Here is a 72,089-nt window from a genome sequence, read left to right on the forward strand (position 1 = left end):
TGATGGAGGCTAGTAAAAACAAGTATCCTCAATAGAGGCACCATGATATCTCATGGGATTGAGATAGTGTGTCCCATTAGGTGATCCAAAGGACATGTGATCATGAAATCTATGGCCACTGTAATTCCTTTAGTGGAATTTGACATATGTTCCTTAGAGTTAAAGTATGCAATTTAATCACATAACAAGTGAGATCTACAACTCAAGGATTTGAGAGGTAATTTTGATAGGTGATAGTACTACCTTGTTAGATTACAAACACTAGTTCATGGGGGTTTACATGCAATGGATAGTAGGTTATAGATCTAAGCACTTGATGTCTCGTTGTAATATACATAGAATATTGAAGTGCAGTTGACTCTTTGTAGTGAGATGTTGAGTCAATTTCAAAATTTGATTATGAGGGAGCCAGTACTCCTAAGGGTCTCATTGGTCCTCGCTTTGAGCTCATATTCCTTGTTGGCACGACTTATGAGGGTTGGATTGGTTTTTAGTTCACTTTTGTGCATAAAGGCATTTTGACAATTACGCAAGGTTGCACAAGGATAAGTGATTGGTATCTCTAGATTGGGTTAATTGATTAATTAGAACTTGTATAGTTAATTAACCAATTAGCAACCTTTTTGGGTTAGATTAAGTGACTCAAGCTCACGGTGGACTTAAGTCACTTAAGCCCAGTAGAAAGCCTATAAATACCCTTTTAAGGGTTAGGTTAGGGTTTCCAAGTCTTGTCATTTTCCCCTTTAGTCAAGAGAGAGAACCTTAGCCTTTACCCTTGAGATCTCCACCATCTCAGTGCCTAGATACAAGGAAAAGTCATTAGATGGAAGATCATGGTGTTTACAAGATCCATTACGACTTTGGAGTTATCTACATCAATTGGAATTGATTCGGGAACAACTAAATCAAAGGTATGTGACTTTATTCTCTAGATTTATGTTTTCTATTATATCCATATTGTTTTTTAATACCTCTTTATCCATTACAATAGATTTAAAGAACCTAGGATAGATTTGCATGCACCCTACGCGATCCAGGGCATGAGAACATATTAATCCAAGGTTCCCAACAAGAAGTTTTGCATACATTGTTGTAAAACTAACTTGGTTAGCTTCTTTACTGAAGGAGTTAAGGGTATCTACAACTCAAATGCTTGTGATTTGGTGTGATAATCTAAGTACATTCCAACATGTAGCTAATCTTGTATTGCATACTAGGACAAAACATGTTGAATTAGATCTATACTTCGTTAAGAAGAAAGTTTTACAGAAGAAGATGTTGGTTCAACATGTTCCTTCACTAGATTAAAGGACAAATGTCTTAACAAAGGTCATTTCCAACTCTAGGTTTTCCTTATTAAGAAACAAACTTAGAGTATAAGACTTAACTACTTTAAGTTAGAGGGGCTACTAAGGTTAATAGTTAAACCAATGATATCATAAATATATAATTTATATTTTATTAACATTAAAAATAATTTTTAAAAATTTATATATATATAATTAAAAATTTTAACAACATTTCATTTTTTTTATATTTGATATGCCAATTAAATGACAAATATAAATATATTAATATATCAATTTTATTAAATATTACATGTATAATATTTAAATATGAAAATAAATTTATAATATTTAATTTTATCTAAGTATCTATGTATTTGATTATTTTAAAATTTTAAAAATTATTATATTAATTAATTCATATTATTTTCATATTTATTGTTGATAATTATTATAAAAATAAACCTTGATATAGGTATTTATATTTGTTTATTTAAATTTTTTATATTATGAAAAATTGCAAACAGCATTTAATGTTTTATATTAAATGTTATATATATAAAACATTAAATGGGTCCTCTCTTTGTTTTGGCAACCTCAGCTCCATGATTCAAATCCTCATCATGTAGAAATTCTTTTATATTAACTAATTCCACATCCCACTTCCCACATCGAAAAAGCACAAAGGAAATGAGCTATATAAATAGCTTCCAATTCTAGTATTAAGGTGAGAAACTTGGTGGGCTGAGATGCAAGAAATTTGGGCAAAAAAGAGAAAGCCCGTTAGGATTTTGTAATTTCTTGAGAAAATGAACAAATGGTGCCCACATGATCCCTTGCGTCCCAAAAGTCTCGAGTATCCGAAAAAATTGATGCAGTGGACAAAATAGATTTGTATTAAGTAAGCTCGTATACAAACACTTATTTTGTATCCAAATGAAATGATCAAACTTATTTTAAAAACCATTTACACTAAATATCAAAACTATTCAAGTAATGCATCAAAATTAAGGGGGAGGATGAAGGAAAATGTGGTAATATTTACTTTTTACCACCCTAATATTTTTCAAAATTTTGAATAATATAAGTTTAATTAATTGATTAATTCAGGGTCGAAATTTTTTTTTCTTCTAATTTTTTAATTTCTTAAAAAATGAACAAATGATGGCCACGGGATCCCTTGCGTCCCAAAAGTCTTTAGTATCTGAAAAAATTGATGTGGTGGATAAAATACATTTGTGCTATGTAGGCTTATAAGTAGGCTTGTATCCAAACATTAATTTTGTATCCAAATGAAATGATCAAACTTATTTTGAAAACCATTTACATTAAATATCAAAACTATTCAAATAATGCATCCTTACGGTCTGTTTGGGAATTGTTTCTAAGAATAATTTTATATTTTTTAATATATATATATATAACAGGTGTAATAATAAAAATTTATTTTATGTTTTTTGTTTTGAAAAATAAAAAATAAAGGCTTATTGGGTTAGTGTTTTAAAAACAATTTTCAAAATAGTTTTTGAGAATAAAAAACACACAAAACGTGTTTGATAAGAGAGTGTTTTTTTGTTCCCACGTGTTCTCTGTGTTTTCTAAAGCCTCGTTTTCAGAGAACAAAAAATGATGTTTTTCGTGTTTTTGTCACTATTGTAAGAAGGATAAAAAAATGTTCTTCGTGTTTTCAATCAGTGTTCTTGAGTGTTCTCATCTCTTTATTGTGAAAGAAAATTCTTTACGCTGCGAGGGAAAAGTAGAAAATGGGAAAATGGGAAAAAAAAAATGAGTCTAACAAAAGTTCAACCAAAAACTCAACATTATCCAACAATTTTTTTTTTTTTGGTCATTTCTGTTTCAATATTTTTTGGATATTTCAAGATTTATCCCCATATGATTTTTCTGATGCATTTCAAAGCCAAAACCTCCATAAATTTTAGGATTTCCTAGAAACCAAACAAAACATAAACAATAACACAAAAGACCAAGAATGTAAAAAATAAAAAAGAACAAAAAATTTAAAACAAAATGGTTAGGAATCTTTACAACAACCACAATCTAGATTTTGGCCTCAGTGAGTAATGTTTTGATCTCAAAAGAGAGAAACAATTCAATTGTTGTGAATAAAAGTTTGGATGTTGGAAGAGAAACAGAGACAAGGGGAAAAGAGGAACCTAATAGGAGCGGAAGAGAAACAAAAGAAAGAAGAAGGAAATAAAGGAAAATAGAGTTTCTGTCCCAATATATATATATATGTAAAATAAGTTAAATACTGAAAATTAATAATTTTTTATAAATAAATTAATTTTATTTACTTTTAATTTTTTTTTATCTTTTATATAATTATTAAATATAAAATAAAATTACAAATATTTTAAAACAAAAAATTATAATAAATATATCATTATTAATTAATTTTTTATATTATTAATTACATTTAAAATCGAAAAAATACATCATCTATTTCTAAGTATAATGCATTACTATTTGATATCATAAATTTTATCTTCATAAAATCCAATAATTGATATTTACCAATTTATGATATTTTGATCATATAATTTATCAATTATTGAAATCAAACATATTTAGAAATGTGTACAAAGTAATCCTTTATTTGAAAATTTTAAAACTAATGCATAAAATTTTCAAAATGAAACATTTTTTTTTTTATAAAGTGTGAATGTAAAAATTATTTATATATTTACAATATCAATTAGTTAAAGAAAATACTCAACTTTAAAAAACAAAACCAATTATTATTATCTTTTGTTGATTTTTTTTATTTATATATTTTTTCATTAATCCTGAGGAGTTACGAAAAACATTCAATTAAAAAAAAAAAAAACCAACTTTCAAACATGTTTTTTACTTTATTTGTTTTAAAACACTTTTCTTCTTAACTCAACCACTCATATTTTTTGGGTTTTTGAGAACAAAAACTGTTTTTCAAAATTCAATTCTCAAACGCAATTTATTTCTAAAAACATAAAAAACTGTTCTTAAAAACTATTTTCCAGAACAGTTTTCAAAAACACCAACCAAACAGACACAAAGTGTTTTTGGATAACATCTTTTAATTATTATTTGTTATTTTCACTTGTTTTCTGAGGATTTTTTTTTTAAGAAACAATTATATAAACATGTAGAATGATTAAAAATTAAATACTAGATATAAAAATTATTTTTAAAACGTATTTAAAAATATTAAAAATAGATTAAAAATATTTTAGGTTTCTGAATAGACTTTTATTCTACAAAAATGAAAACAATTTTCAAAAATTGTTTTCAATAACTATTTTTCAAAATTATTTTTAAAAATAGTTACTAAATAAACCCTTATAATTTATAAGTTTTCTTTTTTCTCATCTATTTTTTTTTCTTTCTTTCTTTCTTTTTCTTTTCCACATAAAATAGGAAAAAAATTATTTTATTTAAAATTAATACTTAATACTATTAATTACTGTTTAATACTAAGTTAAATTAAGTTTATTTAAAATTAAATAAAAAAATAAACACCATCTTAATTTTTACTATCCCTTTTTTTTTCTTTTTCTTTCCCATTTTCTTTTCTTTTTAGTTTTGGTCCTGAAAAGTGATTGGAGAAGGAAAACAAACAATTAAAGCAAACTAATTATAATTTTTAAATTACTTGACTGAAAAATATAAAATAATAATTTTTTCAAAGAAAAATTACATTTCTTTATCTTTTCCTCAGTATTTTCTTCAGCAATTACAAAGGCAAAGTAAATTGGATGTTGTTTGAAGAAATGAATTTACTAAGTTAGAGTGGTGGGATGTGTTTGGGTGGGTGGAAAAAGGGGCTGACTTTAAATATGAGACGCTGACACAAGGAGATAACCGAACCAATAACCCCAAAATAGAATGGGGGAACCTCAAAAACAAACAGCTGTAACAATCAAACAAACAGTGTCAGTCATAAACAAATACACACCCACAAAGTCAATATGCCCAACCGAAGCCTGCCTTTTGGCACCCTCTGCCCTCTTCTCTCTCTCTCTCTCTCTCTCTTCGTCGCCCCCAAAGCCATAGACTCCATAGACTCCAAAGACTCTCCTCCAAACCCCCCGTAAAACGGTTACACACCTCTCTCTGTTGCCCATACTCCCTCTTTTCTTTTGCTCTCTTTTTCACTGTTTTTTTTTTTAATTTTTTTTATGTGTTTCCCCCCTCTATCTCACTCACTCCTCACCCTTCAATTCAAGCCCCATATTACTGGTTTCTCTCCCCCTTGTCCAAATTTGGGAATCTGGTGGATCGGTAATAGGGGATTTCTGAGATACACATCTGGTAATTTTGCTCTTTGCTCTTTGCTTCTTTCTTGTGCAACTATGTTGCCGTAGGATTGTTTTGGCTGGGTGTTTTAATGGTCTGAATTTTTTTTGTCTGGTGCTGTAGTTTGTGAATTTGGTGGATATTTTTTTGTTCTTTTTTTGTTTTCTGGAATACCCATCTGGCGATTTTCTTTACTTTTGTTGTTTCGTAACGAAATATTGAGTTTTTGGATTGTTACGGTTTGCGGGGTTGTTTGGATTATCAGAATTTTTGCCCGCCGTTTGTGAAATTTGTGGAAGGTCTGCTGTTTACTGTGAAATAGCCACATGATAATTTGGTCCTACTTTGGTTTTGAACTAATATAGACTCTTGGAGCTATTTCCAATGGTGGGGTTGATTGGATGATCAGAATTTTTTTGTTTTTGGTGTTGTCGCAGTTTGTGAATTTTGTGGAAATTTTTCTATTTTCCCGAGCTGGGGTTTTGTGGAATTTGAAATTCAGAGGTTGGAGAAGTGGTAAATGTTGAATAATAGAGGAAGACATTGAGGCGGGGCTGCATTACATGGATAATTTATGTTGCTTCAAAGTCTTTTCTCAGGTGAGGATATCTATGTTTATGTTACAAGTATTTTCATGTCCGTTTCTCTTTCTTCTTATATGTGTTATATTACACTTGTTTGTACCCTCTGTTTGGTAGCAGGGAAAGTGGGAAAAAAGACAACCCTTTTGGTTCTTGTTAATTATATTGTTTACTTCAATTAAGGCAAATAGTTGTATTAAGCTCATCATCACAAAACGTTCAGCAATTTCTCGACTTATTTCAACCATTTAATCAAATTCTTACTAGTTAAATAAACCCAACAAATTGGCCTGAATATATTCCATGTATTCTAATAATTCCTGTAATTAGTATATAACCCTCAGACAACTGCTTCCTCAATTCTTGAATCAGCCTGAACAATTATAAAGTGGCAACAAGTCTTTCTTTTTCTTAAGATCCATTGTTGTTTTTACAAGTTTATGTTAGATTTTTTTTTTCCTTGAATTAATCCCAAATTTTCCTCCTATAAATCTGAAATTCTGATTTCTTTATATAGATAGAATGATGTTAATAAAAAAAAGAGTGGTGGGGAGGGGCGTGGTGAACCCTAGCACATAGGAGTATAAAAAGAATCACCAAAAGATGAAAAGCAAGAGGATGGGCTGAGGCCAACAAAGTTGCACTGGCACTAAACCACTTACCAAATTAAACATAGATAAGCTTCCCTTCTTAGCCCATGAGAAAGAAAGGGTTTATTCTAACCATCAGAATCGCTGCATTAAAAAAATCGTCTTATAACATTCCTACTCCTGCATTCTGATCAGTCTGATGCCTAGGAATTCTGAATCCTGGATTTGTGATTATGTGTTAGGCTCAGTTTAGCAGAGGCTTTGTTTCGCATGTCACAATCAAAGAAAATATGATAATTTGACTATCGGGTTCAATTTTTCCTTTGTGTTCTAGTCAGATAAACTGGAACATTAGAGAAAATATAAAATGATTTTTTACTTTTGCTGCTTTAGTTGGTTGGAATTTGGAAAGTGTGAAAGTTATTTGTTAATATAACTTCCTATGTGTTTAAGTTGAATGATAAGGACAGTTTATTTTATTGCTGATTGAACATTGAGCCTGAAATCTGAATTGTCCTTCTCATTGAGAAATTGTTTTTTCTCCAGCCATGGATGATTGATTTTGTGATTGGATTGCTGAACCATTTTGTTTTAGAGGAATTTATACTATTTTACTTGCTTTGATGTTCAACCTTTGGCTGTTGATGCTATCTCTTTCTTACTTTTGTTTTTTATTCTCTTGGATTATTCATATTGAGGGATATTGGGTCATGGGTAAACCATAACCCAGTGGGTTGGAAAAATTTCCATTCTTTGGATTTTCAAGCATTGTTTCAGTTATCACCGATCAATGTTAAAAATGCTAGCAAATATTATGATGTAGGACAACCTTAGGATGGTTGCCTACACTCAAGGGTAGGTGGGCTAGGGTTTTATTTTTAGGGTGTAAGGAGAGGAACAAGGAATAAAATTTATGATAGAGAAAATTATAAGATAAGAAATAGAGAGAAAGAAGAAACAATGAAGAAAAGATGGAAAACCTTAGAGTCTCATTAAGGCCTTCTAGGAGTCTCACCTAGAAGAAAAATCAATGGAGTCTCACCATTGAGGGTTGCAACCTTGCAATGAAAGAAAGTATAATATTATTCATCAAATCCATCCCTTTGATTTACATTGATTAGTCTATTTATAGGCTTCTCTAAGAAATTCAAAGTCTTCTAGGACTCTAATAACCTATTATGATTCTAATTCTAATTATAACATCCAAAGTCTACTAGGACTCTAATAACCTATTATGACTCAAATTCTAATTATATTATAACTCAACTAACTAATCCTAATTAGACTAACAGATATTAATCCTAATTTAATTCCAAGTAATATTAATCTTATTTTAATTACAACTAATACTAATTCCCTTTCTTGATATATATATTGAAGATTCATCCTCATCAATTCCCCCTGACTTGAAAAAAACTCGACCTCGAGTTTTAGTGATTTTCCACGATCAATTGAAATTCCGAGCAATGTCTTCCACCCTTTCTTTTTTCGTCATCTCTTTCCCATGGTAAGACAGGATCTCAAGATCTCTTGAACTTGTTCAATGTCATGCAAGACAAATACTGGACTTCGAAATTTTTTTTGATGTTGTACAACAAGTTGATAATTCTCGAAATAATTATGTGTTTTCAACAAGCTTGTGGAAAGTTGTTTCCCACACTTTTCTTGTAAATTGTTTTGTGGAAGAATAAGATTCTTGAATTCCCTATATTCAAAAGAAATTTCAGCAGATTCTTCATGTTTGCCACCACTCATGATAATGTTTGGCCTTGGGAAGTCAAACATCGATTCTTTTGAAACTTCTTCAACTTCTTTGAGCTCTTCTATTGGTTGATCTAGGATTAGTTTCATCACCTCTTGCTTTCCAGATTCATCATTGATGATTTCTTCCTCCTTTCTAGTAATTTCGACTTGCTTTTTAATAAGAATATTTGATGGCTCTTCTAGTTTCAAGGGTGCTATTTTTTCCTCTGGTTGCTTATGTGGTGGAATTTCCTTCATTGGGCGAAGAATCTTCTTAGCCTTGGTATGTTCACCAATGGCTGCATAAAAAAGTTGTAGCCTTCAACCAAGGTTCCATATCTTGCTCCACTCCTCAATTACATATGCCTTCATGCCAAGAATTTTCGCTTTGATACCAAAATTGATGTAGGATAACCCTAGGATGGTTGCCTACACTCAAGGGTAGGTGGGCTAGGGTTTTATTTTTAGAGTGTAAGGAGAGGAACAAGGAATAAAATTTATGATAGAGAAAATTATAAGATAAGAAATAGAGAGAAAGAAGAAACAATGAAGAAAAGATGGAAAACCTTAGAGTCTCATTAAGGCCTTCTAGGAGTCTCACCTAGAAGAAAAATCAATGGAGTCTCACCATTGAGGGTTGCAACCTTGCAATGAAAGAAAGTATAGTATTATTCATCAAATCCATCCCTTTGATTTACATTGATTAGTCTATTTATAGGCTTCTCTAAGAAATTCAAAGTCTTCTAGGACTCTAATAACCTATTATGATTCTAATTCTAATTATAACATCCAAAGTCTACTAGGACTCTAATAACCTATTATGACTCAAATTCTAATTATATTATAACTCAACTAACTAATCCTAATTAGACTAACATATATTAATCCTAATTTAATTCCAAGTAATATTAATTTTATTTTAATTACAACTAATACTAATTCCCTTTCTTGATATATATCTTGAAGATTCATCCTCATCATATTAGTTCTAACTTGATGAGTTTTCTTCATGTTTGTTTCTTTCAAAAACAATATATATTGCCATTTAGCTGATAGACGTCTTGTTCTAGAAATATTGGTTCCATTTTCACTTGTATTTGATCTTAATAAAATGTTTGTGGGATATCTCATTTATTTGGATGAATATTCATGTTTTCATCTTTTAGTCACGTGAGAAATGCAAGATTTTTTTGTTCTTTTCTTCAGATGTGTTGATTAAGATTTTTTTTTCCCTTTCTCTTTAGCTTCTGGGAGGACGCTCTTCTTCTGGTTCTGGCAAGGGAAGAAGCCATCAGCGCCCAGTCAAGTATGGATTCAGGCTAGTAAAAGGGAAAGCTAATCATCCCATGGAGGATTATCATGTTGCAAAGTTTGTTCAGCAACAAGGACATGAGCTTGGACTTTTTGCTATTTATGATGGACATCTGGGGGATAGTGTCCCTGCCTATCTACAAAAGCATTTGTTCCCAAACATCCTAAAGGAGGTAGGGTTGGTTGAAATGACTTGGTAGTGTGTATTGAAGTTTTTCTTCACAGGGATTAAACCCTATATGCCATGTCATTGTTTATTTATTTCATTGTTTGATAATAATATTTCAAAGATTTGCATATACTGTAAGTAGGTTGTCCCTTTTTTTCTAGTAACATTATTGGTGATAACCAATAGTACCCACCCACCCTCTCTTTTCCTATTAAAATTGGGACATTTATGTGATTCTGAGTGGCAAAAGGAAAAGGGTAATGATTTCTGTTGTGGCATGCAAACCTCCTCTTACAAGGAAAGGGGTGTAATCTTATAGTACGTTGATTAATCATTCCAGGAAGAATTTTGGACTGATCCTGCGAGGTCCATTTCTAAAGCCTATGAGAGAACCGACCAGGCAATTCTTTCACACAGTCCTGACTTGGGCAGAGGTGGGTCCACTGCAGTTACTGCAATTCTTATAGATGGCCGAAAGTTATGGGTAGCCAATGTTGGAGATTCACGAGCGGTTTTGTCCAAGAAAGGGCAGGCGAGACAAATGTCCACTGATCATGAGCCCAACACTGAGCGAGATAGCATTGAGGACAGAGGTGGCTTTGTCTCAAATATGCCAGGTTCTCTGACAAATCTTGAGTCCTATTACATATTTATTTATTGTTGAAAAAGTTCCCTTTATGCATTAGATCAGTAATACATTCATACAGACATGGATGTGTATGTACTCATGCCTGTATGAATGTATGTTGAGCAAGAACTTGTGTGTTTACTTTTCCAAAAAATATATATGGTTACATGTTTCTAAATATAATTTTTTTGTGAAAAATTTTGGAACCAAGTACTTGAGGGAAAGGAATTTAACAGATGGAAATGTAAGTAACAGAAATGAAAGCTTTAGCATTGGAGAGGATTTAAGTATAAAAGAATGACATTTTATTCCCTTTTAAGTGATAGGATTTATTACTGTCCAAGTTCCCTTTGGGGAGCTCATTTCCTTTCTCTTATGAATTCTACTGGTTCTAAATGATAAGTTAAATTTCTTAGATAATTCCCTTCCTCCCTTCCTCCCTTCCTCCCTTCCTCTCCTTGTTTTCCCCTACCACATACGCACAAAGAAAAATCCACCTTTCCAAGGAGTTATTTAAGTATTTTATTGTTTAAGAAGTTTACATCTCGAGTGAAATGGATGAACCGTTTACTGCCTATGCTGCTTCTAAGCAATAAGGTCTATAGATGAATAGAATTATTACAAATTTGCATGAAATTCTATTTGAGATTCTGAGCTTCCTTAGGTGTAGAAATAGTTGATAATGGAGAGAGTACCAAGTATATAGTCACAACATCTGACGAACATTTTCTTTGCAAGCATCAAAACATTAACATATTCCAATCAAAATGTGTGCTATGACTATTTCTTTTAATAAGGCTTTTTTATTTTATTTTTTTCTGGGAATTCCACCATCTGAGAGTAGCAGGATCCTCAAGAGTTCAAATTCTTGTTTCTTATCCAAGACAAGTGCATAAAGACATTTTCTTGTTTCTCATTCGATCCCCATAAACTAAAGTTAGAAGAAAGCTATGATTAGTAGCCCTAAAAACCATCTTCGTAATTTAGCCTATCCTGGAAATTGTGATAGACAAAGACGTTAATTTTAGCCAAATACTCGTGTTGGCACAATGCAACACAAGTTTGAGTGTGAGATCTGTGTTTGATACGCTTATATTGCATTGGATATGACTATTTAATTCATGACTACTTTATCTTTTTCTTTAATTTTTTAATTATTTTAATTATGCTTATAACGCATAAGATATAGCTATTTTCGCTTTTTATCTATTTCTTAATTTTTTCAAAAATTATATTATATGATAGTATAATAACATAAATTTTAAGGGTTTATTACACTTTACCCCTTTAACCTATAGTGTGTTTTGCACATTGCCCCATCGAGTTTAAAATCAAGCAATATACTCGTCATGCTTTATAATTGCATGTAATGTGCATTTTTGGAGTGATGATGTTACCTTAATTAGATAGAAGTGTATGTGCTCTTCACGTGACCTATTTAAATGAGGGTAAAAGGGTTATTTCATTTAAAACTCCAAACCCTAATCCAACCTTCTTCTTCCTTTGTTCATTTCTCCCCTCAATCTCCGTCGTCTGTTTTGCCTTTGTTGCTATTGGTGCCACCGTGGATCCCTTCACTGACCACCCATTGCACCACCACCTTGCCGCCGTGACTCCACCCTCAAATCCTACACCGTCACTCTCCCAAACAAACCCTAGCCCCAACGCCTCCCCCAAACGCATCATTTCAATGATCAGCCACGGGCAAAACCTCGACCTCGACCTCGTCCTTGACCTCGTCCTCCAAATATTCAACCACGCTGGCAAATTCTATCCCAATTTTGCCCACAATTATGAAACCTACCTTGCCACGATAAAACTACCAATTGCTTCAAACTCACCAAATCTTGTATTTTCTAGATTCTTTAAATCCCTTTTTTTTTTCATTGCGGAAATTTGAATGAGCAAAAGGATTAGAAATGCCTCAGAAAAGTTTTCATTTTCAGATTGTTGATTCTCAAGCATTTTCACTGGATTTGGTAAGGTTGTCATTTCAATTTTGAATTGATTTTCTTTTTGTATTTTTATATTGTTTTTCGATCATTTTTTATTTGATGATTTGAATTTGGTTGTTTTGGATCGTGATGTTTCGATTTGGTGCTTTAATTGCTAGGTAAAATAGTTTATTTTTTTATTTTTTATGAATCTGTCTATTTTTTAAGACACTGCAAATGTGTTTGGTTGCTGAGAAAATGTGGTTTTTGGAAAATGAAGAAAGAAAGAAGGAGGGTTGTTAGGGTTTTAGGTTTAATAACTTGTTTGATTATTATTATTTTTTGTATCTATCTATTTTTTAAGACACTGCAAATGTGTTTGATTGTCGAGAAAATGTGGTTTTCGGAAAACGAAGGAAGGAAGAAGAAGACGGGTTGTTAGGGTTTTGGGGTTTTAAGTAAAACTTGTTTGACTATGTTTTTTTTTTGTGAATCTATCTATTTTTTAAGACATTGCAAATGTGTTTAGTTGTCGAGAAAATGTGGTTTTTGGAAAACGAAGGAAAGAAGAAGAAGGGGGGTTGTTAGGGTTTTGGGGTTTTAAAATGAAATGACTCTTTTACCCTCACTTATTAAAAAAATGATCATTTTGCCTTTGGTCACGCAAAGAGCGCATACCATTCCATAAAAAAATGTAACGTCATGACTCAAAAAATGCATATTGCATGCAATTATAAAGCTTGGAGGGTACATTGCTCGATTTTGAACTTAAGGGGGCAATGTGAAAAACACAGTATAGATTGGGGGGTAAAGTGTAATAAACCCAAATTTTAATAAAAAAATAAAGAAATTTTTAATTAAGTCCTAACTCCTAAAGACTTTCTTTCTCTTGTTCTTAATTTGTTTTATTATAATAGATAAAATTTAAAGATAAATAAAAATAATTAATATCGCATAAAATTTAAAGATATATAATAATTAATAGCATAAAAAATATAAAGTTAAATATCAATATTAATATTGTTGATTCTAGAAGTTTTTTAGGAATTAGTTTTTTTTTTTTCTACTTTAGTGTAGAAATAGTTATGATAATTTAGTTTTATTTATTTGTATTTTAAAAAAGTTTGTTCCTAGTTTATAGGAAGTTCATTGTAGTGTTTGTTAGTTACTATTTTGTAGCTAGGAGACAACACATAGAATTCAGCTGTATTGCTATTTTTTCTTAATGAAAATAATAAGAATTTTTCATATTCTTATCTTAAACTTCATTCATGGTATTAGAGTTGGTTCTTTCCTAGGACCAATGACTTGTTTGCAATCTGGTTTCTTAACTAGATTAAAGAAGATTATTCCTCCATTTATTTTGTCTATTTGGGACGATTTAGTTGTTAGGAGGAGATGTCAGGCATAAGTGAAGATGAAGTTTCTGAAGACAACATGAAGTTTGGTAAACCTGTTCCAGCACAGAGTTCTAAAGGCATTCATTCCCTACCAATCGCCTTATATCAGTTGAATGGACAAAATTTCCTATGGTGGTCTCAGTCCGTGATGCACTTTATTAGAAGAAAAGGGAAGGTAGGTTATTTGACAGGCTTTTATACAGCTCCATCAAAAGATGATCTAACTTTTCCATTGTGGGATTTGGAAAACTCTATGATTATGACAAGTATATGGGATTAAGACAAAGATTCGAGAGACCAAGCAAGGAGATCAAAGTGCAACCAGGTGTTATGGTCTCTTAAAAAGTTTATGGCATGAACTAGAAATGTTTTATAATCTTGAATGGAGTTCCTCTGTTGATAGTGCTCGGTTTAAGAAGATGCTTGAGAAAGAAAGAGTATTTGAATTTCTTGTAGGTTTGAATAAGGAATTGGATGAGGTTCGTAGATGTGTACTTGTTAAAGAACCTCTTCCTTTTACAAGGGAAGTTTTCCTAGAAGTCCAAAGGGAAGAAAGTAGAAGAACCGTGATGATGGGTAAGACAACTAAAACTATTATGGTTTGTCAAACTTCTGCTCCTAGTGTTTCTACTATGGAAGGTCTGTCAGCTGAAAGCGAAAAAACCTGCAAAAAGAACCCAGGAATACAAGCACTAACAAAAACTCAAATTAGTATTGATCTATCATTGTTTAGCAAAGAGCAACTTGCAAACTTGTACAAGTTGATGAATCAGTCCTTTCAAAATCCCTCATGTACTTTAGCCTATAAAGGCATTCTTCCAAGAGCTCTAAGTTTTATTTCTTTTTATACACCTTGGATTATTGATTCGGGTGCTTCAGATAATATTACTAGTTAATTTTCTTTCCTCATCCTACACTCCATGTTCTGGAAATTTAAAGATTAGGATTGCAGGTGGTACCTTGTGTCCAAATGCAAGGAAAGGTTCTACATTTCTTTCTAAGAATCTTACTCTAAAATCAGTCCTCCATGTTCCTAATCTTGCATGCAACTTTTTGCCTGTTAATAAACTAACTACAGATTTCAATTGATTGAGAAATTCTTACTTTCTTGTTGCAAATTTCAGAACATGCATTCAAGGATGATGATTGGTAGTGCTAGAGAGATTGATGGTCTATACTATTTTGATGAGGATTTCCTTAAGAGTAGACAAGCTCAAACTGCACTACTACTTGCAGTTTGAGCTTAGAAGGAATCAAGTAGTAGTGCAGTTTCTTTTTCTGCAGAAAATCAAATAGTATTATGGCACTATAGACCAAGCCATCTAAGTTTTTAATATTTGAAACAATTGTTCCCTTCTTTGTTCAAGAAGAAAATCCTTCATTTTTTCAATGTGAAAGTTGTCAATTGTCTAAACATTGTCATGTTTCTTTTCAATTGCAACCTTACAAGGAATCCAATCCTTTTGCTTTTGTTCATAGTGATATATGGGGAACTTCAAGGGTGACAAATTTAACAAGTACTAGATGGTTTATCATGTTTGTCAATGATCATACTAGGATATGTTGGGTGTATTTAATGAGAGAAAAATTTGAGGTCGAGAGAATTTTCAAGTGTTAGGAAATCCTGGATTGCTTTATTTCCAAGCCTTAGATTATTAGAGTGCATGAAATCCTATCCTAGGCTTTCTAGATCTAAGCACAACGGAGAACTTTGGTATTCGAAAACCAATTTTTTTATTTATTTTTTATTTTTTGATAGGTTGGTATTCGAAAACCAAAGATTTAGAATAGATGTCATACTTGAGATTTGGATGTTTCTGGATCAATTCTAGTCAGTGTAGAATGCTCCAGAGGTGTAATAGATCTCGTAAACTCAGTTGTCTTCCATCCAATGACTCCTCCTTGAATTTAGGCACTAAGATGGTGTAGTAGATCTTGTAAACTCAGGGTTAAAAGCTAAGGTTCTCTCTCTAGACCCGAGTCACTTAATCTAGCCCAAATATATTGGTAATTGATTAATTTACTCAATAGAGCTCCAATTAATCAATTAGCTTAGTCCAAAGATATCGTTCACTTACCCTTGTGCAACCTTGCATAGTTACTAAAACACCCTTATGTGCATAGGTGAACTAAAAACTCATCCAATCCTCATAAATTGTGCCATCAAGGAATATGAGCTCGAATGGGGATCACTGGAACCTATAGGACAATATTAACTCCCTCAGAATTCAATTATGAAATTGACTCAACATTTCACTATAAAGAGTCAACTACACTCTAGTACTTTATATATACTACAATGAGATACCAAGTGTTCAAGTCCGTAACTTGCCATCCATTGTATATAGCCTCCCTATGAATTGGTTCTTTGTAGTTTAATAAGATGAAAACTATCAGTCTTTTAAGCAATGTTATTAAGGTGATCACATAGTTGTGAAAGGTGCGCTTAGGCTCGGGGCGGTGCGACGCCACCCTCCGGTGCCTCGCCTGAAGGCAGGCGACGCCTCTTCACAAAGGCGCGCAAGGTGCGACGCAGTCGCTTGACTTGCCTCCAGCTAGGTATGCCCTCCTTCTTCTTCTTCTTCTTCTTCATCTTCTCCTTCTCTTCTTTAGTTGCCGTCGAGTTGCAGAGGGCTAGGGCTGAGAAGCCCTAATTTTTTTTTTTTTTGATTTTTTAGGTCCAAAACGACATCATTTTGACCTTTTTATTTTAAAAGAAATAGGCCAAAACAACGTCGTTTTGGAGCCTGTTCCTTTAAAAAAAAAAAAACAGGCCAAAACGACACCGTTTTGGCCCTGTTTTCCCTTCCAACCCCCTTTTTCTGGTATTTTTGAACCCGACACCACTCCCAATCATGCCCTAGCCTCAGCCGTGAAGTGGAGAAGTGAAGAAGAAGGAGAGGAAAAATAGGAGAAAAATAGTCACGTACCTTCCAAGACCTCATCATGTTGATTAAATTGAAGTTTTGGATGATATTTGATAATTTATGTGTTTAGGATAAATAAATGATTGTTAAATTTGATTATATTATATAAAAATATATATGTAAATTAGGGTGCGTCTCACTTCACTAAAGCTCGCGCCTTAGGCTCTAGGACTACTTTGCGCCTTGGTGCACCTTGAGCCTTTTAAAACTATGGGTGATCCCCTAGGTCGCCTAGGCCATCAAGCTAGGTAGGATTGATAAAACACACTTCTTGAAGACTTAGGCAAGGCAACTTCAAAGAGGCGACGCCTAGGCAATCGCCTTGGGAAAGATGTAAGGTATAGAGGCAGTTTGCCTTTGACCCTGGGTTGACATTAAACATATTTAAATTGTAATTTCATTCAATTTAACATAAAATGAAATATTATATTATCAGTCATAGTGATAATGAGATGGAGGGCTATCAATCTAGTTTTGATGGAAGTGATGACCATTTTAATTTCAATAAGGACTATGATGATGATGCCTAAAGCTTCTCTAAGATGTTCATCATCTTATTTTGTTTTTTATTATGATTTTTAGATGTCTGAAAAAGTAGAATATGCATTTATACATGATGGATATCTCTAAACAATATGATGCTTCTTATGATGTGGGGCATAATATTTAACACTTTGAATAATTATTACTATTTTATTAATTTTATAAAACATCATGAGGGATGAAAAATTAATAGTGTTAATTGTTAAAGGCGACACTTATATTGGTTAAGTATTGGATAGGTAAATATATATATATATATATATATATATATTTTATTGTCTTACTATAGTCAAGTTATTCCCTTGTTTTTCACCTTTCGCTTTAGGCTAAAAGTAGTCGTATCGCCTTAACATCCCCTTTTGCTTTTGACAACACCGCTTTCAAGACTACCTCTACCATGCTTGAGTTTCAAATCCTCCTATTATGTGATCAAATGACATACCTTAGCTTACTAAGAACATATGTCAAATTCCACTAAAGAAATTACTATAAGCCTACAGATTTCATGATCACATGTCCTTAGGATCACCCAAGGGGACATACTATCTCAAAGTCCATGAGATATCAGGGTGCCTTTATTGAAAATACCTGTTGCTATTGGTTTCTATCAACAATAACTCAATCCATAGGGAATATGTGATCACTTTAGGATCTTATTTGTAGGTTAAAGCCACTGCTAACTTCTACACAAACTCAATATTCTCTTAAGGTTGAGAGACAATATAGTGTAGTAGCTTGTTGAAGTCATGACTACTTGATAGCCTTATGTCATGATTCACTGTCCTATTCAATGTGTAACCATACACACTAGGACACTTACCACGTGAACTCCATCCTGATGGCCAATACTAGTCATCCCTCCAATTAGGAGGTGGTGCATTTCAACCTCAACTGGATTGCCTAAGTCCATGAATTGATTGTAAACAAATTATCCACTTGCAAGGAACTTATGACTTAGATCTTCTGTGCAACTTTTAATGCACTCAAGTTATTTACAATACAAGAGATGTTAGGTCATAATGCTCATATGGTATAATGCATGGAATAAGAATAAATAAAATTAAAACTAAAATATTATTAAATGAATAATGAATTCCAAATTTGTTAGATCATATCACACTTTTAAGGGCTCTATCTTAACATCAAGAATTTCATAGTATGGTTAAAACTCTATTCTTTTTGGAACCAACAATGGGAAGGAATGCTTCAATTCCATTCTTGGTCCTTTCTTGAAAGAGCAAGACATCATTCATCAATCCTCATGTATTGACATACCATAACAAAATGGAATTGTTGAGCGTAACAATAGATACCTATTAGAAGTGGCTAGGGCTATTATGTTTACTGTGGGAGTTCTTAAGTACCTTTGGAGTGAGGCAGTCCTTATGGCTTCTTACTTAATAAATAGAATGCCTAATAAGATTTTAAAATTTCAAACCTTATTGCAATTCTTAAAAGTTTTTCCCTAAACTGGACTTATGAACTCTCTGCCATGAAAAGTCTTTGGGCGTATTGCATTTGTTCATGTCCAAAAACAACACCATTACAAAATTGACCCTAGGTTTGTTAAATGTGTGTTTTTTAGATATTCCCCAACTCAAAAAGGGTATAAATGCTATGATTCCTTTTCTGAAAGGCCTTTTGAGTGTGTGGATGTTACTTTCTTTGAAATTGAGCCTTACTTTATAAAAAAATTCTCTTTAGGTGGGAGACAATTACTAGGGAAGATTCATTTTGGAAAATTTTAGGTTCATTACTCGTGCCTATACAAAATTCAAATTTAGGGGTAGAAACACAACTTGAACCACTTGTGCCTATACTAAATTCAAATTTAAGGGAAGAAGCACTACCTGAACAACCTTGCATCAAACTTCTTGTCTACTCAAGGAGGAAGAAAGATCAAGGTATGGAAAATCAACCTTCTACAACTTAACCAAACATCAGATCTGAGTGTATGTACCTTGGAAGAGATAGGTATTCCAACTCCTAAGTCTCTTCCGTTTGTTATTATGGTTGCTAAATCTCTTTCCTTTGATAATTCTAGTGCAGAAAGTACCTCTAGTGATGATCTAAACGTTCCAATTGCTTTTAGGAAAGGTGCTAGGATTTGTACTAAACATCTTATTGCTAAACATGTTTCATATCATAGACTATCTCCCACTATGAGGGCCTTTCCTACTAATCTATTTAGTGTTGAAATTCCAAAGGACATACATGAGGGTTTGGCTATTTTGGAATGGAAGCAAGTTGTTTTGGAAGAAATGAGGGCACTTGAGAATAATGGGACATGGTAGCTTGTGGATGCATTGAGATGGAAGAAACTTATAGGATGTGAGTAGGTATTTACTGTGAAATTCCATTGAAAGGTACAAAGCAAGGATGGTTGTGAAAGGCTTCACACATGCCTATGGGACTGACTACCAAGAGACATTTGCACTAGTTGCAAAATTGAATACAATAAGAGTTCTCTTGTCCCTTATAACCAACTTGAACTGGTCTTTATAGTAGTTAGATACCAAGAATGCTTTTCTAAATGGTGAATTAGAGAAAAATGTTTATATGACCTTGCCACCAAGTTTTGAAAGAAGATTTGGAAGTGAAAAGGTTTGTAGGCTGAAAAAATCACTCTATGGACTGAAATAATCACCAAGAGTTTGGTTTGATAGATTTGCTAAGTCCATTAGAAGTCACATGTACTCATAAGGCCAAGTGGATCATGCTTTCTTCCACAATCATTCTAGTGATGACAAACTTGCTATCCTAATAGTGTACGTGGATGATATCATCCTTACTGGAGATAATCTAGCTGAATTGGAGAGATGGAAGAATTTTCTAGCTAAAGAGTTTGAAATCAAGGATCTGGGAACCTTGAGGTACTTCTTGGGAATGGAGTTTGCTAGTTCAAAGGAAGGTATTTTTGTGTCATAGAGGAAGCATACATTAGATTTGCTCAAAGAAACTGGATTGCTATGGTGTAAACCATTTGAGATTCCAACTGATCCTACTTGCAAATTAGGGTTACTAAAAGAGAGTAAGTGTGTTGACCAAGGACGTTATGAAAAGCTTGTGAGGAAACTAATACATCTCTCTCTTACTCGGCCAAGTATAGCTTATTCAGTGAGTGTTGTGAGTCAATTCATGCACTCTCCAAATGAAGAACACCTTGAGGTGGTCTATCAGGTTCTTAAGTACCTAAAAGGGAGTCCTAAAAAAGGTTAAAGTTTAGAAGCAACAACGGCCTTTAGATTGAAGCCTACACCAATGTTGATTGGGTTGGGAGCATAACAAATAGGATGTCTACTTCAGGTTATTGTTCTTTTGTAGGAGGAAACCTAGTGACTTACTATAAGAAGCAATTTGTTATTGTTTGAAGCAATGTTGAAATTGAATTTAGAGCGGTTGCTCATGGCATTTGTGAACTTCTTTGGTTGAAGAAATTGCTTGAAAACCTAAGAATTCCTAGTAAGAAGCCAATAAAGCTCTACTATGATAACAAGACAACTATTAACATTGCTCATAATCTAGTTCAACATGATAGAACTAAGCTTGTTGAAGTGGACCATCACTTCATCAAGGAGAAGCTGGAAGTTAGATTAATCTGCATGCCTTATGTACCTACTGAAGAATAGTTAACAAATGTCTAACCAAGGGACTTCATAAAGGGATGTTTAATTACTTAATTAACAAGTTGGGACTGATAGATATCTTCGAACCGGCTTGAGGGGGAGTGTTAAAGATTCCAGAAGAATAGGAATTAGTTTTATTCTACTATAGTGCAAAAATAGTTAGGATAATTTAGTTTTATTTATTTATATTTTAAAAAAGTTTGTTCCTTGTTTATAGGAAGCTAGTTATAGAGTTTGTTAGTTCCTATTTTGGTGCTAGAATTCAATACATAGTTGTATATAAATAGGCATATGTATTCCTATTTTTTCTTAATGAAAATACAAGAATTTTTCATTCTTCTCTTAAATTGCATTCAAATATCTTTAAAAATCTAGAAATAAATTAAACAATCAATATAAAAAATTCAAAATTCTTGCATGATAAGAAATTAAATATGAATATTTAGTCTATTATAGTATTTTTATTACAAAATCAATATAAATTTTAAAGTTTTAAAATAATCAACATTTACTAATAATGTGTTATAATATTTTCATAAGGATTTTTTTAGCATCATATTAAAATAAATAAAAACCTATAATAAATAGGTTCTTCATATAATTAGTGACAACATCAAAGTAAAATAATGCTTAGCATTTTATTAAAATAGAAAAATTATAATAAGTATATTTTTGAACTGCAATAACCATATGGTATTATAGATAATTTATACTTATCTTATTTGCTTATGTTTAGTGTTAATTTAATTTTTTTTTTTTGATAAGCAAACACAATTCATTAAAGAGGCTAAAGAGCCCCAACGTATACAGGGCGTATACTAGGCAACAAAGGCCAAACAAGCAAAAAGCCAAAAAACAAACCACCCCTCAACTGGAGGCAATCCACTCTAGGAAATCTAAAAGGGAATGTGGCTCCTCTTCCATATACAATTTAGCCCAACCCTAGATATTATAAACAAAAGAATATTTAAGCCTCTGAATTACTAGGACCCCCCCCCCTAAAGGCTAGTCTATTCCTTTCCTTCCAAACCATCCAAAAAATGAATAACGGAATGGAATTCCAGAATTTTTTCCTTTTTTTCCCCACAAAAGTACCCTCCCAACTATATAAAACCTCCTTTACAGTATTAGGGAACACCCACTTGACCCCAACTAAACCCAACACTAAGTCCCATAGCACTCTAGCCACTGTACAATGAATAAGTAAGTGATCCACATTTTCCACTTTGCAAGCACACAAAAAACACCAATTAGGGAGCTGCCACCCTCTCTTTTGGAGCCTATCAAGAGTCAAGATCTTTCCCCAAGTCGCTTCCCACACAAAAAACATGATCTTAGTTGGGACTCTTCCCACCCAAATTTTGTTTTTCGGAAAGTTGACAACCATAGACCTATCCAGCTAGCTATACGCATCCTTCATCCCCCTCCCTTCCAAGAAACCGAGTCATCCTCCCAAGTTATCCTGAATCCTCTCAACGCTTGGAGCAACTCACCTACCAACTCCACCTCCCAGTCATTCAAATCCCTTATAAAACACAAATTCCAGCCTCCTTCCCCAACATTCTGGTCCCACAGGTCTTCAACTTTCGCATTTCTGTTGGCTGCCAAGATGTAGAGATACGGGAACCTTTGGGACAACGCTGCATCCCCGCACCACACGTCAGTCCAGAATCTGATTTTATTACCCTTCCCCACATTGAACACCATTTTGTCCCAGCACCATCCAGCTTCCTTTAAAATCTCCTTCCACACCCCCACCCCACACACACCCATAGCCTTTTTGGTTCTCCAGCCGAAATCCTCTTGACCATACTTAGCCACCAGCACTTGCTTCCAAAGGGCCTCCTTATCTGAAGCGAATCTCCAAGTCCATTTGCCAAGAAGCGCTTTATTCATGATAGCAAACTTCCTAATTCCCAACCCCCCATTCTCCTTATCCCCACACACCACATCCCACTTAACCAGATGAGCTTTCCTCTCCATGTGACCCCCCCCACAAAAAGTCTCTTTGCAATTTTTCTAATCTTCTTGCCACAGAAATGGGCATGCGGAAAAGCGACATCTAATACACTGGCATCCTAACCATAGAGCTTTTGATTAGAGTGATCCTCCCACCCTTTGAGATATATTGGCTCTTCCAAAGAGCAAGCCTCCTTCTCATTTTCTCTTCTACCCCATCCCACCCATATGCAGCCTTATTAGGCACCCCCAAAGGCAGCCCCAAATACACAGTCGGGAGCTGCCCCACCCTACACCCTAACTCCACAACCAACTCCTCTATCCTTTGCACCTCCCCTACTGGTATAATCTCGCATTTAGCCAAATTAATTCTTAACCCGGACGCGACTTCAAACCAGAATAAGATCCAACTTAAATTCGTTAAGTACTCCTTCTTTGCCTCACAAAAGACAATAGTGTCATCGGCGAAAAGCAAATGAGCAATGTGGACAACCTGCCCTCTATCACGCTAAATTTTGCACCCTGAGATGAATTTTGCACCCTCAATAGTGTTAATTTATTATTCATTAATGTTGAATCCAAGTATCCACACCCATAGTTGAGATCCTTTTTAGTCAAATCCTCATGTCCTAAGATTTTGTGATGTAGGATCCGATACCTAGACACATACTTGCACTTGACATTTGTACTCAAACCCATGTAACATAACCTTGAATCACAAGAAAGAACCAAGATGATGTAGTTGAATGAAAATTAAGGTAGATTTCCTTGATTTTTAAGGATAACGGTACCAAATATTTTTACTGGGCTGGGTTAGTTGAGGTGGAATATTTTTAGTGTATTAACCTATTGGTTGCTATACCCAAGGCTTGTTGTTTCACTTCAACAATAGAGGTTCAATAGTTTATGGTTCCAGCTTCAAGGATGACCATAAATAAGGCTTTCTGATTCCTGTGCTGAGAATTTACTCTTAGTGAGTTGGCAGATGTTAAAAATTTGGGACAATTATGACATCAGTTGTTGTGAGGACTTTAAATTGAAAATCAGGATAAAGTAGTTGCTATATAGTTTGGTCAGTTGAAAAATGTCTAGTTTTGCTGACATCTTAATGACTCAAATATATTCTGGTATGGTGTATACTTGGTTTACAAGTTTGAGAGTAAAAAAGTAGGTATTACTAGTTAGTGGGGGTGATCTAGGTTATCTTCTTTGATAGCTTATTTCGTCCATCTAACTTGGCAGTCCAACAATAGATTCATAGTAAGTAAAATATATTTTAGGATTGGTGGTACAAGCCTAAGAAACTCCTATTCAACCTAAGCACCCATGTCTCCCTCCAACTTAAATTTCCATTTCTCCAACCCATTGACCCTTTTCTTGTCCCTCACTTTAAGTTGATAGGGGAGTTGAAGCAATTGAAGGTCAACTGGATGACAAGTTTCTTTAGGTTCTATATATTAAAAGGATTGGATCTTGAGTCTCTTTCTTGAATAAACTAAGTAGTGTTCAGGACACCAAAACCAATGATCCCATAGAGCCCTTCCATTGGGGCTCTCTGGGTTAACTTTCATATAGGGCAGAAGAGACCAACTTCTCTATGAGGCCATCAAGATGATGGAGGCATTGGGGCTTGGGTTCATTCTTATCTGGGAAAGGCTAATAAAAGATTCTGCATTAGGTTTCTATAGTGGGACATATGTGCTATAGTTACCAAGTTGTGATTGAGACTCTTTGTTCACTATCAAACAAGGTTGCATGCCAAAGTTCGAATTAGTTGTCCTAGAAGCAAATGAATTTTGGTTCCTACCAGGCCTTTTTGGCATGGAGATTTTCAAATTCAAAGAGGAATTGAAGACCAGTCTCCCTTTGGTCCAAGGGCCTCAATCAATGATACTCTTCCTTTAGTATCTTTGTGATTGCTGAGTGAAGGTAATGAAACCCCTGCTTCCATAATGGGTTCATCAAAGGAATTTTTGAGTGATAGAAAAAGCAGGCCACTCCTCATCAATTCTCACAAAGTTGCTTCTCTTTCCGATTGAATCTTCTCCGAATTGGATACTTCCTCCCTTGCCTCAACTTGCTATTCTTTTCTAGTTGAGATCATTACCGTTCCCTTGTTCAAAAGGTGCTCTTGTGCCATAACTCATAGTTTTTCTTTTTCTTTCTTTCTTCTTCTTCTTCTTCCTTTTTTCTTTTTTCGTTTTTCTTTTTTTTATGGATAACTCATAGTTTTTCTTTGAGCTTATCATGTCGGTTAGTTGTAGTCATTTGACCCCTTGAGACACAAAACCCACTTCGCTACACAATCATGTTAGCTTCCATCTTACTTGAGCTTCTAGATTGTGCCTCAGAGGAAGAGGATGAAAATTTTAAGGTTTGGTCTCAAGTGGATAGCAAGGCACCATGGTATGCTCATTTATGGTCTGAACTTGGCATGTTCTTTGGTTATATTAAAAGAAGAGGTGGGTTATAAGTGGGGGGAGGGATAATAAGCTTGAAAGCTGGTCTTTGTCCCTTTACAAGTTGCTAGATTTGGAAATGATTCCTGACATCTTTAAGGCCTTAAATCTCTCATTGATGTCCAAGATCTCCATTATGCCCTAAGGCTTGCCCTTTTTAGCCTCAACACACATGGGTCACCTTCTTCTCCTTCTACTGATTTTGTTATATTAGCCCCACCTGCTTCTTTCCAATACATCCATTCGTTTTTAGTCTCTAAGATCACACCATTGTCTTTTTCTTAACACGATGTGATCACTTCAATTCCCTTATTTGGTCTTTCTTCTTTCCCAAGCTTTGTTATGGCTGCCAATACATTGGATATCTACACCTAGTTATATGCATCCATTAAGAGTGGCTGCCTGTTGGCCCTGTTCCTAGATTAAGTTAATTGTCTCTAGAGTTAGTTGTCACTAGATGAACCTAACAAAAATTCCAAATTGTTTAGCCGCAACTTCAGAAAGTATTGCAAGCCCATAGATAAAAAGGAAGGCCCCTTAACGCTATCTAACCTTTCTTAAAGCTTTGATTCTTGTTCATGCTTTTTGGAGTCCAATTCATAAAAATACTCTGATTTGTTGATGGTTCTAGATCCCACTAGTGCTACATAACACTTAACTGTCACCTCTGATTCAAAAAGATTAATCTTCTATAGGGAAGGTGAATAAATCCCGTTTATCCCTTTGATCCCATTACATCATATAACTTATTGAGCAATCAGAGACTACTTGAGAAGATGGTTGGGTTCCTACTAATGGCTCACACTGAAAGGTCAAAGAGTGTTTCACTGCTATTGCATTTAACCTCAATTTGGCTATAGATAATGTCTACCTCAGTTGTTTGCCCTTCTATTAGTGAGCTTTCTTTGGCTTTTCTTTCATCTTTGCATTGTTGAAGAGCTCCAAAGAAAGGATGATTCCCCATTCACCAGTGCAATTCTCCTACCACGTGAACTCTTGTTGCTCCTTATAATTTCCCAGCAATATTTTCTTGGTCACTATCCTAATTTTTTTAGTTGTTTTGCAAGCCATCGTGGTCCTTCCCTTTTCAATCTAAATGTCAGCACTATTATGGCCCTTTTTGCATGCTTCATAACTGTTAACCATGTTTCACCTTATGTATCCTTTTTATTGATGTCAAAACTTTTCCTTCCAATGGCACAAAACCTAGGGGACTTTAAGGGGGATAGAAGTCCATGGCAAACTCCTTAAGTAGGGTAGCTCCTCTTCTAGCAAAATGATCTACTATGTGGTTGGGCCAATTTAGGCTTCAAATCAAAATAGCATGTTGTGGACTGAAGAGTTTATCTGTAAGCTAATACACATGGAATTTCTGCTCTTACTAATCACCCATTGTGGTAGAACTCTTCAGACACTTTATCTAGGTTCCCTTAAAATGGGCCAAAACTTCTGATATAAAGTTGTGACAAAGCCATGTGGGCCTCTATACATCTTGAAGATCACCCCTCTAAAATCCTTTAAGAAAAGTCTCTTTAATTGAGGCGGCGGACCACTTCAAGCCCTCAATTCTCAAAGATGCAGCATCCTCTCTTTTATAAAGGGTGTTAAATAACCTTACTCTTTTATAAAGGGTTTTAAATAACCTTAAGATGTCCTGAAAGATATCCTGATCAACTGATAATTACTCATACTCTACTTGGATTGATTTTAGTCTACTTATAAGCAAACATATTAATTGCATTGAATGGTAAATACAAAGGAGAACAAGTAATTCTTCCAATATAAATAATTTTTTTATCAAAAAGTAGAAAATATATACTACCCCACAAAAACTAAAACTGTTGGCATAGGGTATAGCAATGCTCTGTACAATCTTCCAAAACCAATTTGAGTATGTATACATACTAGCAATGCTCTGTATATTCGGAGAGGGAAAAAGTGTTCAATAAAAGAAACTAAACATTTGATCAGTTGAGTGGAGGACCAAAGAGGACCATCCAACTTCACTAGCAATATCTATAAATTCAGCAAGCTAACTATTGAATTTCCATAGGTCTCTCTCCCTATTAAACACCCAAAGCTAAAGGGTGTTGCAAAAATGATATATTGTCATCTCCTTGTGGTAACCTGAACCCTTTTGATTACTGCACATGTCCCCACTTCCTTTTTGGTCTAATAGCCTACTGTGTGCATGTATCTTACTATCTTATCAATTTTGTTCCTTGTGTTTTGTATTATAAAACTCTTAATGTCATTATTATCTCCAGATTTTGTTTTTTGTTCTGTCGCATTGTAGAAGTGTTTTAATGCCTTAATATGTTCATGGTCCCCTTTCCTTTAGCACCAGCATTGGGGTTCTTTTTCTAGGAGATTCAACTCAAAAGCGGTTTAGATGTTTGTCCCCCTCTAGTCACAGGATTTAATCTCTCTGGATGTCACCCTTTTTCCTAAACACATACCTTCTTACTTTGTGCCCTTGCAATCAATGCCTTTGCTTCCTATTTCGTTTTGAGGTGACCCAGACAATTCAAGAAGATATAGGTTTTTGAAAGACAACAAATAATCTTATGATCACTTTCATGTGCTCCTCTTAGGCTAGAGTCGGGTTTGCTCTCCATGTATGAAACTGCACATATTGATCTTCTAAAGCTTCCAAAGGCATGTGTCTTATGTTTATTATATATATGTCTTTAATCTGTCCCTATCTCCTAGCCTAGAGCTTTAGAACCCTTGATCAGATTAGAGCAAAATGATATGTGGAGCACTAGATAATAGAACACAGGGGTTCGTTGATCTACCAGAGGAAAGGAAGCCAATGGGATGTAAATGGGTCTTTATAGGGAAACATATGTCAAATGGTACCCTTGAGATGCTCTAAGTCAAACTTGTAGCTAATAAATTCTCTCTAATATGACTGTGACCATTGGGAAACGTTTGTTCATTTTTTGTTAGATTTAGCTGATAATCATGATTGGCCTCTTTATTAGTTGAATATAAGAATGTTTTTCCTCCATGGTGATCTTTATATAGTACGTGGTGGCTCTTCAGGATTTACAGTTTTAGGGAGTGGGCATATGCAGCTTGAAGAAGCCATTATGGAATGGAAAATTCACCTAGATCTTGGTTTAAAGATTCACTTGAGCTGTACTCGTAGGCATCTCTAGTCAGGCTGATCATGTACTTCAAGCATAAAAACAGTATACCAAAAATTTAGTTAGGCACATCAATTTTATCATATTGGAGGTTATTGATGTGTGTGAGATTTTCACCTTAATAGGATGTTTGGGAAGAGAGTTTGTTACTGTTGAGAGAGAGAGAGAAAGAAGAAAAACCTTAATTCTCATTCATGTAATCTCTACTTACAATTGAGAGATATATATATATATATAAGGCTAGGAGTCCTAACTACCATACATGTGACCTATATTAACAAGGAAAAATAATATACTATAAATACATTATATTCAACACTCCCCCTCAAGTTGGAGCATATACGTCATATGCACCAAGCTTGTTACAAATATATTTAATTCTAGGACCTCTGAGAGATTTGGTGAAGATGTCTGCTAGTTGATCATTTGAATTAACAAAACTTGTAGCAACACATCCTGATGTGATCTTCTCTCTAATGAAATGACAGTCAACTTCAATATGCTTGGTCCTTTCATGAAAGACTGGATTGGATGCAATATGTAATGCGGCCTGGTTATCACAGATGAGTTTCATCTGTTCATCCTTTCCAAATCTCAACTCCCGAAGAAGATGTCTCAACCATATGAGTTCACATGTTGCCAAAGCCATAGCTCGATACTCGGCTTCAGCGCTAGATCTGGCCACTACATCTTGTTTCTTACTCTTCCAAGATATTAGATTACCTCCAATAAAAACACAGTATGCTAAAGTGGAACGTCTATCTGTGGGTGAGCCAGCCCAATCTGCATCTGTGTAACCAACAACCTGAGTATGACCTCTGTTCTCGTACAATACACCTTGGCCTGGTGTACTTTTGATATATCGAAGAATTCGGATTACGGCATCCCAATGACTATCATATGGTGACTGTAGGAATTGACTAACAACACTCACAGGAAAAGAAATGTCTGGACGAGTAATGGTGAGATAGTTCAATTTACCTACGAGCCGTTGATATCTCCCGGGGTCTCCTAAAGGCTCCCCCTGTCCTGGTACAAGTTTGACATTCGGATCCATAGGTGTGTCTACCGGTTTACAGTCTAACATACCAGATTCTTCCAGGATGTCTAAAGCATACTTCCTTTGGGAAAGGACCACACCAGAACTGGATTGAGCTATCTCAATTCCCAAGAAATACTTGAGTTTCCCCAAGTCTTTGGTCTGAAAGTGGGTAAAAAGATGTTGCTTTAGTTTCTGAATACCATCCTGATCACTGCCTGTAATGACGATGTCGTCCACATAAACAACCAGATAAATACACTGCCCCAAGGAGTTATGATGATAGAAAACTGAATGGTCTGCTGTACTGCGAAGCATGCCAAACTCTTGAATAACAGAACTAAAACGGATAAACCATGCTCGAGGAGATTGTTTCAAGCCATATAGAGAACGGCGTAACTTGCACACTAAACCAGACTCCCCCTGAGCAACAAAACCAGGAGGTTGCTCCATATAAACTTCCTCGGCAAGATCACCATGAAGGAAGGCATTTTTAATATCCAACTGATAAAGAGGCCAAGAACACATAGCAGCCATGGAGAGAAGCAAGCGGACAGAAGCAATCTTGGCAACAGGGGAGAATGTGTCACCATAATCAGAACCATAAACCTGAGTATAGCCTTTAGCAACTAAGCGGGCCTTAAGGCGATCAACCTGACCATCAGGACCAACCTTAACTGCATAGACCCAACGACAACCAACTGTAGATTTACCAGAGGGTAAAACAACAAGATCCCAAGTGCCATTAGAGTGCAGAGCAGTCATTTCATCCACCATTGCCTGTCGCCAGCCTGGATGGGAAAGAGCTTCATGGGTGCTCTTTGGAAGAGAAACAGAGGATATAGCAGAAACAAAAGCAGAATAGGGTAAAGATAATCGATGATAACTCAAAAAATTGTAAATAGGATAAGGATTACGAGTAGAGCGAGTACCTTTCCGAACAGCAATGGGTAAATCATTAGGAGAAGGCAGAGCCGGGGCAGGTGAAGCCGAATGGATAGGAAGTGAGTCAGCAGGTGCCTCAGCAAAAGGGAGAGGAGCAACGACACGAGGGCGACGATGGTAAACCTGAAGTGGTCGAGGAGGCATAACATCAGGTGGGGAGACAATGGGAATGGGCAGGACTTCAGAAACAGGAAGAGACTCAGAAGTGGTGGAAAAGAATGGTGAGTCCTCAAAGAAGGTGACATCAGCGGAGATAAAGTATTGATGAGTCTCAAGGGAATAACAACGATAACCCTTCTGAAGTCTGGAATATCCCAAGAAGAGGCACTTCATGGCTTTGACGGAAAGCTTGTCCTGTCCAGGAGTGAGAATATGAACAAAACAAGTACAACCAAAGACACGAGAAGGAAGGAAATAAAGTGGTTGGTCAGGGAAGAGAAGGGAGTGAGGAATCTGATCGTGTAAGACAGAGGAGGGCATACGATTAATCAAATAACAAGCGGTAAGAACAGCGTCCCCCCAAAAACGAAAAGGAACATTACTATGGAGGAGGAGAGTACGAGTTGTCTCAACAAGATGTCGATTCTTGCGTTCAACTACCCCATTTTGTTGAGGAGTATGAGCACAAGAAGACTGATGAAGAATCCCATGATGAGACATAAACGAAGTAAATGGGGCTGAAAAATATTCCCTGGCATTGTCACTGCATAACACACGAATAGAAATATTGAACTGGGTTTGGATTTCAGCATAAAATTTCTGGAAAATAGAGAATAACTCAGCTCGATTTTTCATTAAAAATAACCAAGTACATCGAGAATAGTCATCAATGAAAGTGACAAAATATTGAAATCCTAAAGTAGACGCAGTCCGACAAGGACCCCAAACATCAGTGTGGACAAGCTCAAAAGGAGACTTTGCCCGATTATTCAAACGCTTTGGGAACGAGACACGAGTATGTTTCCCAAGCTGACATGACTCACACGGAAGCGACGACAAAGTGGAAAAACGAGGGATCATCTTCTGGAACTTGGAGAGACTAGGGTGGCCCAGACGATTGTGAATGAGGAGAGGAGCATCAGTGGAAATGCAAACTGCAGGAGATGAATCCGAGGTGAGGTGATAGAGGCCTTGAGACTCACGTCCTATGCCAATCGTCTTCCCCGTACTCCGGTCCTGCAAGGTCACAAATTTATCAGAAAAGGTAATAGAGCAATTAAGAGTACGAGTGATTTTGCTGATGGAAATGAGATTAAAAGGACATTCAGGAGTATAAAGGACAGAAGTGAGAGGTAGAGAAGGCAGAGGAAGGGCCAAACCAATACCTTTAGCTACAGTTTGAGAACCATTAGCTAAGGTAACAGTAGGTAATGCAGAGGTAGTAGTAATAGAGGAGAAAAGATCCTTATTACCAGATAGGTGATCAGAAGTTCCAGAATCTAGAATCCAGGGTCCAAGAGAAGATGTGTGGGTAAGGCAGGTAGAGACATTACTAGGCTGGGCAACAGAGGCAACAGAAGCTTGAGATGCGGAAGAGCTCGGAGGCTGAGGCAGCGGAGAATCAGAGGACTGGGCCACATGGGCAGTGCGAGGAGGCCATCCATGTAACTGATAGCAACGATCACGAGTGTGGCCAAGTTTATTGCAATAGGTGCAATGAGGACGTTGACCTCTACCTCGGGTACCACTGTGGCCTCCTCGAGAGCTAGTTTGAGAAACTAATACAGAAGAATCTGAAGTGCTATCAAATGGCAAAGTCTGAGTGGAGGAGATACGGAGGAGGCGAGCAAACACATCATCCAAGGACGGAACTGATGAACTACCAAGAATCTGATCGCGGACAGGCTCAAGATCCGGACGGAGGCCAATAAGAGTAAGAACCATGAAGAACTTGTCAAGCTGTGTTTGTTGAACCCCAACATCAGGAGTAAGAGGCATCACAGTCAAGAACTCCTCCTTAAGAGAGGCAATCTGGCCAATATAAGTAGATAGATCCAAGTCCTGTTGGCTGATATGGACAATAGCAGAAGCCACCTTATAAAGACGCTGGATATCATTCGTGTATAATCCTTTGGCCTGAGTCCAAAATTTAAAACAAGTTTTGTAGGCCCGAAGATGAAAAAGAATCTTGGGATCAACCGATTGCCATAATACACTACATAACTGTGCATCTATCTTCCTCCACTGTACGCGGTCAACCTCAGGGATATCTGCCTCCTGTGTAATCAAGTGATTCTCATATCCTTGACCCATAAACCAAAGTTCAACAGAGGCAGATCAGGAAAGATAATTTTCACTGCCAACTAATTTATCCGAAGTAATCATAGGAGATCCAGATATGACAGAGGAAAAAATGGAAGTTTTAGTAGCCATATCCACTTATCTGGAGAATGAAGTATGTTTGGATCGAAGAGAGCCCTAATACGGCTTCAGATTGCGGCGTGGCACCACCAAAAAAGGGAGACGGCCTCAGATTGCGGCGTGGTACCACCAGAAAGGTAGAAGAACACTTCCCAAGGCACGTGCAGGGATTGGAGTGGAGAAAAAGTAGTCGGAGCTTCGCCGGGAAGACTGTTTGGAGGGCTGACGGAGACAAAAAACCCCAAAAGAGGTACGTGCAGGGCTCGGATGGGAGAACCAGGGAGGTAGGGAGGTTGGTCGGAGTCAGGTGAAGCTGGAGGAGGAGGCGCGTCGCCGGAAAATGCCTCACGCGCCCTCACGCGCCGGCACGTGAGATGCAGCCGCCGGCCGAAAAATGGCGTGTGGCCAGTGCGTGGATGCTTTTTTGGTGCCGGTGCCTTCACAAAAGTTGGAGATCTCCTCCAGGCGCTCCTTCTCGTATGGTCGGTGTCGGAAAAATAGGTCGCCGGGAAAGTTCGCCGGAAAAGTTCGCCGGCGGTGAGTGGTTTCTAACAACGATCCGACTGACCGGAAAGTATTGGGAGATGGGGAAGGTGATCGGAAAGAAACACGGTCACCGGAAGGTTTCCCGGAGTTGATGACACGTGAAACAGGAAAGAATTAGGTTTTCTTCCTTGGCTCTGATACCATGTTGAGAGAGAGAGAGAGAAAGAAGAAAAACCTTAATTCTCATTCATGTAATCTCTACTTACAATTGAGAGATATATATATATATACAAGGCTAGGAGTCCTAACTGCCATACATGTGACCTATATTAACATGGAAAGATAATATACTATAAATATATTATATTCAACAGTTACTAAAGATTGGGGCCATATTAGATATTTACTTGGTGTTGAGATATAGTGGTATGAAAAGAAAATCCTTAGCCATATATGCTATGAGGATTCGTTAGAGTGGGGTTGCACCACGAACAAGAGCTTCTCTATTAAATCCTGTTACTGGTGCTTGGACCCTGTCATCTGGTGACTCTTTACCTGGGAAGCAGGTGCTGATTCGAACAGTCCTTCTAAAGTGACATTTTTGGGCTTGGAAGGTGGTGTAGCAGAAAATTCTGATGATGGATTAGCTTATGAAGAGAATTGGTGTTAGCTATTGCTGCCTCTGCAAGCTTTATAAGGAATTGGCCAATCACATTCTGATCCATTTTAGTTTGGCTAGGATTTTTGTGGAACCTCTTGTTCTCTCCCTTTGGTTTGCACAGGAGTTTGCTGCAAGAAGTATGAAAAGGGCGGACAAGAGCACCATGTGCTTGTTTTGCATCATTTGTATAAGGATGAGAGTAGACCTTTTAAATTCAGTGCAAGTTTTGAAAAGTATTTTCTTGTAACTTTATGTGAGTGGTCCAGGTGTTCTTTAGGGTCTTCAAATCTGTCTCTCTTGGATTTTATGCATTAGCTTTGTTGTGTTTCTGTTTTTTTTTTCTTGTTGAGTGGTGCCCCTGCATACATCCATGTTACTTGCAGCCCACCTCCCCTCCCCTCTCTCTTAGGTATTCTTTTATGAGGTGTGTATGATTCTCCAAACAAGTTTTAACAGGCCACTCATGTCTCAATTCAAGGATTACTAAGCATTTAAGCTGCAAAAACTCCCTCTGCTGATATGGTGTTTTGTTGCTGATATCAACATGGCATTTGCTGCTCATTTCCATGTGGCAAGTACTGCTGTTGCCCATGCTCTGAACTTTGGGATGCCTTGAGCATGTGTTGTAACTTCATCACATTTAATAGAACTATAATTTAGAAGATTTCTTGATTATAACCATGGCATTCCTAGCAGGATGTGACTTCCATGGGATTCACATCAGACCATATGAAAACATTATATCAGCCAATCAAAACGGAACTAGCCTTCAGTAAATGTCATTAAACCAATTGGCTTTGGAAGGTTTATGATGCTTTGACACTGTGAGCTACAATTTGTCTGCCATCTGCCCCATAGTCTCTTGCTTTCCCTGTGGATCACCCTGTTTCACCTTTCTGTGCAATTGGACAGCTTTATAGATTATTAATGCATCATCAGGACTGTTTGCTACTTTAACGTGCACTTGTTTATTTGCATGTAAGTACTGCAATGTACATAACCAATTGCTTGGTTCAGAGACTATGATTTGGCTTTTTTGTGTGAGAGGGTGTAAGCTTTCTTCTCATTATCTCATCTGTTCACTTTAGCTCCGTAAAGAAAAGGATGGAATACTGTAAAAGGAAACTCCAGCTTAGGATAAACCTAAATTAGGGTTTGAGATGAGGTTACCTCTTGACATGGTATAGTGGAAGCACACACTTATTTAGGTCATCCATTTGAAAACTTAAAACCTACTTGAGCATGTAACAGAAATTACGTCACCAGAAGCTAGTTTATTGAACAAAAGAACCCCCACCCAAGTAGCATGCCCTCACCCACCCAAAGAGAAAAAACCTTAAATTCAAATTAAAAGTTTTAATATGGTTTAAAGATAAAATAACTGGATAAAATAAATTCTCTTTTATGAAATTCAGCTTGCTAAATATGCAAGTCTGTTTTGGTGCTATCCACCATGTCACAGGGAAGTGCTTTCATATCTTTTGGTTATGTTGCAGAAGCTTTTTCTCTTGTCAATCCCAACTTTTGGTTGACTTGGTTTGCACACGAGTGTTGATAAACTAGAGGATGTCTGAAGTTTGGTTTATGCCTTCAATGAGCAAAATGGGAGCATCAAAAGAAGGATGTGTTCATAAGATGAGGCAAGCTGAATGAGGAAGTTCAGCCAGATCACTATATAAACAAATCAATTCACACATCTAGAAGGGTCAATGGTGATAGAACCAATGAGAAATGATATAATTTTGGTTTCTGTCCATAAAATAGAGAGGTTTAAAATCTTATGATCAAAACAAGTTATTTTCCCCTGCTTTTGCCGTTTCCCCATCTAGTGGCTCCTGTAGTGGGGTGACTTGAGTTTGTTTGCATGAGTGGCTGTGATTGTTGTTCTTTTTACCTTGTGAGTTTGGAGTACTTGCGCAATATTAATTCATATTTGTTCTTATAGATTTCACTTCTTTTTTATAAAGGGAAATTATACAATTTTACTTCACTAACACACCATTAAAAAGCCTAGCTACAATACATAGTTATAGTAAATGAGTGGTAATGCTTCCACTGGTTTTCTCTTGCCCTTAACGGGTTAATTCTAATGTGAAATAAATGCACTATGCAGCATCTCTCATATGGAACTGGTTTATTTTGAATTTTTTTAGTTGCCTATTCTGGGAAAACCAATGTGTTTTGAAATTTTTTATATCAGGAGATGTTGCAAGAGTAAATGGGCAGCTGGCAGTTTCTCGTGCTTTTGGAGACAAGAACCTCAAATCACACTTGAGATCAGATCCTGATGTTCAATATGCTGATATTGATGCAGATACTGAGTTTCTCATCCTTGCAAGCGATGGTCTATGGAAGGTGTGAGCCACCTCGCTTTCTCTCTTTCCACATGCAAGTGTTGGATGATGATTCAGCTACATACAAATGCTTGTTTTTCTTTCTCTAATTTGTCAATAATCCAGGTGCTGAGTAATGAAGAGGCAATTGATATTGCAAGGAAAACCAGGGACCCACAGAAGGCAGCCAAGCAACTAGTAGCTGAAGCATTGAATAGAGAGAGTAAAGACGATATATCATGTATCGTTGTTCGATTCAGGGGGTAAAACATGAGTGAATTCCTGGAATGCAGGACTTGTTTGTTTGGGGAATCCGGGTTTCCATGGCATAAGATGCGATTCTGTAGAACTTTATAAAGAAAAAAAGAACAAAAAAAAAACATCAGTTTGGTAATCTCATGGAAACCAACCATCAGTTTGGAAGTAACTTCAAAGACAGGGTAGGGTGTGTCTTCCCCTCCCCTTTCTCTTCTGTAAAATTAAAATTATTGCACTGAGGTTTGTGCGGTTTGATATCTTGGTCGATTTCATTGTTGTGTAGATTCGTGCCCTTCATTTTTCTGTATTCTCTGCATGTGAACTTTGAAGGTGTCTTTGTGTTGGTTACAGATTTTATTTTATGTAATAACTGGATGAGAGAGAGAAAGAGAGTTGTTGTGAATGGAGAATAACTTTGATTATACACTTCATATGTCCGTGTCCCCACCAACAACTATACTCTCTACATGCATATATATACAGATTGTTTTTGAGGTTTCATCTTTTTTTTTTCTTTTTTTTTTTTATAAATATAGAAAAAGTTCAAAACTTTTAACTTTTGTCTGAAATCTGAAATCTGGAGTGGGAATTACACTTTTGGATCATTTTTTATTCAGATTTTAGATAAATTCAAACTTAATTCAATTTCCAACTAGAAAGACAAATACCACCTTGAACTGCATTTTTAAGCTTTTGAGGGATGGTCCAACCTCCCATCTTTCAAAGGACATCAGCTGTCTTAAAGTTTCTCATGACTTAAATTTTTTTTAAAGAAAATATAAAGAAATAAAAAATAATTTTAAAAATTATAAAAAGCAAATAAAGTATAATACAATTTGCATAGATTATATTTTTCCAACTTTTTATACAAGACAAACATACTCCAAATCAATCAAAATTTAGAGTGCATTTGACAATGCTTCTACTAGAAGTGTTTTTCGTGAATTTGTTTACTCTAGAAGTATATTTTAGATAATCATTTATCAAGTGTTTCTTTATAAAGCACTATAAGTGATTTTTTTTTTTATTTAAAAAAAAGTGTTTTCTAAATTTTACTAAATGTTTAATTTTCTTCAGAAACGCTTTTAGGCTAAAAGTGCTTTTTAAAAACGTTGCCTAATAGACTCTTAATACATTGAATTCTTTGCAAAGTCATTTAATTTAAAAATAATAATTTAGAACTCAACAGAAACTAATCACCTATAAAAATTCATAGTCCAAAACTATTTTATTGTTTCTCTTGCACATAACTATAATTTTATGATTTTTTTTTCACTAGACATGAACCTAAAATCAAGTGAAAGTTAATGTGTTGAATTTATTAATGGGTTTCATAATTTTTATAAATAATTTGAAACTCAACTATAAACTTAATTAGTACTAGAAAATCATATCTCTACTATTTCTTCTCAACATGTAGCTATCTTTTCTTGACTTTTCTAATCAAACAAATAAATTCTAAATCAAGCAAGATTAAATTGAGTAAAACTAAATGTTTTAGATTCTTTAACAAATCTATTCATTTTTAAAAATAATTCAGAATTAAAAATTTGATCTAATTATTGCATATTGAATCTTTGAAATACTATATTTGTAATTAAATTCTAAGTATAATGAAAAGTTTGACTTATTTATATAGAAAATAAGAAAATAAAAACTAATCTTAATAGGGAAAACACCCAAGAGGGGGAGGGTGAATTGGGTTTAAAAAAAAAAAATTCAAATACAATAAATTCAAGCAAAAGAAGGACAAACATAAAGAGATAAGGTTAAAGAAAGCAAACACATATTTTATAGTGGTTCGACACCCCTTGCCTACGTCTACTCTTCTCAAGCTCCTAACCGAGTGAGGTATGATTGATGATGTTATTCATTCAAGTCTAGATTACTTGGCTCGACAAATATGTAAAGACTTTCATCGACAATACATAATGCAATCGAGTTATTTTGAAGCATGGAACTTGAAAGAGAAGGCTAACGAACAAATTCACAATGTGCCCCAATGTTCATATAAGTTATTGTTTTAGTTGTGTACAAGGCTTATTGAAACAAATCTAGGGATGATTGCTAAATATAAATGTTCGGATGATGATTATTTCATGCAATTGTTTGTTGCCCTTGCAGTGTCAATACACGGGTTTAAAATGGGGTGTTGGCCTATTATATCAATAAATTCATTCCACATGAGTAGGCCATACAAGGGTGCTTTGTTTTCAACTTCTTTGTATGATGTTGATGATGGCATGTTTCCACTTGCTTATGGATTATTTAGCTCTTAGAATTACGAGGATTAACTTTGGTTTTTAGAGAAATTGAAGATGGTCATAGGTGAAACAAAGGTTATAATAATATCTTATAGGCACCAAGGGATTATCCGTAGTGTTTAAGAGATATTTGGTGGTGAAAACCATGCACATTGCTATTGCCACATTAAAGAGAATTTCATTAGCTTTCTAACAAAGAAGAACACTAAAGAGAGGAAAGAGAAGGAAAATGTTTTGCAAATGCTCAATTCTATCGCGTATGCTAGGTTAGATTGGGATTAAAAGGTTGCAATGGATACTTTAAGGACATTTAATCATGATTTGGCCAAGTGGGTTGAAGAAAATAACCCTCAACATTGAGCAATGTCTAAATTTAAGAAGATTCGTTGGGATAAGATGAAAGTAATCTGACCGAGTCTTTCAATTCTTGGTTAAGACATAAAAGACACCATAACATTTGTGTTTTCTTCATTGAGCATATGAATAAGTTAGGAACTCTTTTAGTCGAGTACAAGAATGGACTTGTAAAATGGAATAGGTGCATTGGTCCTAAAACAAAAGAAAATATTTTATTGAATGTTTCAAAGGGTGAAAATTATATGACTTATTTACACTTGGGTAGTTCCATGAAAGTATCCAATGGAAAAACATTCCTAAAAGTGGACTTAATGGAACGAACTTGAACATGCAAAGCATGGAAAATGTCTGGAATCCCATATGATCACGCTTGTGCAGCTATATGTCAAATAGGGTTTGTTAGCCCAAGGGTTCTCCTAATAAGGTTTTAATGATAACAAACTATGGATAAGTTACCAATTGGTTTGAATTATAAAGAATTTTAGGTATTAATTTGGAAATTATCAAAGGACCTAATGGATGCAAGATCAAGACTTTTGGAAGACATTTAATCATAGGAAACAATTGTAAGATGAATGCATGGGTGCACTTAGGTTTTACATATCATTTCATCCATCTATCAAAAACTCGGTTTATTCTTTAAAGTTAGAGTTTCATCAAAACTCAAGTTTTATCAAATGAACCTTAGGCAAATCACTTCAAAATTGACATATTAATTTACCTAAAGACCTTGCCTAAGTGTTAGAAGAGAAAAGAATTTCGGGCAAAAAATGGTGAACCGGTCAAGGCACTGGGCCAACCGGCTCAATCGGCCACGATACCGGTCGACTAGTTCCCTCTTCCCGGTTGAGGTCCAGTCGAGGAGTGCAAAAAACACTCTCTCTCTTCCAGTAGCCTTTCCTTCCTAGTCAAGGTATTTGCCTTATCGATTGACCTTCGGTTGAGGTCTGGTCGAAGGTAACGGTCACCTGTCAAGCATTAAATGCTCCAACAGCTAGTGAACCGATCAACCCCCAGATCGACCAATTGAGGCTTCTTTTTTATTTTGTTGGCTTCTGAGGTTAGAAACCTATAAATAGAGAGCTCCACTTCATTTATGAGCAAGAGAACAACTGCATTGATTTGTTTCCTACTTGTTCTTGCCTTAAAAGCTCTCATTTCTTGGTGCATTAAATCCCATTTGCATATCCTTTAGTGCACCTTTGTGATTCATCCTAGCCTTGAGTTGTATTTGAGCCTTTGTTGAGAGATTTATTATTGTTGATTGAGTGTTAAAGCCTTCAAGTGAGTTGAAACTTGAAGAGATTGTGTAAGAACCCATTGGAACCAAATTCCAAGTGTAAAGGTGATTAGAAGCTTGGTTGAAGCTTCAAGTTAGTGGAACCCTCACTCGTTAGGAGCTTGAGGAAATTAGATGTAGGCAAGGAAGTGTCGAACCACTATAAAATCTGAGTTTGATTTCTCTAACTCTATTTCTTTATATTTGCTTCTCTTGTGCTTAAATTTGTTGTGTTCAAAAAGAATTTTTTTTAAAAAAAAACCCAATTCACCCCCCTCTTAGGTGTTTTCCTCATTTAAGATTAACCTTTATTTTATCAATTGGTATCAAAGCTAGACCTTTTGTTTAAGACTTAGTCGTCTAAGAGGAAATAGCTAATCCATCAAGTTCATCTCACATTGAAAGTTTTGCAAAAAATAGACTCCATTTTTTACAGGAACCAATTATCCCTATTGGAAAACTAAAATGACTTAGTTTTTACAATCAATTGATTTAGACGTATGGGACGTCATTGAAGATGGCCTAACTTTTCCTTCAAAACAAGTTGATGGAGTCATGGTTCCAAAACCCAAGTAAGAATGGGATGAGCGTGATAGAAGAAATTTTCAATTAAATGCTAAGGTCGTTTATACTTTGCAATGCTCTATGGATAGAAATGAATATAATAGAATATGTCAATGCAAATTGGCTAAAGAAATTTGGAGATTGCTTGAAATAACTCATGAAGGAACAAATCAAGTGAAAGAGTCAAAAATCAATTTACTTGTTCATAACTATGAATTGTTTTTTATGAAAGATAATGAGACTATCGTTGAGATGATCACTAGGTCCACCAACATTGTCAATGGTTTTGAAGCCTTGGGAAAGACCAACAAGGAATCCAAAAAAGTGATGAAGATCTTGAGGTCATTTCCATCAAAGTGGCATACAAAGGTCACCACAATTCAAGAAGCCAAAGACTTGACCAATCTACCTTTGGAGGAGTTCATAGGATCATTTATGACATATGAGATCAATTTGGCAAAGAAGCAACAAGAAGGTAAAGACAAAAAAGAAGAAGAGCATAGCTCTCAAAGCTACAACTAAGGAAGAAGAAGAAGTTGAAGAAGAAAAAAAAAAGTGAAGAAGATGAAGATTTAGCCCCCATCACAAGAAAGTTCAACAAATTCATGAGGGGTGAAAAGTTTAGAGGGAGAAGGTTCACTTATAAAAGAGACCTTTCTAAAAAGGAATCTTCATCTCATGGTGACAAGGAGAGATGTGAAGAGAAAAGAGACTTGGTGTGTTTCAAGTGCAAGAAACCGGGACACATCATATATGATTGTCATCTCTACAAAAGTGAAGCCAAAAGGGGAAAGAAGAAGGCAATGATGGCCACTTGAATTGAAAGTGAAGAATCCTCCGAAGAAAAAAATGAGAAAGAAGTGGCAAACATGTGCTTCATGGAAATAGATGAACTTGATGAGGTAAACTCTAACCTTAGTGATGAAGATATACATGATGCATTTGAAGAATTGTATGAGGATTTTGAAAAACTTAGTTTAAAAAATATTTCTCTTAAAAAGAAAATTCAACAACTTGAAAAAGAACTTGGAGAAGTAAAAGAAAAATTTTCAGATGTTGAAATTTCTAAAACTCATTTTGAAAAAGAAAATGAGATTTTAAGAAAGAAAAATGAACCTCCTCTATTTCAATATTTTTTGTGGACAAAAATCTTTTGAAATGATTCTAGCTAGCCAAAAATGTGTTTTTGACAAACAAATACTAGGATTCAAATCTAAAAAAAAATCAAAAGTATTTCAAAAACTATTTTGTAAAAGAATCCACAAGTGCAAGTCCTTCCACTACTTGCAACTTTTGTGGAAGAGGAGGGCACATTAGTAGTACATGTCCTTTAAGAAATGGTTCTCAAAAGAATTGAAATGCACAAGCTAAAAAGATTTGGATTTAAAAATCCAAGGTCACTAATCCTCAAGGACCCAAAAAGATATGGGTACCTAAATCAACTTGAGTTTTATATTGTAGGGTTCAAAAAAGGATAAGTGGTTCTTGGATAGTGGATGCTCAAGACACATGACCGGAGATGAATCCAAGTTTTCTTTCCTTACAAAGAAAAAGGGAGAATATGTTACCTTTGGAGACAATGTAAAAGGAAGGATCATTGGTCAAGGCAACATTGGTGATGGCACATCCTATCTTATTGAAAGTGTTTTATTAGTAGATGGTTTAAAACATAACGTTTTAAGAATAAGTCAACTTTGTGACAAAGGTTTTAAAGTGATTTTTGAAGCATCTCATTGCATCATCAAGGATATTCAAAATGATAAAACCATCTTCATGGGTCATAGATGTGATAATGTTTACACAATAAATATTTCAAAATATGATGGCCATGATAAATGATTTTCAATCATGCATGATCAAAGTTGGTTGTGACATAGGAGGTTGGGACATGCTAACATGGACCTCATTTCCCAACTCAACAAAGATGAACTTGTTAGAGGCCTTCCCAAAATAAATTTTCAAAAAGATAAAGTTTGTGAAGCTTGTCAAGTGGGAAAGCAAATCAAAAACTCTTTTAAAAACAAAAACTTCATTTCCATATCTAGGCCACTTGAGTTGTTGCATATGGATTTATTTGGTCCCTCTAGGACACCAAGTCTTGGAGGAAAGTCTTATTCATATGTTATTATGGATGACTTCCCTAGATACACATGGGTCTTGTTTTCTAGTCAAAAGAATGAAGCCTTTTATGAGTTTTCAAAGTTTTGCCATAAGGTTCAAAATGAAAAAGGTTTTGCAATTACTTGTATAAGAAGTGACCATGGGAGAGAATTTGAAAATATTGATTTTGAAAAATATTGCAATAAGCATGGAATTGACCACAATTTTTCGGCTCCTAGAACTCCTCAACAAAATGGGGTAGTTGAAAGGAAAAATAAAACTCTTCAAGAAATGGCAAGAACCATGCTAAATGAAAACAACTTACCAAAATATTTTTGGGCCGAAGCGGTTAACACTTGTTATGTTTTAAATAGAATATTATTGAGACCCATTCTTAGGAAAACTCCCTATGAGCTTTGGAAAAACAAGAAACCCAACATTAGTTATTTCAAAGTCTTTGGATGCAAATGTTTTATATTAAACACCAAAGACAATCTTGGAAAATTTGATGCAAAATCGGATGTTGGAATTTTCCTTCGTTACTTAACTTCAAGTAAAGCTTTTAAAGTTTTTAACAAAAGAACCATTATGTTATTTTTTATGAATGTAACAATTCTGTCCAAGAAAGAGAGTTTTGATGATGATTTAGGTTTGGAGACTTTTATGGGAAGATTGCAAATCGAAGATAAAAGGCAACAAGAAAAAAATGGAGAAGATCCCAAGAAAGAAGAATCACCATTGGCACTACCCCCTCCTTAACAAGAGCAAGGTGAATCAAGCCAAGACCTTCCTAAAGAATGGAAGTTTGTCATCAATCACCCATAAGATCAAATTATAGGTAATCCATCTAGTGGGGTAAGAACTAGATCCTCTCTTAGAAACATTTGCAATAATCTAGCTTTTATCTCTCAAATTGAGCCTAAAAATATAAATGATGCTTTAGATGATGAAAATTGGATGATTGCTATGCAAGAAGAGTTAAATCAATTTGAAAGAAGTGAAGTATGGGAATTAGTACCAAGACCTTCAAATCAAAGTGTTATTAGAAATAGATGGGTCTTTAGAAATAAAATGGATGAAAATGACATAATTGTTAGAAATAAAGCAAGATTGGTAGCCCAAGGTTTTAATCAAGAAGAAGTGATAGATTATGAAGAAACCTTTTCCCCCATAGCTAGGTTGGAAGCCATTAGGATGCTACTTGCCTTTGCATGTTTTAAAGACTTTGTTTTATATCAAATGGATGTGAAAAGTGTTTTTTTAAATGGTTTTATAAATGAAGAAGTATATGTTGAACAACCACCCGACTTTCAAAGTTTCAATTTTCTTAACCTTGTTTTTAAACTTAAAAAGACATTTTATGGTTTGAAACAAGTACCTAGAGCATGGTATGAAAAATTGAGTAAATTTCTTTTGAAAAAATGTTTTAAAATGGGAAAAATTGATACAACTCTTTTCATAAAAACCAAAGGAAAGGATACGCTCTTAGTTCAAATATATGTTGATGATATCATTTTTGGAGCTACTAATGTCTCTCTTTGTGAAGAATTCTCTAAGTGCATGCATAGTGAGTTTGAAATGAGCATGATGGGAGAACTCAACTTCTTCGTTTGACTTCAAATCAAGCAACTAAAGGAAGGAACCTTCATCAATCAAGCAAAGTATATAAGAAATCTTCTCAAAAGGTTCAACATGGAAGAAGCCAAAACAATGAAGACTCCAATGAGCTCTTCCATCAAGCTTTATAAGGATGAGAAAGGTAAATCCATTGACTCTACTATGTATAGAGGCATGATAGGTTCTTTTCTATATTTGACTACTAATAGACCCGACATTATGTGTAGTGTATGCTTGTGTGCTAGATTTCAATCTTGTCCTAAAGAATCTCACTTAAGTGTCGTAAAAAGAATCCTCAAATATTTGAAAGGGACAATGGACATAGGCTTATGGTATCCTAAGAGTGATAACTTTGAATTAATTGGATTTTCGAATATCGATTTTTTCAATTATAGGGTTGAAAGAAAAACATACTAGTGGCGTTTGTCATTTCTTAGGACACTCACTTGTCTCATGGCATAGTAAGAAGTAAAATTCAGTAGCTTTGTCTATGGTGGAAGCTGAATACATAGCAGATCGTTTATGTTGTGCACAAATCCTTTAGATGAAACAAACACTTAGTGATTTTGATTTATCTTTTGAGCATGTTCCTATTAAATGTGATAATACTAGTGCCATAAGTATATCAAAAAATCCTGTGCAACACTCTAGGACTAAGCATATAGAGATTAGACATTATTTTCTTAGAGATCATGCACAAAAGGGTGACATAACACTTGAATTTGTAAGCACAAAAGATCAACTTGTTGATATCTTTACAAAACCTCTAAGTGAAGAACAATTTGTTGATATTAGAAGACAATTAGTTGTGATTTCTTTATGATCTAATGATTGCTTAATGAATTCTTGATGAATATACCTTCTGATTACATGAATTTCATGTCATGTGCATCATATAGACATATACTTTGATATTGGTCAAATTTCAACCAGGAATCAAAATTCCCTTCATAGTGGGCATAAAAAATTGGGGATTTCAACTGAAAATGGTAGGGTGAGGATCATAAAATGAGAAAATGTGCAAAAATTGAAAAATAAAAAAGTTGACCGCATTGACCAAATGATCAATTGGACCAGGACCTGTCAACTGGTTCATCAAGATTGGGGTTTTTAAGTGACTCCTACACTTTAATTTCTACACCGTTATCTTCCATTTCTTCAAGGTTTCTTTGATTTTGCCTTCTAAAGACTGATTTGAGTGCTTTTTGAACCGATTGAAGCCTTTTGGATTGGATTTTAGGAAGATTGGAGGCTAGGGTTTCGGATTTTGGCTGCCTTCTCTTCCTTTCGCACATCACAATCAACTTTTTCTCCATTTTCGCGTGCCTAGGGCTTCAGTTGTGAGCATTTCACTCTCTACCAGCCCCTTTTCCATTGTTTCACTCTTTCTCATAGCTCCTAGACGAGAGTCGGCTACCTCTAAGGCATAAGGTAAGCGCCTAGCTGAGCCGTCTCAGTCGGAGGCTCGTTAAAATACAAGGTTTGATACCGTCCTGTTCAACTCCATGGAGGACTACCAACGGTACAAGCAACACTTTGCTAAGAGAAAAGTAGTTTCGGGGAGAAATACCAATTTTTCCCAACTTCAACATTTTAGATTCGAGGACATTTTCACTAGGATGGGTTGGCTGCCTGTGATGACTATTTCGAAGTCAGTTTTGCCAAATTTGGTGCGAGAGTTTTACTCGAGGGGGACTTATGGTTTCGGTGGCTCAATTATTTCTACTATCAGAGGAGTAGAGATCCGTTTGGACCTAGAGAGAATCTGCCATATTTTTTATATAGCTCCGGTTGGACTCAAAGTGTACGAGTCCAAGATTTGGCCCACTGTACCAGGATTCGAGCCTAGAGAGGCCATTTAGAGGATTTGCGAACTTGCAGACTCCTAGAGGATGGGCAAACCCTCGACCCACAACTTGACCGTCATCAGCCGAGTGCTACACCACATGATATGCTCCATTTTTCTACCACAGGGCATACACTGAGATGAGGTTTCTTATTATAAGGCATTTTTCATTGACTGGATGTTGACTAGGAGACGGATCCACTTGGGGTACTTGATGATGATGCACATGATCTCATGTTGCAAGAACATGACACGTGTACTCCCTTATGGTCGCTTCCTCACCAGAGTGTTCAAGGATATCGACATTGACTTGAGCAGAGAGATTGACTTTGAGGCCCCCAGTGCTTATGATACGTATGATGATCTATCGATGGGGCAGATGAAATTTAAGAAGGCCCCCGATGGTTCTTGGGTTAGGAGAGCAGTGAGACCACCTGTACAAGCTAGAGGACAAGGACAGGCATATCCTGGAGTAGATAAGGAGGTCGAGATACGAGAGATGGAGAGTGGAGTAAACCCTTAGAGTGGCTTTTAGCAAAGAGAGCTCGAGCTTGACATTCCTTCACTTCAGCCAGAGGGTGTTCAGTTTGAGGCTACCTTTTTTGAGTCGATGATGTTTGAGCAAACTTATACAGCGGGACCATCTTCTCAGCCGTCATTCACTGAGCCTACTCACACTAAGATACCACCTCATCAAGCCCCTCATGCTCATGACCATGCTCTTTGAATGGATTTATCTACTCAGATTAGCTCTCTAGGCACTCGCATGGATGAGCTTGCTGTAGTCAGTATACTCGATTCTACTCCATGGAGGATAGCATGGATCAGTATCAGGTTGGCTTCACTTCACAGTTTGAGTATCTCCAGTAGAGGTTTGAGCGTCTTGAGGATTGCGTGGATCAACATCAGGTTGGCATCACTTCATAGTTTTAGCATCTCCAATAGCGGATTGAGTGTATTGAGGATCGCTTGGAGAGTCAGCATGAGGAGATGATGGCTTACCTGCGCTCTGTGTTTCCACCTCCAACTCTTCAACCTTGATTTCTTAGAGACCCCCTTTGTTCCTTTTTTATGTCGCCAAAAGGGAGAGATATTTTAGGATCTAGGAGACTTACATGTATATCATCATTGTACTTACATTGTCATATCATCACTTGGATCGTACATATTGGATTGTGATACATTTGACTTATATATGATATGCCTATATGTTTCATGACTTACATTGTTTCTTATTACAAATTCTCTTTAGCATGTCTTGATTATCTTGGTTTTAACTTTGTAAATTTTGATTGTTGACCCATGATTGGTTTGAGGGGGATATTCTTCTTCTCCTAGATAACCAAGGTTTGTCATCATTAAAAAGGGGGAGATTGTTAGCCCAAGGGTTCTCCTAATCAGGTTTTGATGATAACGACCCATGGTTAAGTTACTAATTGGTTTGAATTATAAAAAATTTCAGGAATTAATTTGGAAATTCATCAAATGACCTAATGGATGCAAGATCAAGACTTTTGGAAGACCTTTAATCATAGGAAAAAAAAATTGTAAGATGAATGCATGGGTGCACTTAGGTTTTACATATCATTTCATGCATCTTTTAAAAACTCGGTTTATTCTTTAAAGTTACAGTTTCATCAAAACTCGAGTTTTATCAAATGAACCTTAGGCAAATCACTTCAAAATTGGCATATTAGTTTACCTAAAGACCTTGCCTAAGTGTTAGAAGAGAAAAAAAAATAGAAAAAGACAAGTTTTCAGGCAAAAAATGGTGAACCGATCAAGGCACTGGGCCAACCGGCTCAACCGGCCAGGATATTGGTTGACCGATTCCCTCTTTCCAGTCGAGGTCTAGTCAAGGAGTGCAAAAATCATTCTCTCTCTCTCTCTCTCTCTCTCTCTCTTCTAGTAGCCTTTCCTTCCCGTTCAAGGTATTTACCTTCCTAGTCGACCTCTGATTGAGGTTCAGTCGAAGGTAACGGTCACCTACCAAGCATTTAATGCTCCAACAGCTAATGAATCAGTCGACCCCCAAATTGACCGATTGAGGCTTCTTTTTTATTTTATTGGCTTCCGAGGTTAGAAACCTATAAATAGAGAGTTCCACGTCATTTATGAGCAAAAGAACACCTACATTGATTTGTTTACCTATTTGTTCTTACCTTAAAAGCTCTCAGTTATTTTCTTGGTGCATTAAATCCCATTTGTATATCATTTAGTGCACCTTTGTGATTCATGCTAGCCTTGATTTGTATTTGAGTCTTTGTTGAGCTAGGTTGAGAGATTTATTCTTGTTGATTGAGTGTTAAAGCCTTCAAGTGAGTTGAAACTTGAAGAGATTGTGTAAGAGCTCATTGGAGCCGGAATCCAAGTGTAAAGGTGATTAGAAGCTTGGTTGAAGCTTCAAGTTAGTGGAACCCTCACTCGGTTAGGAGCTTGAGGAGAGTGGACATAGGAAAGGAAGTGTCGAACCACTATAAAATCTGAGTTTGATTTCTCTAACTCTATCTCTTTATATTTGCTTCTCTTGTGCTTAAATTTGTTGTGTTCAAAAAGAATTTTTTTTTTTTAAAAAAAAAAAACCAATTCAACCCCCTCTTGGGTGTTTTTCTCATTTAAGATTAGCCTTTATTTTCTCAGGGTTAGATGTATCCGATTTTGTTGATGATTGGTATAAATACAACTTTCAAGAGAAGATATACTCTGGAAGCATGCATACTTTGGTAACACATGACATATCAATGATTGCTGAAGATGGAATTGTTTGTGATGCCTTGGGTCACACTTATCCCTTTCTTAATCCTCCAACCACAAAGCACCCTCCTAGAAGACCTAGGAAATGTCGAATCGAGTCTCAATTCATGTAAGAAAAAAAAAAAACAGTTCATTGTTCTTAATGTTTAGGCATAATCATGCAACATGCAACAACCCATTACCATGACTATTTCATTAACTTCATAATGTAACATCGACTTTATATTAGTGTGTAATAGTTTGGTAATCTTCATTGTTGTTTCCCTAATTATAAGTAATGACTAATTTATTGGATTTGTAGTGTTTGGTGTAGACATACTGTGATTGTATGTTGTCCTTTAATTTTATGGGATATGTTACATGATAATGTAATTGTAATAGCAAAATGTGTACCTTGGTGAAAAATGTTCAAAGATCTCGTTGAGGTCATATAGATTCACATGGCATCCCCTTGAAATAAACATTAAATTTAAAAACATAGTATGCTATTAAATAAAATTGAAATACATGCAATAGGAAATGGGTAAAACAAATTGACATAGGATAATGTATATTTATTTGCTTTTAACTTTAAGTTGGATGTTTTCTTTTTAGTAATTGATTTACATATTGAAATCTAACCTATATTACTCAAGACGAAGGAGATGAACAACTTTAGATGTACAAATGTCATCAATCATACTTCATATTTGAATATTTGAATTAATAAAGCAAGTAATGTTGTCAAAAAATGATGAGTTCAAGCAAGTGTATAGAGCTGTATTAGTTGAAATTATATTATATGCATTTGAAGCATAAGCAAGCGGTAATGTAAGTGTTATATGTGAAAATGTTCATATAGAATACATAAGATAAGTGATCGAAGTAATTGTGATCCAAATGTTGTTATTTGTATACCCAAATGAATGTAAAGTCTATGATTCCTTCAACAAACTTTATTTGTACTAACTAATTTTTTTATGTTGTTGTTCCAAATGAGGTGGTTAAGTCATATTTCATTGTCAATAATTGGTGAATTTACTTTCGTGGACAATAGATTGTCTTGATTCATGATTAGATGAAAAAGAATAATAAATGAGATTATTTTGATTTTGAATGGTATTATATTGTGAGTCATTTGAATGGTTTTTGTTTAAAAAACTATGAATTTGAAATGACTTATAGTTGAATTGAAAAATGAAGGAATATAGTTGTACTAAAGTAGGGTTCAATTTCTATAGGCATAAAGGAAGAAAGAGGTCATGCATTATATGAAGAGGTGATCCTCGGGAAAATAAAAACAAATTGTTAACCAATGGGCATAATCGTGGCCAACCTTTACATGTAAGGGCTACTGCTTTTTGGATGATGACCCTTAATCATATTATTAGTTTTGATTGAAGTGGTTAGTAGCCAAAATAAGGGTTGACCGTTTAGTTCATAGGTAGTCCCATCATTTTTCTTATTTAAAATTGATTTCGTGTTATGTGAGAAGTTCGTAAAAGAGAGATTGACCCATTGAAACCATGGGAAGGCGTTCAAACGCAGACACTATACCCTTAGAATCAATGGAAGTTGTTTTATATAATAACATTAGTTTGGTATGGTATATGTAGAATTCAATCTAGGGACACACCCTTCATTTCAGAGGCATGCCTATGTGTGAATGGCGTTATATTAGTATGCCACATGCAGAAGGCAAAGTAGGGGCGTACCCTTCGTTGTAGAGGCATGGACATAGGTATGACAACATTATTTTGGTATGTTATATATAGTACACAAACTAAGGGCGCACTCTTTATTTAAGAGGCATGCCTATTGGTGAAACCATTATATTGGTAGGTTATGTGTAGTACTCAAACTATGGGCACAACCATCATGAAATATGCATATATGTGTGTGAAAACTTAATTTTGTTATGCTATGTGCAGTAGGAAAAAGATAGCTATGTCTATTTTGTCAAAGACATGCCTTAAAGATGACTAGATTTGAGGTGTAGGTTGGCCAATAAGGCAAATGGAGGTGTGACCAAAGCTAAACATGTTGGCCCTTGATGTTCATATCAAATAAGCGGCCACCAAAGAAATAAATGAACCAAGTATTGCATTATCAGATGTTTGGTAGATACCATATGTTCCAATGTTCCAAAGTGCATCTCGAGGTGGATATCAACCTCCAATCACTTCTGGATGTGTTCCAAAATGAAATAATGGACCATAGGTGAGATAACATGGGGGTCCTGGTAGCATTAAGAGTGCATGTACTAAATTTTATAAATGATGTACCAAATTTTGTAAAGGATGTACCAAGGGTTTCAAAGTGCGTCCCAAGGTGGGGATTAGACTCCAATCACTTCTAGATGGGTTTCCAAATGAAATAATGGACTATATGTGATAAGATGGGGGTCCTAATAGCATTAGGAATGGATGTACCAAATTTTATAAATGATGTACCAAAATTTTGTAAAGGATGTATCAAGGGTTTCAAAGTGCATCCCGGGGTGGGGATCGGCCTCCAATCATTTCCTTATGGGTTTCGAAATGAAATAATGGACCATATGTGATAAGATGGGAGTCCCAGTAGCATTAGGAGTGGATACATAATTTTATATAAAAAAGAATGTACCTAATTTTGTGGAGAATGTACCAAGGGTTTCAAAGTATGCCCCAAGGTGGGGATCGGCTACCAATCATTTTCAGATGGGTTCCAAAATGAAATAATGGACCATAGGGGATAAGATGGGGGTCCCAATAGCATTAGGAATGGATGTACCAAATTTTATAAAGGATGTACCAAATTTTGCAAAGGGTGTACCAAGGGTTTCAAAGTGCATCTCGAGCTAGGGATTGACCTCCAATCACTTCCTTACGGGTTCCAAAATGAAATAATGGACCATAGGTGATAAGATAGGGGTCTTGGTACCATTACGATTGGATGTACCAAATTTTATAAAGGCTATACAAAGGGTTTCAAAGAATGTTCCAAGGTGGAGATCATCCTCCAATCATTTCCGGATGGGTTCCCAAATGAATTAATGGACCATAGGTGATAAGATGAGGGTCCTAGTAACATTAGGAATGGATGTACAAAATTTTAGAAAAGATGTACCAATTTTTATAAAGGATGTACCAAATTTTGTAAAGGAATGTACCATGGTTTTCAAAATGCATCCCAAGGTGGGGATCGACCTCCAATCACATCCTTATGGATTTCAAAATGAAATAATGGACCATAGGAGATAACATGAGGGTCCCGATAGCATTAGGAGTGGATGTACCAATTTTTTTAAAGGATGTACCAAGGGTTTCAAAGTGCATCCCAAGGTGGGGATCGCCCCCTAATCACTTCCTTTATGGGTTATGAAATGAAATAATGGACCATTGGTAATAAGATGGGGGTCCTAGTAGCAATAGGATTCAATGTACCAAAATTTATAAAGGATGTACCAAGGGTTTCAAATTGTGTCCCAAGGTGAGGATTGACCTCCAATCACTTCCTTATGGGTTTTGAAATGAAATAATGGACCATAGGTGATAAGATGGGGTCCTGGTAGAATTAGGAATAGATGTACCAAATTTTATAAGGGATGTATCAAATTTTATAAGGGATGTACCAAATTTTATAAAGAATGTACCAAATTTTGTAAAGGATGTACCAAGGGTTTTAAAGTTTGTCCCAAGGTGGGGATCGACCTCCAATCACTTCCTTATGGGTTCCGAAATGAAATAATGGACCATAGGTGATAAAACGGGGGTCTCGATTGCAATAGGATTCGATGTACTAAATTTTATAAATGATGTACCAAATTTTATAAATGATGTATTAAATTTTGTAATGGATGTGCCAAATTTTGTAAAGGGTGTACAAAGGGCTCCAAAGTGCATCCTGAGGTAGGGATTGTCCTCCAATCACTTCCTTATAGGTTCCAAAATGAAATAATGGACCATAGGTGATAAGATGAGGGTCCTGGTAGCATTAGGAGTGGATGTACCAAATTTTATAAAGAATGTACCTAATTTTGTAGAGGATGCACTAGGGGTTTGAAAATGCATCCTAAGGTGGGGATTGACCTCCAAACACTTACTTATGGGTTCCAAAATGAAATAATAAACCATAGGTGATAAGATGGGGTTCTCAATAGCATTAGAAATGGACGCACCAAATTTTATAAAGGATGTACCAAATTTTGTAAATGATGTACCAAAGGTTTTGTAGTGCTTACCAAGGTGGGGATCGACCTCTAATCACTTCCTTATGGGTTGTCAAATGAAATAATAGACCATAGGATATAAGATGGGGTCCTGGTAGCATTAGGAATGGATGTACAAATTTTTTTAAATGATGTACCAAGGGTTTCAAAGTCATCCTAAGGTGGGGATCAGACTCTAATCACTTCCTTATAGGTTCCGAAATAAAATAATGGACCATAGGTGATAAGATGGTGGTCCTGGTAGCATTTGGAGTGGACGAACCAAATTTTATAAATGATGTACCAAATTTTGTAAAGGATGTACCACGAGTTTCAAAGGGTGTCCCGAGGTGGGGATCAGCCTCCAATCACTTATGGATGGGTTCTTAAATGAATTAATGGACCATAAGTGATAAGATGGGCATTCCAGTAGCATTAGGAATGGTTGTACCAAATTTTATAAAGGATGTACCAAATTTGATAAAGAATGTATCGAAGGCACCCCGGTAGCATTAGGAATGGATATACTAAATTTTATAAAGGATGTACCAAATTTTGTGAATGATGTACCAAGGGTTTCAAAGTGCATCCCGAGGTGGAAATTGGCCTCTAATCACTTCCTTATAGGTTTTGAAATGAAATAATGGACCATAGAAGATAACAAGGGGGTCTCAGTAGCATTAGGAGTGGATGTACCAAATTTTATAAAGTATGTACCAAATTTTGTAAAGGATGTACCAAGGGTTTCAAAGTACGTTCCAAGATGGGGATCAACCTCCAATCACTTCCTTATGGGTTCCAAAATGAAATAATGACCATTGGTGATAAGATAGGGGCCCAGGTAACAATAAGATTCGATGTATGAAATTTTATAAAGATGTATGTAATTTTGTAAAGGATGTACCAAGGGTTTCAAATTGCGTCCCAAGGTGGGGATCAACCTCCAATCACTTTTTTATGAGTTCCCAAATGAAATAATGGACCATAGGTGATAAGATGGGGGTCCTAGTAGCATTACGAATGGATGTGACAAATTTTATAAGGGATGTACTAAATTTTATAAAGAATGTACCAAATTTTGTAAATGATGTACCAAGGGTTTCAAAGTGCATCTGAGATGGGGATCGACCTCCAATCACTTTTTTATGGGTTCCGAAATGAAATAATGGACCATAGGTGATAAGATGGGGGCCCTGATAACAATGGGAATGGATGTACCAAATCTTATAAAGGATGTACCGAATTTTGCAAAGGGTGTACTAGGGGTTCCAAAGTGCATCCCGAGCTGGGGATCGACCTCCTATCACTTCCTTATAGGTTCCAAAATGAAATAATGAACCATAGGTGATAAGATGGGGGTCCCGATACCATTACGATTGGATGTACCAAATTTTATAAAGGTTGTATTAAGGGTTTCAAAGTGCATTCCGAGGTCGAATTTGACTTCCAATCACATCCAGATAGCTTCCCAAATCACTTAATGGACCATAAGTGATAAGATGGGGGTCCCAATAGCATTAGGAATTGATGTAAATGATATACCAAATTTTATAAAGGATGTATCCAATTTTGTAAAAAATGTACCAAGGGTTTCAAAGTGCATCTCGAGGTGAGGATCAGCCTCCAATCACTTCCATATGGGTTCCCAAATGAAATAATGGACCATATGTGATAAGATGGGGGTCTTGATAGCATTAGCAACGAATTTACCAAATTTTATAAGGGGTGTACCAAATTTTATAAAGGATGTACCAAATTTTAAAAATGATTGATTACTACTCAAAAAGTGCTCTTTTATAGCTTCTTATAAACTCTTTTAAAAACTTTGGAGTAGTATTTATTACCTTTTAACTCAATTGGCACATTAAGGACCCTTGCAAGGGTTACTGATCAGTTTTTGGCAAGTTTTGGTGTTTTTGATAGCTTTTTTATAATTAAAACGAGCCAAGAATAAGGGAGAACTTTGTGTAGTCCATGGTAAAGCAAGTTGAAGCTCAATTACATGAAGAATCCAAGTTTTGGAGAGCTTCGTAGCCTTTGCCAAATCAATCAAGTATGCAAGGAAGAGAATCAAAGAAGGAATCTAACATCCAACAATTTCACATGGCTATGCGAAATTTTCGCACCCTTGCAAAATGCCCAAGAGGAGTACAAGCTGCAGGATAGAGAGCAAGGCTGTGAAGAATGAATTTTGCACCCTTGTGAAATTTTGCAAGCCTTACGAAACTGAGGAAAATGAATTTCGCAACCCCTTGCGAACTTTTCGCAACCCCTTGCGAACTTTTCGCAACCCCTTGCGAAACCAAAGCTAAGGAAAATCAATTTCGCAACCCCTTGCGAAATTTTCGCAAGCATTGCGAAATCTTCCTGTGTAATCTTCAGATATTTTTGCACTGACTCCGTTAGATTTTTATCTCAAGATATTTTGTATAATTACCTATTCTCTCCTTGTAATTAGCTAAAGATATTTTTAGATATTTAGGATATCTAATTGAGGGGTTAAAAATATCTCTCTATATATGTCTTAAAATATCTCTTTTGTAATATCTCGGAAGGACTTCTTGAGGACACTTGTAAGATTCTCTTGAAAGAAATTCCAGGATCACTTGTACATTTATAGTAAGAAATACATAGAGCGTTGCTCTACCTTACCTACTCATTTTGATTTTATTTTCTTTCTAGCCAAACAATCTCTGAGGATGTTTTTTCAGAGGATGAGTGGCTAGGCTTTTTGTTTCTTGGACTGAAGGAAGCTAGGTAAGGGATTCGGATACAAAGTCGAAGTTTTCCTTGTTTCAGTTTTAAATGAAGAGAAGCTGTGACCCGTTAATGGTTTTTATTTTTATAGTTAACTTAAGATCCCTTAAAATCACCTGGGCCAACACTTGGTAAGCTTTTCAGACTCCCTGGAGACATCCATTAGTTATCTCTTACGAGCTTTTGAAGAGTAATCCAAGGTTAAGGATCACCTTGAATGGCCAATACTAGGTGAGAGGTATGAGCCATTGCAAGATGATTCAGTGAGAGGACTTTAGTGTTTGAAACCATTAATGGGAAGCAACTATAACACACCGGTTTGGGAGATAACTACAGGTTAAATCCCCACTGCGAGGAAAAGATCTGGAATCTCCTCTTTTGTATAAGGAACCTGAGCCTAGTGACTAAAACTCCAAGAAACCTTTTCTTTGTAATTAATCTCAGTTACTATTTTTTTGGTTAGCTTAAAACCAAATCTTTTCAACCAACTTTATGTTTTCTTTTAAAGCTAACTCATAAAAGAAAAAGCACCATTTTAGTGTTGTAACTAATATCATGTGTGATATGAAAACCCATCCTTGTGGACAATCCTAGAACCACTATGCTATGCTAGCTATGCTACTATAGTATATGGTGAATTAGGTTTATAAATTTTGTTAATAACTCCCGTCTGAGGATTGCATCAAAGTAGAACACCAATTAGGGACGAATCAAGGATGTACCAAGGGTTTCAAAGTGCATCTCGAGGTGAGGATCGACCTCCAATCCCTTCCTTATGGGTTCCAAAATGAAATAATGGACCATAGGTGATAAGATAGGGATCCTGATTGTAATAGGATTCGATGTACCAAATTTTATAAAAGATGTACCAAATTTTATAAAGGATGTACCAAATTTTGTAAATGATGTACCAAATTTTGTAAAAGGTGTACCAAGGGCTCCAAAGTGCGTACCAAGGTGGGGATCGACCTCCAATCACATCTTTATGGGTTCCGAAATGAAATAATTGACCATAGGTGATAAGATGGGGGGCTCGATAGCATTAGGAATGGATGTACAAAATTTTATAAATGATGTACCAAATTTTGTAAGAGATGTACCAAGGGTGTCAATGAGCATCCCGAGATGGGAACAACCTCCAATCACTTCCTTATGGGTTCCCAAATGAAATAATATACCATAGGTGATAAGATGGGGGTCCCGATTGAAGGGAAAAACCTGGTTCTCTTCGTTTCCCAACCCCGGATTAGGTTAGGAACATGCATAACTATCCTAGGCTTTTTCTAAATTCTATGCATAGTGGGAAAATAGCATTTTTATACATTAAAAGGATTAAGAAAGTGCTAATAAAAACCATACCTCAAATTCAGATGTTCCCGAATCAAATCCACATGGTGAAGATGAAGATTGAAATCGTAGAAGTCTTGTAAACACGAAGTCTTCCGCTCGATGACTCGAACCTTGATCTTGGCACACTTCTGATGGGGAGGAAAAGAGAGTGGAGGCTATGACTCTCTATCTCTTTGGATGGGGGAAGACAAAAGCTATGGAAACCGTAACCCCTAGGGGGCATTTATCTAGTTCCTATGTGGGCTTACGTGACTTAAGCCCACATGGGCTTAGGTCGCTTAATCTAACCAAAAATGGATTCTAATTGATTAATTAACCTAAGGGGGCTTACTAATTAATCAATTAGCCTAATCTAGAAACCTTGTTCACTTTCCCTTGTGTACCTTACGTAATTACTAAAATGTCCTTGTGCACAAAAGTGAACCTAAAGTCAACTGACCCTCATAACCCATGCCAACCAATGATTAAAATATCATGTATTGGTGCACTTGGAAAGACATTTCCAATAGATATATTGGTGGTCAACACAGGTCAATGCGGGGCGTTGACCGGGTCAAAGCTAAAAAATGAGTTGTTTCTCTACCACTTGAGGGAGTTGACCCCCTAACAAAAGGCTAGGCAAGCACCCACCACACCACTAGGGTAAGTTTGCCCCTAGTTAATTATTTTGCACCACACACACACACACACACACACACACACATATATATATATATATATTAAAAGTTTTCATATACACAAAATATTATAGCAATACTTTAAACAACAAATTAATTATAATTATTTTATAATTAAATGAAAAATTTTCATTTAATTGATTAGCAAAAAGTTTTTAATATCATTAATACATTAATTAAATATTAAAAATTATACATTTATCGTAATTTATTTTATATCATTTAATAATCAATGTACACTTATAAAATTTATATTTTTTATTAATGCATATAATATTATTATCAAATATGATAATATTATTATTTATGCATATACATACATACATACATATATATCAATTTCTTCAACAAAACAACTTTAAAATGTCTATTATATTTCTAATTTCATTTCTAATAGTTTTATTTTACATTTTCATAAGTTTTGATCAATTTTAGGCCAATCTATATTTTGTGTCAAAATATCTGCCGAAATATCTCCGATATATCCGTGATTACCAATATTTTTATCTTTGGTGCCAACATGGTATATGAGCTCAGAGTGGGGACTACTAGAACCTACAGGAATACTGGATCCCTTAGAATCCAATTCTAAAGTTGATTCAGCATCCTACTACAGAGAATCAACTAAACTCTAGTATCTTATATAAATAACAACAAGACACCAAGTGCTCGGGTCTGTAACCTGTTATCCATTGTGTTCAGTCTCCCTATGAACTAGTGTCTATAGTCTAACAAAATGAAAGCTATCAGCCATTCAAGACTACCTCTACCATCCTTGAGTTACAGATCCTCCTACTGTGTGTTCAATTGACATATCTTAGTTCTCAAAGAGCCATATCAAGTTCCACTTAAGGAACTACTATGGCTATAGTTTCCATGAACGTGAGATTACCCAATGGGACACACTATCTCAATCCCAAGAGATATCACAGTGCCTCTATTGAGAATATCTATTGCTACTGGCTTCTATCAACAATGACCCAATCCATAGGGAATACATGATCAAGTTACAATCTTACCCGTAAGTTAAAGTCATTGCTAATTTTAGCACAAGCTTAATATTCTCTCAAAGTTGAGAGACAACATAATGAAACAGCTTGATGAGGTCATGACTACTTGATAGCCTTAAATCATGACTCACGGTAGGTCTTGTCCAATGTGTAACCATACACGTTAATACACTCACCATGGGAAACCTATCTCGATAGCCAAGACTAGTCATCCCTCCAATTAGGAGATAACTTACTACAACCTTTACTAGGTTGCCTAGACCCATGAACCGATTGTGAACAAGTCATCTATTTGCAAGGAAGCCATGACTTAGATCTTCTGTGCAACTCCTAATGCACCTAAGTCTCATACAATGCAAAAGATGCAGACAAGAATACTCATAAAGTATAATACATGGAATAAGGATAGATAAAAGCCAAATTGGAACATCATTAAATAAATAATGAATTCCAAATTTATTAAATCATGTCATGCTTTTAAGGGCTCTATCCTAACATCGGTAGCATTAGGAATGAATGTACCAAATTTTTTAAGAGATGTATAAAGTGCATCCCGAGTATCGGCCTCCAATCACTTCCTTATGGATTCCAAAATGAAATAATGAACCATAGGTGATAAGATGGGAGTCCTAGTAGCATTAGGAGTGGATGTACCAAATTTTGTAAAGGATATTCCAAGGGCTTCAAAGTACATCCCAAGGTGGAGATCAACCTCCAATCACTTCTGGATGGGTTCCCAAATGAATTAATGGACCATAGGTGATAAGATGGGGGTCCCAATAGCATTAGGAATGATGTACCAAATTTTTTAAAGGATGTACCAAAGGTTTTAAAGTGCATCCCAAGGTGAGGATTGACCTCCAATCACTTCCTTATGGGTTTTCAAATGAAATAATGGACCATAGGAGATAACATTAGGGTCCTAGTAGCATTAGAAATGGATGTACCAAATTTATAATGAATGTACCAAGGGTTTCAAAGTGCATCCTGAGGTGGGGATCGACCTCCAAGCACTTCCTTATGGGTTTCGAAATGAAATAATGGACCATAAGAGATAACATACAGGTCTTAGTAGCATTAGGAGTGGATGTACCAAATTTTTTGTAAATAATGTACCAAGGATTTCAAAGTGCATAATAAGGTGGGGATCAACCTCCAATCACTTCCTTATGGGTTTTGAAATGAAATAATGGACCATAGGAGATAACATGGGGGTCCCAATAGCATTAGGAGTGGATGTACCAAATTTTATAAAGGATGTACCAAGGGTTTCAAAGTGCATCCTAAGGTGGGGATCAACCTCCAATCACTTCCTTAAAGGTTTTGAAATGAAATAATGGACCATAGGTGATAAGATGGGGTCCTAGTAGGATTAGGAATGGATGTACCAAGTTTTATAAGGGATGTATCAAATTTTATAAAGGATATACCAAATTTTGTAAAGGATGTACCAAGGGTTTCAAAGTGTGTCCCAAGGTGGGGATCAGCCTCCAATCACTTCCTTATGGGTTCGAAAATGAAATAATGGACCATAGGTGATAAGATGGGGTTCCTAATAGCATTAGGAATGGATGTACCAAATTTTGTGAAGGATGTACCAAAATTTTATACCGGATGTACCAATGGTTTCAAAGTGTGTCCCAAGGTGGGGATCAGCCTCCAATCACTTCGTTATGGGTTCCGAAATGAAATAATGGACCATAGGTAATAAGATGGGGGTCCTAATAGCATTAGAATTTAAAGTACCAAATTTTATAAATGATGTACCTAATTTTGTAAAGGATGTACCAAGGGTTTCAAAGTGTGTCTTGAGGTGGGGATCGACCTCCAATCACTTCCTTATAGGTTCCTAAATGAAATAATAGACCATAGATGATAAGATTGGGGTCTCGGTAACATTAAGAATGGATGTACCAAATTTTTTAAGAGATATACCAAGGTTTTCAAAGTGCATCTCGAGGTGGGGATCGGCCTCCAATCATTTCCTTATATGTTCTTAAATGAAATAATGGATCGTAGGTGATAAGATAGGTGTCTCGGTAGTAATTGGATTCGATGTACAAAATTTTAAAAAGGATGTACCAAATTTTGTAAAAGATGTACCAGGGGTTTCAAAGTGCCTGTCGAGGTAGGGATCAACCTCCAATCACTTCCTTATAGGTTCCCAAATGAAATAATGGACCATAGGTGATAAGATGGGGGTCCCGATAACATTAAGAATGGATGTACCAAATTTTATAAGGGATGTACCAAGGGTTTCAAAGTGCGTCCTAAGGTGGGGATCGACCTCCAGTCACTTCCTTATGGATTCAAAAATGAAATAATGGACCATAGGTGATAAGATATGGGTCCTAGTAGATATAGGATTCGATGTACCAAATTTTATAAAGGATGTACCAAATTTTGTAAAGCGTGTACCAAGGGTTCCAAAGTGCATCCCAAGGTGGGGATTGACCTCCAATCATTTCCTTATGAGTTCCCAAATGACATAATGGACCATAGGTGATAAAATAAGAGTCTTGGTAGAATTAGGAATGGTTGTACCAATTTTTATAAAGGATGTACCAAATTTTGTAAAGGATGTACTAAAGGTTCCAAAGTGTGTCTCGAAGTGGGGATGGGCTCATCATAGATAATGAATTAGTAACATAGACACACATAGATTCTATTTAAAAATATATCCTTATTAAAATGATAACAATGAGGACCACTTTGGAAATGCCTAGGAAATCTAAGTAGAAGCTTTTATTGCGTGGGAAGTAACAATTTGTTTTGCCATAAGATTACAGAAATCCACGTTTGTTTCATTGCCAAAACTCATCCTCATCAAGATGCACACAATTATTTGATTCATTACTCGAGCTCTTCGTCTAACATATAAAATTAGAGCTATATTCTAGCATCATAAGGTGATGGGTTACTTTTATGTTAGATAGAACTTTGTTGTTATCCTCTGTGTTTGTTGTGGTAGCATTGAAGATGTAATACCTTGCCTTTTGAATTAGCATACGATTATTCTCTTCTCTAATTTTTAAAACAGTTGTCACATATTCCACGATGTTACGATGGGCCATAGTTAATGAATTCCTTCGTATTATTGGGCAATTTAGCACACGAAGATCCTCTACCAATGCATTCGACTCATCAACACATTCATACCATTCACGGTGTAACTTTGTATAATATGCTCTCTTATCCTTATACCATAGGCCTCCATAGCTATATGGTTCCCCTAACACCAAATGTAGATTGTTTCACTTGTGGAAACTAATCAATTGATTTTTCCAATTTATCGCATCAAAACACAATTTATAACCTAATTCACTATTCTAAAGTAGCTTGTACACGATTAAAAAGTGGTTTTAGTACAAACTATTGTAGTATAGTGGTTTTTAGGTGTCGTCGACTAGGATGGATTGTTCTCAACAATTAAGGCTTGAATGAGAGGAGATACAACCTCTAAGCACACTATCTGACATTGGTAAATTAGACCAATTGTATAATCCATTATATGCATGATAGAGGTGTAAAAATAGGTGGGGCAACCATCGTTCATTCCATATCTGAAACATTTACAGTGCACCACACATTTGGAGGCCAAATTTGGAGTGATGCTTTAGCGAATCCACATTGGAAAATAGTTTGGTTTCTTAGTTTAGGTGGTGACCGAATGTGTTTTTAAATTCCATTCAAATGTTTATTTAATGTAAAGATTATAACATTTAATTTATAGGTATTGCAATCATGTTCATCCACTAAGTTCATGTCAATACCCTAAATTGAAATGAAGTGTTCTTATTTTGTAGTTATTCCACATGGCCAATGAAGTATATTACGTTGTTTTTGTTGGTCGAAAAAACAGTATTTACAACTCCTGGCCAGAATGTCAAGAACAAGTCATTAGGAATAAAGAAAGGTGTATAAGTCATACAAAACATTCAAAGAGGCTAGATGGGCTTGTGTGTTCTATGATCTATGTTGGAACCATACGGAAAACACATCCATGACAAATGTTGAAGAAGAGATAAATATCCCAACTATAATGGAACATAATGGGGATAATGGAATGCATTTGGCAAAGCATCAACATTTCCTTACTCCTTTCATCATGGGTAGCCTTTTCACTATTGTTTTTATGTGGATTATATCAAAATATGAAAAAAAAAATTGTATGAATTTAAGTCTTTCATGTAAAATATATGTACTAATAAAAAAAAACTTGTATGGTAAATAAGGTTCAACGTGTAGAATCATCTTTCTCAAAATTGACAAATTGAAGTTAAAATTAGGGTGACTAATCATGTATAAATGATTGGGATAAAAATTGATAATATAAACCAATGCATGGTAAAGTATTAGGTAACGACAATGTTTGTCTAGGTGTGGGCCAGAAAGAAAACTAGGGGCACACCCTTCATGTCATAAGCATCCCCATGGGTATGATAACATTTGTTTCGTATGTTATATGTAGTACACAAAGTAAGGTCCCACCTTTAATTTCACAAGCATGCCTATATATCAAAGCATTTTATTCGTATGCTATATGCATTACTCAAAATAAGGGTGTACCATTCATGCAAGATGCATGAAAGTAGGTGAAAACCTAATTGTTGTTATTCTATGTGTAGTAGCAAAAAGATAGGCATGCCTATTCTACACGCGGCATACCTTCAAAGTAAGTATATAAGAAGTGTGGGTTAAGCAGTATGGTAACAGGAGGCAGGCCCAAAGCATGAAGGGTTGGCCTTTGACATTCACATTTTTATTTAATGCATGGACAATTGCTTCATATGCAGGAAAACTAAAAATATAGAGGCACTACCTATTAACATGCAAAATCAACCAAAATTTAATTCACACATTCAAAATAACTAAAACAACATCATAATGAACATCACAATTACACATAAATATTGTATATACAATTGATAATTGTTAGAAGAGATTATACAGTTTTGTGATGATTAGTGAAAGCATGCATGCACATAACCATTAGAAAACCTAAAATTAAAAGGAGCTTAACAATTTCCTGAGAACAAGAATTTAAAAAGTTGTTACATAATCCATGAAATTGTCTTCACCACACATAAGCATTAGGTTGTAAGACCGCTACAAATTGAGATCACTCATCTCCATTACCCAATGCAACTCTGTCTTCTTCATCACCACCATCATCATCAACATCTTCCTCTCATTTGTATCCAATGGTGTAGGAGGCAAAGCATCAAGATGCAATGCTTACCATGCGGCAATCAAATGATCGCATTGTTGACACATAATCTTCAATTGTTTGGTCTTTGCCTTACACGTTGTGTAAATGTCCCAAGCTGGGAACTTTTTCTGGACCTACTCGAAGATGAGGCTTTAGTTTGTTTCTCCATTGAATATTTCATGTGCATAGGTTACATGCATGACATTGACTCATATGGCAATTACTTGGAATCCAACCTTACATTTTGTAAAAGCAAGAAAATAGTTGAACCATATGGTAACACACATGTACTCACATTACTACGACATGCCTCGATCATGTTATGGAAAATAAGTGGGGCAAATTGATTTTATGGCGACATGCCATGTAGAAAAAAATGTGCAGCACATATAGTGTAAACTCATTAAAATAATTTTTCTTATTCAAGATGGTATGAAACAATATAAGGATGAGAATCCTGTATTTTGGCAAAAGGGAACTGCATTCAACACTTGTACCCAACTCAAAAGAATGGTTGCATAATTCCCTTTTTATTGTGTTTGACATTGCCATTATATCAATATTTGTAATACAAAAATTAATTGATTTCTTAGGTGCTTCAAGATCGAAGGTGTGTGTAATAAGGGATGGAGATACACATAAAGAAACCCCCTTGAATGAAAAGTGAAACGAATATTTGTCATGGTCAACATTTGTGATATTGTTATAGGATGCTTGCACATGAGTTAGATAACATTCTTACGTTAACTGTATAAATGGTCTCAATTTGTAAAAGTCGAGTAACTCAACGACATCATGTTCCTCAAAACCAACAATTAGTATGACACGCTATACAACAATTAGACATTTTGCTCTGAGTTGATCGCATTTGTTCTCATTTGGTGGATGGCGAGGTTTGAAAAGGTCATGTGGGACTGCCTCAGGTGCAGTTGAAGTTGACCCATGTCTAACCTTCTTTTTAAGAGCCATGATGTTTGGTGCTCATAATGACACTACATATCGAAGATTAAAGAAAAAGTAAGTGATGCATGGTAATGATTAAAAGTATAAAATCATTCCATCCAACCCAAACAAAAATTGCTTAAAATGAAGTTCATGCAAGTCCCAAAAAATCAGTTGCAACATCCAAGTTAAAATATGTTTAGAATGGTAATGAATTGAAAATGTTATGGAATGGAGTATGAAAGACTAACTTTATTAGTGTTGCAACAATAGTAACTGTATTGGAGCATGGATGAGAAATTGTAAGAGTGAAATGTGGGTGGGTTAACTATAATGGAAGAAATTGGTGGGTGGAAGCTAATGGTTATGATGTGCAATGGGTATAGGTGTAATAAAAAGTGTTAATGGGAATGAATGAGCGTTGATGAGGAATGTGATGTAAACCAAATTGAGTAGATGGTTCAAGTTGGAATGGAACTAAGGCTTTCAACATACATAAATAGTACATACATTTAATGTTTCATAATGAGTGCAGGGTTATAAGTCACTCAAGTTGAATGGGATGAGACTACATGAATGGAGTCTTCTCTTACTTGTCACGCCCTACATTCTGGGCAACTTAAAATTCTACTCGTGACCTTAGGTCAAAGGTCCTGTCCCTAATGGTTACTCCTATCCACGCTGGCAATCAATCAAAACACCTTAAAATTTTATTTATTTTTTCTTTTTCAATAAAGCGTCTAATCCTAAATAAATTTATTAAGCTAAGATTTATTGCAACATGTTATTTTATTTTTCCAAAACCAACCATCACACTATTTCCTATTCACAAGTATAATCAATTCGCCTGTCTTTTTTCCACCTCAGGTGATAACCCAAATAGTTACAATAATCTTTAAGTCAAAAAGAATATTTCCAAAAATGTTTTACAAACTAACAAAATATAATTTAAGTTACAAAAGTCTATATAACTCCAATCAGTACATTTCAAAAAGGTAATATAAATGCAAAACAGCCAATATTATGGTTCTTATACTTTCTAGAACACTTCTTATCCTTTTCTAGTTCCTCAGAAACTATATTTGCATCTAAGAATTTTAGAAAATAAAGGGATGAGCATCTCCACATTGCTCAATAGGGTGTTTTCCACCGAAATGGGTTAGAAATTCTGGTCAATAAAGCATAACCATATGTCAAAATATAATATTACATTTGTATTACATACTAAAAGAAACCCAACCATAGAAATTTAAACCAATCAAAATTATCATTTTTCTTATTCAATCATATGTCTAACATATCAACAATTCTAAATTTAAAAATAAATAAGTCATTTTAGTCTTGAATAATATATTCAAACATACATTTGGTAAATAATACAAATCATTTTTCCAAATGCAACCATGATGCAAATACTTACACGCAATCATGCAATGCACTGTCGTTCTTGGGTTTTCACCGAATGATATATGTCTGTATCCAAATACACTCCTCATTTGGAGTCTTCCCGAGGTAAACTTTTGGGTCTTTCACCCTAGGAATCTCACTTCCTTCTTAATTTGCCCTCTTTGGGGTCATTTCATTTCTCATTTTTCTTTTTCATTTTTTTTCCCTCTTCGATGTCTTTTCATTCTCATTTCCATTTTGCACAACCATTTCTTCAATTTTTTTTGTTTTTCTTCACACAACCATGATGAATATGAAGTGCAATCAAATCATATTTTAACATCCATAATTTTCCAGGACATAATTTTATTTACTCGCATTATGTGTCATAATTTCCAACAATCCACACAACTATTTTTCTTCACTTTAATCACCACAAACATCAAAGAAAATTCACAATTAATTTGTATAGCATCAAAACATAGTTTTAAACCTTAGCCACATAAATTCTATTTTTTCCTAACATGCTTAATAATCTCCAACAACCAATATAACAATATTTTTTCTTCAATTAAATAACCACACATATCCAAGAAAATTCTCACTAATACAAATATCAACAAAAACACAATTTATGTCATAATTTATTTATCTCCAATAATCTCAATAATTTTAACACCTAGTACAACAAATTTCCACAAATAAGCCACCACAATATTCAGGAAAATTTTTTCTAATAATTCAAATATTAACGAAAACACAATTTATATCATCATTTTATTTATTTATAATAATATCAATATTTTTTAATAACTAATACCACAATTAAGCCACCACAACATTCGGGGGAAATTTTTCAATAATTCACATATTAACAAAAACCCAATTTATATCATCATTTTATTTATATCGAATAATATCAATAGTTTTAATAACCAATACAACAATTTCCCACAATTAAGGCACCACAACATTCGGGGAAAATTTTTCCAATAATTCACATATTAACAAAGCACAATTATACCTTAATTTTTCTTATCTCTAATAACATCAATAATTCATAGTACTCAATACAACTATTTTTTCCCCATATTTAATCTTTTCAAACATTAGCAAAATTCCAAGAAAAATCCGTAAATCATGAAATAAAATTATTCACAACAATAATCACACTTTGAATACTACAAATAACATCTATTATCCCTCAACAACACAATATATAAATTTTTTTCCAAAGAAAAAATATTAAATCAAAGTTTTAGGGTTAAACCACCCTACCTTAGATTTGAAAATATAACCATGAAAACAAAAATTGGACTTTGTAGGAATGTTCTTTCAATATCCTTCCAAAATTTTACGTGAAACAAACGTCATTTGGTACATCCACCGACGTTCCAAAGCCGGCGACCCTTTTCCCCACTCTCAGTTAACTGCATCTCTCCTATTTCTCTCTTTTATTTTAATTTTTTTTCTCCTTTTTAACTCCCCTGCAACTAGCCCACTTCCTTATATATATGCTTATTAAAACAAACCCAAAATGTCACACATATCCCTTCTTCAATAAATTAAAACCATTATTCTTTAATTTTCATCCCATAATTATAAATTATACCCAACTTATGATTTTCCACCTTACGAAAAATACTATCGTATTTTTAATTAAATTACTACAAGCCTAATCTTCAAAAAAATATATATATAATTTGACTTTAATTGTTTGAAGCATTGTTACTCTAAAATTCACTTAAAACATGATATAAATAACTATTAACAAAATTCAATTCCATAAAATATTAAAAACATAAAATAATTTTCGACAACCAAGAAGTTGAAATTGTAATAACCCTTAACCCGTTAATTTTACCAATATTTATTTACCAACAAAAATTTAAACAATATACTGAAACTTCATTCCATAAATTCACATTTAATTAATTTATTCCTTTGTATTTTATTTTTTTTTCTAAATTCACATATAGTAATTTAATCTTAATTTAATTTAAATTCAATTATGTTTGATGTTTTGTAATTCTATAAACTTTAATTCTAATTATAAAAAAAATCAATTTTTTTATAATTATCTATTATAACAATTCGATATAATATAAATTTTTACCAAATTTTTCTTCCTCCAGTTCTCTGATAATTACCCGATAATAATTAAATTAACTCTCATAACATACTTAATATTCAAATTTTCAAAACCTAATCTCAATTATTTGATAGTTAAATTTTTTCTCCAAATCTAAATTTAATTTCTAAAATTCCCACTCCTTACATCTGACATGGCAAAATTTTTAAACTATTGACTTTTGACTAACTTTTCCAAAATCTCTCCCAATTATATACTAACACGTGGATCTTCACCACTCTTTTTAACCATTTGACCCATAATTTTATGAAAAACTTTACGCTCCGAGAATCTAACGTGTCCTTAAAAACCCGGTTATTACACTACCATTTGGGAGTATGATTATGTGCAATGACTAAGAAGTGATTATGTGGTAGGTGCATCATAAATATTGGTAGGTAATAGGTTAATTGTAGTTATTAATGGTCCACTTGGTATTACTATCAAATAAGTGGTTATGTATGTAGTGAGAAACATATGATAGAAGACTTGATAAGGTAAAGTCAGGAAGCCTTTAGAGCAACTAGAGTTATTCGATGTCTTGCAAAGAATTGGAATATATTATCACTTCAAGGATGAAATAAAGACAATAGTGAATAGCATATACAACCAGTATAATCTGGACATTGCAGGAGGATATTATAAGAGGATGTCCACAAAGGTTAACACACCCATAACAATAACTGATGATGTTGTAGTGAAATAATAAAAGTATGCTTGTAAAATCTAAACATTGTACAAGCTTGCATGTGATCAAATTTCTGAAAAGTTTTAAATTGTTGGGGTTTGCCATGCGGAAAGGAAAATAGACATGGTATATTATACAAATATATATGGTATGATATAACATGTTAAACATTAGAGGCAAGTGTTGATCTTATAGTGAACAAGAAGCTTTGTTCAAAGCTTAAGCTCTCCATCAATCAATCAGATATTGCATAGTCATTATATATATACAGTATATTTGATTTGAAACAACTCCTTGTTGCATTACTTATCCTACAACTGTGATTTGTTGTTACCTTTGCTATAACTTCTTGGGAAAGGAATAACATCTGCAACATCCACAAGGCAAGTGGTGAGAAGCACAACATGTTCAAATGCAATGCTCAAGCCCCAATTTTTCATAGTTCCATGTCTTCGAAGCTCCATTTACCATTCATTCATCCTATAGTTATTTCATAGCTTAGATTTAAAGTGTAAGGATGACATAACCTCGTACTCAATATACTCATTATGTCCTCAATTTGGCTACCTCTGATCAGCATCCCAACCTACAAGTAATAGGAATGAAATTCAAAGTTTCTAGGAAGAAAGGAAGATTTAGGAGAATTTGTACCCTTACCTTTGGTATAATCATATCAAATGTGGCAATTGTTTTCCAATCTTCATTCACTCACAGGTAAAATGGCTTAATAGTTGCCATTATTATACACATATAGTAAGTAGTAATAATAGTTGAGATGTCACACCACTTCCCTCATACCATCCAATTATAAATATTAGATGTCTCAAAATGTATACATACCTTTCATGTTATTTGGTTAGAGAGATGGTCCACTCGACCATTGTCTCAAATTTATTCTTGGTAACCTATTTTAGAGCATCTACTATTTGTGTGTAAGATATCCTTTCAAATGTGCTTGATATGATTGATTAAAGATGGTCCACATTGGTTTTGTCAAATAGCTTAGATTAAAAAGTTGATCTTTGCCACATGTTTGGTGGACTCGTATCTGTCTACTTGGAATTTAGGGCCAAACGATTACACATTCCCATGAAAACAAGCATAGCTCTGGAAATGAAGGTGGCTAACCCTACAAACCCAATTGAAACAATCAAAGTTCAATCATGAATACTCGACCTGCATAAAAGAAAAAACAAAAAATTAGCACACTTAGCCAATAGCTTAGATTTATACCATAAGCATGACTCATCATGTTAGTCTCCCTTAATCTAATCGTCACAGTTAAGCAAAGGCACATCAACATCCAATTGACCTCTAGTATGTAAACTTGTCTAGGTATTTTTTTTGTGACGTATGAACAATTTTCACATGAGGAAAACGGTTTAATGCACAACACTGGCTTATAATGGAGAATGTAGCTGAGATAGTAGCCTAACTTCGTACAACAGCTGCATCCATCCTTTTGATGGTGTTGGGCTCATGGTTAGAGAGAGAGAGAGAGAGTGAGAGAAATGTGATTGGAAGGAAATATGAGTTATGATTCATTAAGAAGACTGTGAAAAAGAGAATGTAGGAAGTAAACAACAACTACTACGAAATAGGCAAGTGATGTGTGTGCAAACAAGTTACAAAATGCATTTAATGCTCTTTACCATTCTGTTAATTTGTTTCATTACCATTATTTAAATTTGGACCCTAAATTTATTTCAATAAGATTTCCTTGTCCAATCTGTTTCTTCCATAAATTCATCTCATATAATTGTTTTTTCTTAAAGCAACTACTTTTATATTCCAAATCTTATTTAAATTTTATCTAAGAATCATAATTATTTTATACACATTGAAAAAAAAATCCAAAGTCCTTGAATTATTCTCAACCACATTAAAATTTGAATGCTTGTCATTTTTAAGTGTAGACAACAAATATGGGAGAAAAAAAAGCAAGATCAGTAATAAGAAAAAGGAAAAAAAAATATACTACTGGACGTACATGTTATGAAAAATATTGAAACTAACATTACTAAAGCATGGTAGAACCCTTGGAATGACCTCACTAAAACCATCAATGCTAGGAATAAAATCCATTCTAGGCCCAATCCAGTTAAAAGCCTTCATGATGCTAAACTCTAGGCCATGCTCTACACCTTCAACTATAAAGAATGAAAAAAAAATATTGAGAAGGTTGTATGATACACATGCATGCTAAGAAATATCCAAATTGATGGATAACTTCACTTACCATAAACCAACCTCTCAATCAATTGTTTTGCACATGCATAGGACCACCTCTACTTCTCAAT

At 35.1% G+C, this 72,089-nt stretch overlaps 1 protein-coding gene across 1 annotated transcript; it reads left to right on the forward strand.

Moving 5' to 3' along the window:
* The first annotated feature begins 5,202 nt into the window (after positions 1-5,202).
* LOC100250772 (probable protein phosphatase 2C 9) lies at positions 5,203-37,118 on the forward strand. The gene is made up of 6 exons (XM_002272812.4): positions 5,203-5,597; positions 6,020-6,181; positions 9,741-9,980; positions 10,317-10,593; positions 36,297-36,451; positions 36,556-37,118. Exons 2-6 carry the CDS (start codon positions 6,146-6,148, stop codon positions 36,694-36,696), a joined length of 849 nt encoding a protein of 282 aa, XP_002272848.1. The 5' UTR covers positions 5,203-5,597; positions 6,020-6,145; the 3' UTR covers positions 36,697-37,118.
* The last annotated feature ends 34,971 nt before the right edge of the window (positions 37,119-72,089 follow it).

The sequence above is a fragment of the Vitis vinifera genome, chromosome 12 (genome assembly GCF_030704535.1).
Source record: "Vitis vinifera cultivar Pinot Noir 40024 chromosome 12, ASM3070453v1".
NCBI lineage: Eukaryota > Viridiplantae > Streptophyta > Magnoliopsida > Vitales > Vitaceae > Vitis > Vitis vinifera.

Excerpts from the sequence above, each read along its gene's own strand:
- LOC100250772 (XM_002272812.4), top strand. The coding sequence starts at position 6,146 with ATGGATAATTTATGTTGCTTCAAAGTCTTTTCTCAG. Across the intron at positions 6,182-9,740 it reads GCTTCAAAGTCTTTTCTCAG|CTTCTGGGAGGACGCTCTTC; the intron begins GTGAGGATATCT and ends CTTTCTCTTTAG. Across the intron at positions 10,594-36,296 it reads CTTTGTCTCAAATATGCCAG|GAGATGTTGCAAGAGTAAAT; the intron begins GTTCTCTGACAA and ends TTTTTATATCAG.